At 62.4% G+C, this 68299-nt stretch overlaps 1 protein-coding gene across 1 annotated transcript; it reads left to right on the top strand.

Annotated features, from left to right (window-relative positions):
- The first annotated feature begins 11729 nt into the window (after nt 1-11729).
- On the top strand, nt 11730-51151 carry FBLN2 (fibulin 2). Its single transcript, XM_081276271.1, has 18 exons — nt 11730-11888; nt 20794-22024; nt 29459-29567; nt 30771-30900; nt 33469-33646; nt 34687-34896; nt 35455-35568; nt 35992-36093; nt 37999-38139; nt 41412-41546; nt 43323-43460; nt 44844-44987; nt 45107-45235; nt 45414-45539; nt 46332-46448; nt 46832-46960; nt 49303-49426; nt 50395-51151. The coding sequence occupies exons 1-18, from the start codon at nt 11745-11747 to the stop codon at nt 50750-50752; spliced, it is 3759 nt and encodes a 1252-aa protein (XP_081132397.1). The 5' UTR covers nt 11730-11744; the 3' UTR covers nt 50753-51151.
- Nucleotides 51152-68299: the final 17148 nt, after the last annotated feature.

The raw sequence follows: 68299 nt of genomic DNA, 5'->3' as shown, positions 1-68299 counted from the left end.
GTCGGGGCAGCCGGGTGCAGTTCTCAGGACGGTCGGGAGGGGGCGCTGGGCTCGGCTCCAGAAATGACCTGGAGGCGGGAAGGCTGGTGCCACCTCAGGTTCTTCTCCTTTAAACCTAAACGGGACAAGAGCTCCATGGCGGACCCGTCCCTCAGCCTGCACCAGGCCCTGGGTTCCACTCCAGCAGCGCAAGGAAAAAAAAAAAAGTGGAGATCTGGATTTTTGTATGAAACCAAGTTCTAAAAAGGTGAGACAAAACACATCTGTGAGCTGGACCTTTGGGGACAGGGACTGGGTTATCTTGATAGACTGGCTGCCTCTAGGGAGGAACTTGGGAAAGAATTCCTGAGCGAGCCGGGCGTGGTGGCCCACGCCTGTCCTTCCAGGGGCTCAGGAGGCCGAGGCAGGAGGATCCCAAGGTGGAGGCCAGCCTCAGCCACTCAGTGAGGCCCTGAGCCACTCGGGGAGACCCTGTCTCTAAATAGAATATCAAAAGGGCTGGGGACGGGGCTCAGGGGTTAAGTGCCCCTGGGCTCCATCCCTGGGACCTAAAAGGAAATAATATTCCCAAGTGGATCCATGAATGGGTGGGTGGGCGGGTGAATGAAAGGGTTGGCAGGAGGCTGGCTTTACCGGATCCCTTCAGGGATCAGGGTGTCCAGAGGCAGCCTGCGGGGGACGGCGGGGGTGTGCGGAGCTGGCCTGTCCATGGGGCTGGACAGCGGCCATCCTCAGCCAGGAGCTGGGCAGACCCAGGAGCCCTGTGGGAAGTCCAGTCCCCATGGCCCCGAGCTGTCCCCCAGCACCTTCTCCTGCAGCGTCCACCGCTGTCCCTGCAGGGGGCGCAGTCCTGAGTGGCCACCTGAAACGTGGCAGTGGAGTCCAGAGGGGACACGCAGACCTGGGCTGCAGTCTCCGTGGCTTCCCTGGATTTTGTGTCTGGGCCAGGAGCGGCCCCGTGGACGGGCGGGCGGCTGGCCCAGGCCTGGGTGTGGCCGCTCTGGGCTGCGTCCCCACCCCCCTGTCTGACTCCTGGCTGCTGCCCTGGGCAGTCGTTTGAGGCCAGCTGGCACCGGGTCCCTTCCTTGAGGAACTTGGGGTCCCCCGCCCCAGACAGAACCGGCCCAGCCCACCCACTCCTGCCTCCAGGAACAGCCAGTGACTCTAGTTCAGAGGGCCCCACGCAGGCTGGGAGGGCTGCCGCTCCCTGTGCCCCCTGAAGGTACCTGGGGCCATGCTGTGTGCCTTCTGGGTGACGCTCTTAGAGCCAGCGCTTAAGCGACTTGGGAGGCCGAGGCAGGAGGATCACAAGTCAGAGGCCAGCCTCAGCAACTTATGTGAAGACACAGCTGACGTGAACAGCTGTTCAGGTAGTGCACTGCGTAACCCTGGAGGCTGCTCTTACTCAGCCGTCACAGTAGGTTTGTGTATGGATGTGTCTTGAGGACAGTGGGATTGTCACCAGAGCCAAGCAGACACGGGCCGTAGATCCTTGAGCCTGTAGAACTATGGCCTTCATAAATCTCGTCTTTGTAAAGTCACCCAGCCTCGGGGATTTGGTTACAGTAACAGAAAACTAACCCCAGGGCCATGCGTGTGGATGACAGTCGGCCTTCCCACGTCCCTGAGCTCCGAGACCCCTCCTGGATGGCACTGTGGCCTGCACAGTATCTGCCATGACCATTTTTCTTCCAGACCACGGGAAAGACGCTGTGTCGGCTCCGTTTCCTCCCCCAACGGCTAAATGACGACTCTGTTGTTGCTGCAGAGGCCACAATTATTGAGGGAGCTCGCGTGGGTGTGGCTGGACCCAGATAAATAACAGGTCACTGTGAAAAAAGGGACGGTGTCGGCCAAGATCCAGTCCCCGCCTGTCCCCAGCACGGGAGGGGGGACCCGCTCACAGGGGCTCTGACCCCTCCGTCCTACGTCAGGACAGCCACCTCCTGATGTCTTAAGCCAATCCAAAAAGGTCTGCAGGAAGGCTGGGGGCTCTGGGGACGGATGACCAGGGGTCAGGTCCTGATGTTGCTTTTTATTTCAAGGGAGGTACCAGGGATGGTACCTCGACCCCTGAGCCCCGTCCCCAGCCCTATTTGGTATTTTATTTAGAGACAGGGTCTCCCTGAGTTGCTCAGGGCCTCACTTTGGCTGAGGCTGGCTTTGACCTCACCATCCTCCTGCCTCAGCCTCCCGAGCCGCTGGGATGACAGGTGTGAGCCCTGTGCCCGGCCCTGACACTGCCTTTCCAAGCCAGCCAGGTGGCCTTTGACAGATGACTTCTGCCCTCGGAGCCTCATTTGCTGCTTCTGACAAGTAGGAACAAGGCCTCCTCCCAGGACTCCTATGAGCGCCAGGTGGACATGGGAATGACCCAGCCCATCGCAGATGCTCAGAGAGCGCCGTGTGTCACCAGGGTGGTCACTGGGACAGTTTGGAGCCTGTCCCAAGAGCCCAGGCCCCAGGGTGTGACTCTCAGTGCCTGGTCGAGCGCCTGTGGTGATTCTCGGCACCTCTTGGACCCTCGGTCTCCTCGTCTGTGCAGGGGGTGGGAGGTCCACAGTGCTGGGGACCACAGGTGGCACCTTGTTACTGGATGATGGCAGAGCCCAGGCCAGGAGGGCCAACCTGTCCATCCGTCTGTCCATCTGTCCAGGCCGGGTGCTACTCGGCCCACGTCCCCGTGGCTTCCGGCGAGTGATGTGACTTTGCTGGCCTCGATGGCTTTGCTGTGGAATGGGCTCATTTTCGGAGCCCCTTCTCCAGGTGGCTCCACAGAAGGTTCTAGAACAACGGTGGACACTCGGTCGGCGATTCTGGGGCCACTGTGGGAGGTCATCGAAGCCTGGCCGACCCCGGGCAGCGGCAGGATGCGGGTCTCCGAGCCTTTGTGTCCCCGTGTGTGACACCCTCCTCCCCGTCCCCGAGCCTGGGAGGTGCCCTCTGAGGCAGGGTCCCCTGGCCCCGAGAAGACCTCCCAGACCTCTCCCAGCTCAGGAGAAAAACGGAGCGCAGACAGGGCCGGCCAGGGTCACCGCAGCAGCTGGACACAGGTCAGGCCGGGCCGGGTCCCCGGAGCCCAGCTGTGGAACACGCCGCCCTGACATCTGGCTGCGTCCCCTGCTGTTGTTGAGCAGTGAACTCGGCCACCACCTCCAGCCTGGCCCTGCCTTTCCCTGGGCTGCTGGGCTGGCTGGCTCCTGGCTGACCCCGGCTGTCTGCTGGGTGACCTGGGGGCGGGGTCCAAGTTCTGTGGTCAGCCGTCTGCCACCTCTGCCTAAAAACCAGGGGTAAGCCGGGCGAGTTGGTGGCCACGCCTGTCCTCCCAGTGACTCGGGAGGCTGAGGCAGGAGGATCGCAAGTTGGAGGCCAGCCTCAGCCGCTTCTGAAGCCCTAAGCCACTCAGGGAGACCCTGTCTCTGAATGAAATATCAAAAAGGGCTGGGGACGGGGCCCCCTATGGTAGGTGGGGACACACCCCAGACATCAGGCTGAGACCTGGCCTGGCTGTGCCCAGACCCTCCCCCGCCTCCCCATAACTTGCAGATGTCCCACCCTCTGACCATCCCCCTCCTCCTGTCCCCTTGTGCCCCCAGAAGCACCTGCCTGAGGAGAGCTGGGCTGAGGTCCAGGGAGCATCCTTGTTGGAGAGATGCTAAGAAGCCTCCTGGGGCTGAGGACAGCAGGGCTTAGCTCCGGCTGCCACTGTAGGTGGACGGCCATTGGGGAGTGGGGCAGAGGACAGGGCGGGCTGATACCTTCTCCTGATATCAGGTTCCTTATTTTGGGGGGTACCAGGGACTGAACCCAGGGGCCCTCAAACCCTGAGCCCTGTCCCCAGCCCTTTTTCTATTTTATTTAGAGTCAGGGTCTCCCTGAGCTGCTGAGGGCCTCGCTGTGGCTGAGGCTGGCCTCCAACTTGCGATCCTCCTGCCTCAGCCTCCAGAGCTGCTTGGAGGACAGGTGTGGGCCACGGTGTCTGGCCTATGATTCACTTTTTTTTTTTTTTATAAACCCTGTTTTATTTTTTTTTTTTCCCTCCTTTAAATTTGCAAGAACAAATAGCAAACCGGTTACTCAGACTCGGGCGTTTGGCAGCTGTTTTGTGGAAAATGAATGAAATGAGATGTCGCTTTGAGGAAAACAACGGATCGGAGTCATTGCCAGTAACAAAATCCTCGCCTCCACAGGAGAATTAGCGTGTTGGAAAACGTCTAAGGACCAGGGGCCAAGGCTGAGGGACTTTACTGCTGAGACAGGTTGTGACAGCAATGAATTTGATGGTTAGTCATCAACAATGAGATGTGCTGTCCTGCTATGGCTGTGGGGTGTCCCCAGAGCCCCTGTGGGGACGATGCAGGAAGGTCCAGAGGAGGACTGAGGGGTGTGAGGCCTGAACCCCGGCAGTGAATGGCTCCCTGGGGGTCCCCTGGTGGCCCCTGGTGGGGTGTGGGGAGGAGGTGGCCCTGGGGCCGTGGCTTGGGGTCTCTATTTGTCCCTGGAGAGTGGAGTCCCTGCTCCCTGGTCCCCATGGGAGCTGCTCCCTCCCCACACTCTTCCTCCATGATGTCCTGCCTCCCCTCGGCCCAGGAGTGGGGCCGCCATCTGTGGACTGGGACCTGGGACACCCTGAGCCCACGTCCACTGTCCCCCTCTGCAGTGGTGCTGGAGGGTCTTGAGTCACCGTGGAGAAAAGCTGCCTGAGACACATGTCAACATTCGGCAGGCTGCTGAGTGACGATTCTCCACACCACCAATGCATATTGTCACAAACTCTTGCAGGGGACAGACGGCTGTTAAAAGAACAAGGTAGATCCCTGGATTGTCCCAGGATCAAGTCTGAAAAGTCCACTCATGTTGTTGTCGATTCCACAGAGCAACTGAACTTGGAGAAATTACCCTTTGCTGAATTTCAGTCAGTGTTCTAGCAAAGAAAAATATTCATAGAGATCTCAAAAGGCCATTAAAGCATTGTGCCACCGGGTGCCAGGGTGCACTTCTGTCGTCCCAGCGACTTGGAAGGCCGAGGCAGGAGGATCGCAAGTGGAGGCCAGCCTCAGCAACAGAGAGGCCCTAAGCAACTCAGGGAGACCCTGTCTCTAAATAAAATAGAAAAAGAGCAGGGGACGGGGCTCAAGGGTCGAGGGCCCCTGGGTTCAATCTCAGATTCCAAAATAAATTAAAAAAACAAACCAAAAAACCACTATCCTCCCTTCTGACTAAATATCTGCGTGAGGCCAGAATTTCTTCACATGGCTCCATGAGAACCCCATGTTGTAACCGGCTTTGCAAATCCAGCTGTTTCCCATTAAGCCTGACAACAAGGAGATTTGCAAGACTGCAAAACAGGGTCCCTCCTGTCATTGATTTTTTTTTTTTCTGTTTTGAAAAAAGAGGAAAAAAGCCATTTTTCATAGACGTGTTTTTTTTTTTTCTGGGAACGTGTAACGTTGCTCACTTTTGAAGGAGAAGTAGAGAAAAATAGTTCACGACACTTTCTGTCTTCCTTTCTGACTCAGCTCATGGGGGGCCTGGAGGTCTCTAGAAGTGGCGGAGAGATGAGGTCCCCGGATAACATGGCTGTCCTGGTGACATGGGGACAGAGTTAGAAATACTTCTGGACAAAATTACACTCGACAAATTAGCGCTCACCTGAGATCGCGTTGAAGGGGACATTCTGATTATTTTTCTTGTTGCTACTGGGGATTGAACTCGGGGACACTGGACCCCTGAGCCCCTTCCCCAGCCCCTTTTCATATTTTATTTAGAGACAGGGTCTCACTGAGTTGCTTAGCGCCTTGCTGTTGCTGAGGCTGGCCTCCAACTTTGTGATCCTCCTGCCTCAGCCTCCACAGTGGCTGGGATGACGGGCGGTTGTCCTTGTCCCTGTAGATTGCACAGAGCGCTGTGGTAACACATGGCACAGGGTTTTGGTGATGCTGAGGACAGCCAGTATGTCCCCTGGTGGCTCTCCTGGGACAGACTGCCTCTTGTCCTCAATGTACCGTGGCCTTGACCTCTCCTTAACTTTGGGAACAGGTCCCTCCTGCTGCCCCAGCCTCGCCCTCTGATCACCACACAGGTCCTGTGGCTGGGACACTGTCCCACGCGCCGGGGGCCACCTGGAGGTTCCAAACCAACTTGGCCTTCAACCTCACTTTGTGCAGCTGGGGCGACGACCAGGCCCCCTGATCGGGCAGTGGTGGGGGACAGGCCAATTGGCCTCTGTCTCCTAACCCCAGGACACTTGCCCGGGTCTCTCTCACTTTATAGCCTAGATGGCAGTGAGTCCCCTGCCCCCCCCCCCCCAAGAGCCCAGCCTGACCACTAAGCCTCCACCTGCAGGCCCAGCAGGAGCCTGGATCAGCCCCTGCCTGCTGGCCAGACTCCTGACCCTAATCCCATGCTTGCACACAGGGCCAGCTTTAAACCCCTCTGTCACAAAAGGCCCTTGTTTGGCTGTGGCTGGCCCTGTCCCCGACCCCCATGGCTGTCTTAGTTCTCTGCCAGGAAGACAGGAAGTTCCCTGTGGAGCAGATCCTCCCCAGGCTGGGCCAGCCTGCCCTTGTCCTGCAGGGGGAAGAGATTTGAAGAGCCCGAGGGTCCCCTGGAGGGGGGTTTGCTGCACAAATCTAGGCTTATTTCTGACCTCTCAGGGTGCTGAGCCACATCCCAGCACTGTTTATATCTATCTCATTGAGTGGCTGAGGCTGGCCTCCAACTTGCGATCCTCCTGCCTCAGCCTCCCAGGCCGCTGGGATGACAGGCGTGGGCCACCGCGCCTGGCCCTGTGCACTCTTTGAATGGCCAAGGGGAAGCCGAACTGTGCTCAGTGTCCCCACCCACAATCACCAGCAGCCTGGGAGGACACTGGCGTGGACCCCGGACAGGGAGCCTCAGGGTGTGGCCCGGCTGCTCTGCTGCTTCTGGTTGAGTCTGGAGGCTGGTGACCATGACCTCCAAGGTCCCAGCTTCCGATCTGTAAAATGGGCCTGGAGACAAGGCCCACCGGGAGGTTTGGCAGCAGGCTGGGTGACATCAGAGGGAGCTGGTCCCCACGGAGCCTGGAGCAGCCGCTGTCTGGCTGAGGGTGGAGGGGGCCTCCCTTGGAGGCTGTGGCATCTGGAATTCTGGGCGGGGCCCCCATATGCCAGCTGCCCATTGACCCCTCCCGGGAGGTGGCATCTGGTTTTGTTCAGCGGAGCCACTGCGGGATGTCCCTCCATGAGCGGGGGCGGGGAACAAGACCCTTTTGTCTGGTGGCTGCCTGCTCCCTGCGGCTGGGCTGTGGGTCAGAGCTGAGGCCGGCCATTGGGCACCTTTGCTGATGGAAGGAGGCCAGGAGTCCCCCGTTTGGTGGGGAAACTGAGGCACAGAGGATGGGACACTCCAGAGAACTCAGTATGTCACCCGTGGTGGCAGGACTGGGACGCAGCCCCTGCAGTCAAGGTCCTGAGCTTCTCTTCCCCCTCATGTGGGCTCCACGTCACCCAGTTATTTATTTATTTATTTTTTGGTCCCAGGGGTTGAACCCAGGGGTGCTGACCCCCTAAGCCCCGTCCCCAACCCTATTTGGTATTTTATTTAGAGACAGGGTCTCCCTGAGTTGCTTAGGGCCTTGCCAAGTTGCTGAGGCTGGCCTCCAACTTGCAATCCTCCTGCCTCAGCCTCCCAAGCTGCTGGGATGACAGGCCTGGGCCACCGCGCCCGGCTTTTATTATTATTATTATTTTTTTTGAGACAGGATCTTGCTAAATGGGCGAGGCTGGTCTCCAATTGGGCATCCTCCTGCCTCAGCCTCCCAAGCGGGTGGGAGGGCAGGTAAGACTTCTAAGGTAACCTGGGGAGGCAGGTGACTGCTGAGGGACCCTGGAGAGGGTGGGGACTCCGGGTGGGGACGCCCTGCCATTAACGCGACCTCTTTCAGCAGATTCACCTAATGAGAATCAGATCCGGGCTCCCGTCGCCGTCCTGGGCCAGCATTTGTGCAGTGGGTGTGACCTGCTTGTCTTATTATTAGTCACCAACCACAGGCGACTTGCCCTCCCATTGGACCCACGGGGTTTCTGCCCAGCCCAGGGGGAGCCCACCGGGTGAGGGGCGGTCTCCCGGGTTCTGATTGGCTGACGAGCCTGTGGGGCTCCTTGGCGTCCGCTGAAGCTTTTACCGAGAACATCCTGGAAAGTTGGCGCTGAGTGAATATTGAGCTGCATCCGAATCTAACGGGGAAGAAGAAATGGACCTCAAGCCCGAGGCTACCAATTGACCTGCCCTGCAGGACCTGCCAGGACGCCTGTCAGAAATCGGACCAGAGGCCCCGCGGTGGCAAAGCCTGTCATCCCAGCCGCTGGGGAGGCTGAGGCAGGAGGATCACAAGTTGGAGGCCAGCCTCAGCAAAAGTGAGGCCCTGAGCAACTCAGGGAGACCCTGTCTCTAAATAAAATACAGACTAGGGCTGGGGACGGGGCTCAGGGGTCGAGGGCCCTGGAGTTCAATCCTTGGTACCCCCCAAAATATACATGAAGAATCCTCCATGAATCAAATTGCACTAGCCAAGGCTCTTGGGTCCAAGAAACTGCAACTTCAACTGGAATTATTCCCTTAGCCTCGTGTTCCACACCTGGCTGTCCCCTGACACTGGTCTCACGTGTAGCAGGTTATGCTAAGAAGTGACCTCTGAGCTATAGGAATTGGGTTAAGATGATGTTTGAACATGAGGGACAGTGATTTCCAGACAGAGGCCCACCTCTCCAGGGGATAGCATGACCTGCCATCCTGATGCCCAGACCCAGGGTCACACTGTCCCCGATAGAGTTTTAGAATATGACTTTGCAAACTAGACAAGGCATTGCGATCACCTGGGGGATCTATTTACTTATTTTGAACTCTCCGTGTCTAAGCTTTACTGCAACAAAATACTTGAGGCTAACTACTTTATAAAGAAAAAAAAAAGTATAGTGAGTTCAGAGTTTTGAAGGTTCAAGGGCCTGGTACTGTCATCCTGGCCAGAGTGCCTTGGGTGAGTGGCATCAGGGTGCATTGTCACGTGGTGAGACAGGGAGCCAGGGAGATTCAGGGGCTATTCTCATGGGAACTAACCAGGGTCCTGAGAGACACACTTTGGGCAGTGCCCCCAAACACCTCACAGCTTTCTGTTGGGCTCCACTTCTAGAAGGTTCTATCCCGCCAACACCCTGTCCCTCCAGACCAAACCTGCAGGGCCCAACCCAAGCCACAGCAAATGTCTTCCTGAGATCTCTGGAAACCTGATTACATGTGCCCCCGGAGTCTTGGCTGGCTCTAACACTGGCCTCCTTTGTCCCCTCGATAGCTGGGGACGGGCCACACACTCACCCTGCCCCGTAGATGTCGAGTTGGAAGCTAAAGAGATAAGAGACCCCCCCAGGGGCCCGCAGGAGAGGGGACCTGGGGACGCAGGCCCCCCCCCAGCTGTCTGTACCCAGAGGGATTCTTCCTTCCCCGCCACATTTGGCAGCCAGGGACACTCCAATCACAAAACTCCTCTCCTCCTAACAGCTCAAGTTGTTTTTGAAATTATAAAGACAACGAAATTAGTCAGGGATGATTGACATGCCACACGCTGCTTTAAGCACCTGACTTCCAAACAGTCCAGGGGCTCCGGAGGCTGAGGTGGGAGGATTGCAAGTTGGAGGCCAGCCTCAGCCAACAGCAAGGCCCTAAGTAACTCAGTGAGACCCTGTCTCTAAATAAAATTTAAAAGGAGGGCTGGGGAACGTGGCTCCACGGTTAAGTGTCCTTGGGTTCAATCCCTGGCACCCAAACAAAACAAAATAAAAAAAAAAAATAAACAATCCAAGGAGTCAGGAACCACTTGTACCCAGGGACACTGAGGCCAGAGGGGTAAAGCCACCTGCTGAAGGTCACATAGAGAAGCTGTATGTTTAAACCAAAAGCCTTTGGGTTCCAAAGCCAGTATTCCCAGACCTTTAGTGACGATCGAATGGAGTTATTTCTATTATGCCAGGACGGAGGCTCAGAGAGGTGTAGTAAACTCCCCAAGGCTGCCCAGCAAGGATGCAGACCCAATAAACGCTACTGAGCCCTCTCTTCCCCATCTGGACTGGCCAGGTGGTGCAGGCTGGGTCCACCCAGTTGGTCCCTTGGTCCCTGGGAGCGGGTGAGATTGTCATGAATGTAAATCACACTGCTGCCCGCTGTGACCATTCTGTCTCCGCCTTATCAGCAGTAACTTCCTCCAACTGTGTGTCAGCCGGGGCCCTGGGCCCCAGATTCCTGATAGCAGCCGTGGCCGCAGCTCCGGCTCACATAACAGGGGTCTGGAAGCAGCTCCCTGTGTTGGAGGGCAGCGCCAGGCCTGGGGCTCCTCGGGCCCAGAGGGTGAAAGTGCTGCCCAGGTTTAGACAGGAAGCTGCGGCAGGTTCTCAGATCAAGCTTTGGCCCCCTCATCCCCTCCTGGCTCGTTTGTGAGCCACGGGCTCTTCCTAGCTGTGTGACTCTGGACAGGTGGCTTTCCCTCTCTGTGCCTTTGTATCTAACTGCCTCACTCCTGTCCTGGGCTGCAGGGAGCCCCTGGGGTGCAGTGATCACTCACTTTTGGGTCATGGCTGCCACTAAGTAGTGACGTGGGGCTGTTCATGCACCTGGGAGGGGGATGGGGTGCTGGACAATGAGGTTCTTGATTGACAGAGAGGATCAGGCAGAGATTCAGAGGCCAGGAGAGACGCAGGCAGGGGAAGGGGCTAAAGGAGAGAGAGAGGGAAGTTCTGGAAGGTTCTAAGTAAACTCTGAATCGTAACATTTAAAACAGGGAAGATGGTGGGTTTCAGGCGATGTGAATTTTACTACGTCTGCTGGGGCCTGGCTGGCCGCGGGGATGCCAGGTGGGTGCGGAGGAAGGAACCTGAGCTTGGGCCCCTGCCACAGTCCTGCTGCAGGGCCCGGGCGCTGGGCCAGGATCTCTTCCCGGGCTGCGGGGTGCCGGGTGCCTGCCTGCTCTGGACAGGAGTTTGAGCACCTTGGCCAAGAAGAAGGACCTGGGAGGCAGCTTGGATCTGCTGAGGGTGGAGGGTGGGGACCAGATGGTGGATTCCCCTCCCGTCTCCACTGGGGCCCCTGGTCTCAGCCCCAGGAGTTGATGTGTTGAGTTTATAGTTTGCAGTGGGGGTCCCGTGCGGGCAGGACCCGGTCTCCACGTCTCCCCATTAACAGCTGAGATCAGCCTGGCCGGGCGCTGTGTCCCCGAGGACCTGCAGTGGTAGGGTGCCTGGGGGATCCCGGGAGAGGCAGCCAAGAGGGTGGGGCTGGATGGAGGCCGGTGGGCCTCTGCCGGGGCCTCCTCCAAGGTCCTCAGGCCATCACCGGGGCCTGGTCAACGGACACCCAGGTCAGGGGTCCAGGCGGAGTATGAGGCTCAGGCAGGCTGAGACCGGAGCTCCCCAGCGCGCCCCTGGCAATGAGGCCGGATGTGGGACTCCAGGTCCAGCCAGGACGGAGGAGGAGGAGGGCGCCAGGACCAGGCACCAGGCGAGCTCCCGCTCTGCAGCAGCGCCAGGAGGAGGGTCTGCACAGGCCGCCCCAGCCAGTCCGCGGGGCCCAGACCCCGCCCTGGGGGCGTGGCCTGCTCGCCAGCCCCGCCCAGGGGGCGTGACCTGGTTGCTCCGCCGCGCCCAGGGGCGGGACATCTTCGCCCGCCCCCGCCCAGAGGCGTGGCCTGCTTATCCGCCCCGCCCAAGGGGCGTGGCATGATCACCCTCCCACCAGGGGCGTGGCCGACTTGCCCCGCCCCCGCCCCGCCCCGCGCCGCGCGCAGCCTGGGGGCGCCCGGCTCTCGACGCGCCGACTGCGGACGGGACGGACGCGGACGCCCGGCGGAGCGCAGCCCCGCGGTGAGTGTGCCGGCCCCGTGCGACCCGGGCCGCCGGTCCCCGCCTGCGCTGCCCCGGCCCCGCCGCCGTGCGCAGCCCGGGGCTGGGGGCGCCACGAAGCCCGCGGGCCGACGGGCGGACGACCCCGCAGGCTGCCCCCGGCTCCCCGCCGCCGGCCCGAGTGGCCCTCGCTCTGCGCCGGGTCAGCTGGCAGGTCCCCGCCTGGCACGTCTGTCGCCGACTCCCTCGCCCCCTGGCTGCGCTGGCCTCGGGTCTGTCCCCGCCCCCGGGTCGCCCACCTCGGCAGGGGAGACGGGCCTCGCGGGCTGGCGCCACCCCCACCACCCTGTCCCCAGCCCCCTCTAGCTGCCACACACATCGCTACAGCGGAAGGTCTCGCACCCTCCGCAGGGGCGCGTCCCGTCCCGGCCTCCCGCCAGAGCCGCCCCCGGCCAGAGGCTCCCGCACCCCTCCCCGCGGCCCCTCTGCACCCCTTCCCCACGGCCCCTCTGCACCCCATCCCCGGGTCCCCTCTGCACCCGCTTCCCGGTGTCCCTCTGCACCCCTTTCCCGGGGCCCCTCTGCACCCCCTCCCCTGGGTCCCTCTGCACCCCCTTCCCGGGTCCCCTCTGCACCCGCTTCCCGGTGTCCCTTTGCACCCCTTTCCCGAGGCCCCTCTGCACCCCCTCCCCATGGCCCCTCTGCACCTCATCCCGGGTGCCCCTCTGCACCCGCTTCCCGGTGTCCCTTTGCACCCCTTTCCCGAGGCCCCTCTGCACCCCCTCCCCATGGCCCCTCTGCACCCCCTTCCCGGGTCCCCTCTGCACCCGCTTCCCGGTGTCCCTTTGCACCCCTTTCCCGAGGCCCCTCTGCACCCCCTCCCCTGGGCCCCTCTGCACCCCCTCCCCTGGGCCCCTCTGCACCCCCTCCCCGGGGCCCCTCTGCACGATGTGCTCCTGCACACAAGCGAGCAAGTGGTCCCCAGACGCGCAGCCTTCTTGGTGGTGGGTGTCTTTACTAAAAGCTTGCGCCCTCCCCTGCTGCAGGCGGCAGCAGGGGACCCCACGTGGGCGCCTGTCACACGCAAGGCCCCGTCACATGGGCCACACATGTCTCCCACACACGATCCGTGTGGCTCACATACCTTCAGATGTGACATCCCATGCTCTGGGAATCTGGCACCGGAGCCTGGCACAGCCCCATGCACGGATGACCGTTCGGTCCCAGGCACCTGTGGGTCTCTGGGCAGCCCTGGGTGGGGTGGGGAACCGGAATCCTGGGGGCTGGCGGGGCATTTCTCTGGGCCAGGGTCCCTTGCTGCAGGCACCTGGGTGGTCTGGAGGGGCTCAGCCTCCAGGGGTGGGTTTGACTCTCTCCAGCCTCTTGTCCCCTCCCCTTCTTGTGCTTCCAGCTCCCCGCTAGGGGTGCCCTTTCAGCCTTTGTCCCCAGGGTTCTCCTTCCAGCTCTGTGGTGGCCATGGAAGTGCTATAGTGTGGGCGCTTGTTCAAGCAGAGTGCCAGAGAAGGAAGGGTGCTGGTCCAGGAACCCCTAGGACCTGGGTGGCAGGCAGGGCTCTGTTCCCTGGGGCTTGGCACCCAGGAGAAGCAGTGCCTGTTTGGGACTGAATGACCCAGGCCCTGGGCCTCACTTCTCCATATGAAAATAGGGGTGAAGATCGCGTCTCCAGGAGGGTGGGCAGAGTGGCCAGACCCGGCTCCCCACTCTGATCCGGAGCAGGACAGGGTGGGGCGCCAGGGGTGAAGTCAGAGAACCATCTCCCCAAGGCACAGCCCGCCAGCCCCGCGGCTCGCCCTGCTGTTTGCTTTGGCTCTGAGCGTGTTATTATTATTCTAGAAAATTTAATTAGCTGCCAGCATTAACAAGTTGGCTGATTTCACATCAAAGTCCGGATTTCCGTCTTCTCTGGAAGAAAAAGAATCCCAGGCTCTTGCGTTTTGTGATCCTCGTGTCGTGCTGGTACCCACAGGCGGGTGCTGCCCATCGGGTGGGGCAGCCGTGCCCTTGGGTGGCAATGTCACTCTTCCTTGGCTCCTGGCTGGCCTGCTGGACCGCTCCTTGCTCTGACTGCTGGGGACGTTGGGTGTTGGGGGCTTCACTGCCAGGGTCAAGCTTTGTCCCCATGCACATCTTGGGAAGCCTCGCTATCTTACCAGGCATAGGAGTCGCAAGGGGTGGCCTTCATGCTGGACTGTGGAGGACAGAGGTCTGTGGTCCTCCCAGGTGGAAGGCAGGAGCAGGGTACCAGGGATTGAACTCAAGGGCTCTCGACCCCTGAGCCCTGTCCCCAGCCCTATTTTGTATGTTATTTAGAGACAGGGTCTCCCTGAGTTGCTCAGGGCCTCGCTGTTGCTGAGGCTGGCTTTGGATTTGCCATCCTCCTGCCTCAGCCTCCCCAGCCCTGGGATGACAGGCGTGGGCCACTATCCTTGGCTGAATCAGGTCTTATCCATTACTTTTCCTTCCAGATGCTGACTGCCACCTTGGGAGGCCACATACTTGCCCCTGTGTGACAGATGAAGGGAGGCCCAGGAAGGGTCTCCCAGCAAGAGCAGAGGTTTCAACCCAGACTTTCCTGAGGTCTTTGTCCCCTCTCCCGTCACTGAGCCATGAGAGAGGGAGGACTGGGTGTCGCTGACCCTGTGGGGAGCTCCCTGAGCCTGGTCCACATTGGACAGCCACATAATAGGTGCTCAGTAAGTCCTCCTGCCCTGTGTGGCTCAGGTGCGGGGACTGTCTTCCCACAGGGTCAGGGTGGAGTGGACCAGCGCCTAAGGGGACGTCTTAGTCCTCCATGTTGAAGGGGCCTTTCTAGGGGCCATAAAAGCCAGCACAGGATTCCTGCATCGGTGTGATGCTCACCGTGTCCCCGCGTGACCACCAGGTGGAGACTGCCAAATCTCTGGGCGAGTCCTTGTGCCTCCAGGATCTTTGGGGTGTGTCCACCAGATGCTCTGTGTGTCTGGCAGTTAGAGGCTGCGGGGTGGGTTCCCTAAACCCCTGGCCACTCCCGGCAAATGAGATGCCACACAAAGGGACTTGGGGGACCCCATGGGGCAGAGGGACAGCCGGCTGCCAGCTCCCAGGCTGCCAGCTCCCAGCTCCGTTCCCTGAGAGGAGGGGCTGCCTCGTGGGCAGGGTGGGGCAGCCAGCGCCTCCTTCGGAGTCCCAGTTTGGTGGCCCTGTGCTTTGGGCCAGACTCCTAGGGAGGCAGGTCAGCTCTGCTTTCTCCACGGGTCTCCTGGTACCAGGGGTCCTCGACCACAGAGCCCTGTGCCCAGCACTTTCAATATTTCATTTAGAGACAGGGTCTCGCAGAGCTGCTTAGGACCTCGATAAGTGGCTGAGGCTGGCCTCCAACTCATGATCCTCCTGCTTCAGCCTCCCGAGCGGCTAGGATGACAGGTGTGCTGCCCTGTGCCTGGCAGCCTTGGGGTGTTCTGAGCAGGAGCAGGAGACAGTCAGACTTGGGAGTTGGAGGTCCCTGTGCAGTCGGGTGTGGGGCAGGCCTGGGGGACAGAGCAGCAGGTGGGGGGCCTGCAGGGGACAGGGCAGGGATACTGAGGCTCAGATGCACGTGCCTGCCCGCAGTCACGCAGAGGCTGAGGAGGACGGGCTGGGACAGAGGCCAGGTCCCCAGCGAGGGGCCCTCCCGGCTGGCATGGCTGACGCGTGCCACTCTCCACCTCCTCTGGCGTGTCCTTCCCAGGCCCCGGGGGTCAGCCCCTGCGTCACTTTGTACCATTGTCCTGGTTAAACAGGCACAAACGCCCTCCTCTGTCCCCACGGGCCGCAGGGGAGGCCGGTCCAGGGAGGCCGCTTCCTTCCTCAGGGTGGGAGCCCACTGCGCCCCCAGGGCTGCATTGTCCCTAGCCAGCGTCCCCACCCAGGTCTGGAAGGGCTGCCACCCCCGCCCTGGGCAGCGGCCAGGAGTCTGGGCCTGGGGCGCGGTCCTCCCACCCGTCTGTGAGTGGGGGCCTGGCCGTGGGAAGAGGGCTCTGGGGTGCGCTGGGACGGAGCTGTGCCCAGGTCATAGGGGTCCTCTCTCCGGCCTCAGTTGTTCCAGCTGTGAAATGGGCCAGGTGGCCGTGCCCGGCCCCGGGGTGGACGGAGACGCAGGAGTGGACGCAGCCTGCCCAGCGCCCCAGGCACCTCGGTGGTCCCTTTAGATGGACTCGGGCTGTGGTGGCCCCTTGCCCTGGTCCTTTGCCCACTCCTGGTCCCCAGGACCCCGCTGTCTGTGTGGGCGCTGCCCCTGGTCCTGTGGTCAGGGCCCCCAACATCCTTCCCGCTCGGCCGGGGGCCCTGTGCGCCCTGAGTTCCCAGCCCTGCGCTGGCCCGAGAGTGGGCGTCCAGCCCCTGGTGGCTCAGTTCTTGGTGTCCTCAGAGTGGAAGTGTCCGGCTTGGGCACCTGCTGGTCTCTGTTCAGAGCAATGACCTGGAGGGGACAGCCCAGATAGGGGCTGTGTGTGGGGACAAGAGGGGCACCCTGAGGGGCTTTGCCACACGCCCCGCAGGCACACGTGTACCCCAGGGACCCCACTCTTTTCTGGTACCAGGGACTAAACCCTGGGGCGCTCACCCACTGAGCCAGTCCCAGCCCTTTTCATATCTTATTAGAGACAGGGCCTTGCCGAGTTGCTGAGGCTGGCCTCCAACTCGTGATCCTCCTGCCTCAGCCTCCCGAGCGGCTGGGATGGCAGGCATGGGCCACGGCCAGGCTGCGGTGTCCTGGACAGCAGAGGGCTGCTGTCCCCTGCTGGCTCTGTATTGGCAGCCTCTCCTCTTATCTGCTCCCTGCTTATCTTGGAAAGCAAGTTGGTCTCACCACCTCCTCTGACCCCTCATCCCTGGGGCTCTGTGGCTGTTATCTGACCACGGGCTGCTGCACCAGGCCCTGGAGGGGACCTGTGCCCTTTCTTGGGGAGACTGGCCGTGGTGTTGGCTTCCTCTTCAGCACAGTGAGGCCAGGCCCTACAGTGAGTGCCAGGTCTCCACCTGCCTGTCCGCCTACCTTCTTGGCCTTCCTCCGACACTTAATATCATTGAGAAAACTCTCTTTGTTTTGCTGAGACAAACCTTTGACCCTGGCTGTGAGATCACTTGCCTGACATCCAGAATGCCCCCTGCAAAAAAATACAGCAGGATCAAGCCCCCTCGGCCTCCTGGACCCTCTGTCCCCTGCCCACTCATTCTTAAAAAGGGCGGGGGAACTGTCTGGAGATATCATAGGTCCACCAGGACCACAGGATCCTTCTCTGCTGTCCTGATAGGTCAAAAGAAAACTGAAGGGGGATCATCCCTCACCAAGGGCCACTGCTCCTTGAAGTCTGTCCCTGAGGTCATCTCCAGCCCCATTTGGAAGGGCCCTCCTGTGAGCCCTTCTGTGTTTAGTTTGTCCGTGTTGGACATTTATTGAGTGACCCCTGTTTTTAGTGCAGCAAGACCAGCGACTGTTTTTTGAACGAGGGACTAAACCCAGGGCGCTAACCCCTGAGCCGCGTCCCAGCCCTGTTTATTCTTTATTTAGAGCCAGGGTCTTGCTGAGTTGCTCAGGGCCTCAGTGAGTTGTTGAGGCTGGCCTCCAACTCATGATCCTCCTGCCTCAGCCTCTCGAGCCACTCAGCAGGTGCCCGGCTGGCAGGTGCTTGAGGAAGAACTGGGAACTGCAGGGCTCCGGATGTCCTGCATCCGCCAGGCCCTGCAGTCACATGCCTCCGCCACCTTTTACTAGTCATGTGACCTCGGGCAAATCACATACCTTCTCTGGGCCTCAGTTTCCTCATCTGTAGAGCGTGGTTAAAAAAAAAAATCCTGGAATGTTGCCAGGGCCTGACATCCTGCTGGCACAGAGGATCACTCATGAGCCTGATCAACAGCTCCAACCCCGACTGGGATCTCGTGCCAAGAGCACGTTTATTTTTCCCAGTGAACTTGACGACTTCCTTTTAGCAGACTAGGGGCCCCTGGGTCACTGTCTAATTTCCCTTTTGGCCTTGGCTGCCAGGAAGCTCACTCCTCCAGGAAGGTCTCAGTATCAGCCCTTACTTCCTGTTAGGTCTTTAGTTCTTTTATTCCCTCGTCCCCTCTCTGTGGCTTATGACTCACTTGGGCTCTGTGGTCCCCATGTGCTATTATTTTTTATTTTGGCAAAATATGCCTAAAGTCTGCCATTGGAAGGCTCAGCTCAGTGTCAAGGAGTGAACTCAGCTCCTCGGGCGGCCATCATTGCTGACCTTCATAGAACTTTGTCATCATCCTGGACAGGCCTCTGTGCCCGTCAGCACCCAGTCCCCGCCCCCAGGGGCAGCCTTGGCCACCACATCCTCCTCCTTCTTTCTCTTTTGTTTAGGAACCGGGGGTTGACCCCAGGCACCTGAGTGTCCCTCTGCCGTTCCTCTGTGGGGATGGTCACCGTGCTGAGTTTCACTGGCTACATTGTCACCTGCCCATCCTTGGCCCCATCACAGTGAGGAGGGGCCGAGCCTCACCAGGTGCTGGTCCCCTAATCGTTCCTCGAGGCCAGCAAGGGGCCCGCTGGACAGCGGGCAGTTGGCACTTGGGATTCCTTGGGCTCCTCTGTTGGCACTGAGTTAATCACAGTCCTTCAAGGATGACACGCGTTACCTGCTGTCCTAGCACAGGGAGTTCAAGGTCACGACAAGGCTCTTGTTTAGGGTGTGTCACAACCACTCCAGTCCTTTCCCTATGGGCGAGTGTCCAGTCCTGTCCAGTGAGTCCCTCAGTCTGTCCCTGAACATAAACTGTCTTCTCTCTCCGGCTCTGGGCGTTTGTCATTTGCAGGGACGGTCTCTGCCTCTCTTTGTCCCTTTCACCACGTGGCCCTCGGTTGGGAAGCTACACTGGTCTGTGACCCTCCTAGGGTCCTGCCTGTCAGGGAGGAGGGGTGCCCAGGACAGTAGCAATGAGGGCACCGTGGCCCCTGGGCCTGAGGGCTGGGCGGGCCGCTGGGGACCTCGGCCATCGGATCCCGGGAGACAGGAGGACATGGGGCTGGGGGTGCCTTCGAGGTCACCACTCCCGGGATTGAGCAGGTAGCCCCCAGGGCCAGCAGCACATCTGCAGGGCTGCACTGCCTCCGTGGGCCTGTGGGAACTCGCGTGGCGGTGGGGAGGAGGGGAAGGACTGGCGACGAGGTGGCATTTGGGTGGCGTTTGGAAGATGAAGGCTGTCAGGAAGAGAGCCCAGGGAGTGTTTAGAGGGCCCTGCACAGCTGGGCAGTCGGGAGCCATGGCGCTGGGGCTGTGGATGTGAGGGCAGCCACTGGGGAACCGCTGGCACCCAGACGGCAGGAGGCCTGCTGCCTGGCAGAGGCGGGGTCGGTGGCCGGGGCGGGGTCTGCGGCAGAGGGCGGAGTCTGTGGCAGAGGGCGGAGTCTGTGGCAGAGGGCAGGGTCTGCGGCCGGGGCGGAGTCTGTGGCAGAGGGCGGAGTCTGTGGCAGAGGGCGGGGTCTGCGGCCGGGGCGGAGTCTGTGGCAGAGGGCGGAGTCTGTGGCAGAGGGCAGGGTCTGCGGCCGGGGCGGAGTCTGTGGCAGAGGGCGGAGTCTGTGGCAGAGGGCAGGGTCTGCGGCCGGGGCGGAGTCTGTGGCAGAGGGCGGAGTCTGTGGCAGAGGGCAGGGTCTGCGGCCGGGGCGGAGTCTGTGGCAGAGGGCGGAGTCTGTGGCAGAGGGCGGGGTCTGCGGCCGGGGCGGAGTCTGTGGCAGAGGGCGGAGTCTGTGGCAGAGGGCAGGGTCTGCGGCCGGGGCGGAGTCTGTGGCAGAGGGCGGAGTCTGTGGCAGAGGGCAGGGTCTGCGGCCGGGGCGGAGTCTGTGGCAGAGGGCGGAGTCTGTGGCAGAGGGCGGGGTCTGCGGCCGGGGTGGAGTCTGTGGCAGAGGGCGGGGTCTGCGGCCGGGGCGGAGTCTGTGGCAGAGGGCGGAGTCTGTGGCAGAGGGCGGGGTCTGCGGCCTGGGTGGAGTCTGTGGCAGAGGGCGGGGTCTGCGGCCGGGGCGGAGTCTGTGGCAGAGGGCGGAGTCTGTGGCAGAGGGCAGGGTCTGCGGCAGAGGGCGGAGTCTGCGGCAGAGGGCGGAGCCTGTGGCAGAGGGCGGGGTCTGCGGCCGGGGCGGAGTCTGGCAGAGGGCTGTTCTGGGAGGAACCAGCAGCACCTGTGTCAATGCTGCTGGGCCGCCAGGAGCAGGGAGGTGCCCAGGATGCGTTGGCTGGTGGCATCCTTGGGGCCGAGGTCACCTTCCCAGGGTTTCCCTGGCCTGGGCCTGGGCCTGATACTGGAGCTTCAGATAATGCGTCAATGGGTGTGCCAAACCCCGGGGAGGGGGCTTCTTCCTGCCCAGTATCTACTCTTGGCCATGCTGTCTGGCTACCCGCCAAGGAACTGGGTCAAGCCACATTTTGGGGGGAGAAAAATCATTTTGGGCTGGGTGCAGCGGAAAACGCCTGTCATCCCAGCAGCTCGTGAGGCAGAGGTAGGAGAATGGCGAGCTAGAGGCCAGCCTCAGCAGCTCAGTGAGACCCTGTCTCTAAATAAAAATGAGCTGGGACTGGCTCAGGGGTTGGGCATCCCTGGGTTTAATCCCTGGTACCAGAAAAAAAAAAAAGTTGTTTGGGTGGCCCTCTGTGGCCCCCAGTGCGCCGCACGTGCGCAGGCGTGGCCCCGTGCGCGCGCATAGACAGTAGATACTCACGGTGTCCATCGCTGGCCCTGTACTTTGTTGGCTGAGTGTGACAGAGTGTGTATGAGAGAGAGAGACTGGGCTTGCGTCAGGGTTCTAACCAACGGGGTCCTGTGACCCTGAGCGGGCAGGTATAGGGCTGTGGTGACCCCGGGGTAACGCGGTGACGGGGACGTCTGCACGTGCGTCCCGTCAGCGCTCATGGCTTCCTCCCCCCTGCAGGTCATGGCGCTGCCCCGGGAGCCCGCAGGAAGCTGGCCGGCCCCGGCCCTGACCTGGGCCTTGACCCTGGCCCTGGCCCTCAGCCCGGGGGCGGCCGCGCCCTGGCCGGACTGCACGGGCGCGCAGTGCCCGCCGCTGGAGCACTGCATCGAGGAGGCACTGGCGCCGGGCGAGTGCTGTGCGACGTGCGTGCAGCGCGGCTGTCCCTGCGAGGGCTACCAGTACTACGATTGCGTGCGTGGTGGCTTCCCCGATGGCCGCGTGCCCGCTGGCCGCTCCTACCTCGTGGACTTCGGCAGCACCGAGTGCTCGTGCCCGCCCGGCGGCGGCAAGATCAGCTGCCGCTTCATGCTGTGCCCTGAGCTGCCCCCCAACTGCATCGAGGCGGTGGTGGCCGCCGACAGCTGCCCACAGTGTGGCCGCCTGGGCTGCGTGCACCGCGGCCTGAAGCACCCGGCCGGCCACACGGTGCACCTGGCGCCCTGTCGCGCCTGCCACTGCCCCGACGCCGGGGGCGCGCTCATCTGTTACCGCCTGCCAGGCTGCGAGGGCAACGCGTCGGAGCCCGAGGAAGGTGACACGGAGCGGCACTACGACGATCCCTACAGCTACGACCAGGAGGTGGCCGAGGCGGAGGCCAGCGAGGCGGAGGCCGGGGCAGGAGGCCCCCCTGCGGCCCTGGGTGGCGGGAACCAGGCCCTGGCCACCCTCCAGGCCACCCCCTGGCCGGCCGCCCTGCCCAGGCCCACGGCAGCCGCCGCTTTGGGTCCCCCGGCGCCCGTGCAGGCCAAATCCCGGAGAGTGACCGACGACGTGGAGGACGGAGAGCAGGAGGCCCAGGAGGCCATCGGGGAGCTGGAGGCGCTGCCCACCACCGCCCCGGCCGGCCCCGGTCTCCGCACCCCAGAGGCGGCAGCCGCAGCCCAGTTGGGGCTGGAGGAGAACCTGATCCCCGAGGCCCAGGCCACCCCGCGCGGCTCTGCGCCCAAGACTAGCGCACCCCCGGGGTCAGACACCGAAGGCCACAGCCCAGAGCCCACCCCACCCCGCGCCCCTGGGGATCCCGAGGAGCCCAGCGCGCCCCCACTTCTGGCCACTGTGGCCCCGGAGCAGCCCCAAGCGCTCCCCACCCAGGCTGGGCCCCAGTTCCCGCCGCAGCCGCCCCGAGTCCAGGAGGAGGAGGACATGGACCCCAACTCCGTGCACTCCGTTCCCAGGGGCATCCCTGAAGGTAAGACCGTGTCCTCTCTTCAAGACACAGGGCTGTAAGACCTGCGTTACTGTTCTGGCTCCCTGCGCAGGGAGGGGACTAGGCCATCAGTCCTTGGACCCAGGAGGCCAGAGACCGGCCTGCTCCACAGCGAGCCTCCCTGGGGGCCTCTGCGGAAGGCCCAGGGAGGGGCCTCTGGGAGCATTCATTCCACAAACCGTCCTAGGTGTCACCTGTGAGCAGGATCCAGTAGCTCACAGGGGCGGGACACTGATGTCAGAAGGGACCCAGGAGGTGTGGCTGCTGGGATGCTGGTGGTGGCCGTGGGCGGGGACTGGAGCAGCCTAAGCCTGCAGAGCCAGGGGGTGACAGGGAGTCGGAGGAAGTACACGTCCAGAGGGGCAGGCAGCCACAGCCTTGCCCCAACCGCCTGCCTCCCAGGGTCCCAGGCCTCAGGGAACCCCGCTTTGCTCTCAGGAATCCCAGTGGTTTTTTGTCACTACCCCGGGATTCTCAGGTGCGTTTTGATGAGGCTCTCTGGGAGATAGATCCCTTGGAAGCACATGCAAAGGTCCTGAGGCTCGAAGGAGTGGGTGTGGGACAGGCAATGACTTGGTGTGCAGGGAAGGGAAGAGGAGTCTGGGAGACGGTGGGTGTCACTGGGACCCGGAAACTCAGGCCTGGCCATCAGCCACCCTGTCCTCCTCCCCACCCGGGGCCACCTGTGCCCCAATTCCTGTGCGCTGGTTCCAGGACACACCCAGATGTGGGCCAGTGACCTGGGCTTTGTGCCTCTGTTTCTCTGCGAGCTGCAGGAAGTCCTGCCTCGGGGTGTCTGGGGCACTGCAGGGGCTGCGGCTGCCCAGCACCAGCCGCTGAGCCTTGCCGAGAATCAGATGCGTGGGGGCCTCACCCCAGCTAGCAGCGACCTGCCGTCTGAGGTTTAGGGTGCACCCTCTGCAGGGCGGAGCCAGCGAGTGAGACAGGCTTCTCAGGCCACCAGAATCCTCAAGTGCACCCACAGGGTTGCTGTTGGGGTATGCGGTGTGGTGAGGGTGGGCCGGGTGGCCTGGTGGACTGCCTGGGGTGGGGGGTCTGGCCCGCGGGGCCTTCTGGCTGCTGCTGTTCGGGGAGGCCGGGTGAGGGTCCTGGTCACTGAGGCTGGGGGTGTGAGCTGGAGGTGGCTCAGCCTGCTCCGCCCTGGATGCTGGTTGTGGAGGAGGGGGATGGGCTGGAAGTGACCCCCCAGCTACGTTGCCATGGCAGCCGGGGGGCCTGGAGAAGGGTTTCCAGCCACCGCCCGGCCCCCGACTGGGGCAGGGGTCCTCCCTATGAGTCGGAGCCGTGCCAGGGCCCAGGCTGCCTGCCTCTGAGCGGGTCCAGATGTGGCCTAATGGAATCCACATGCCCAGCTTCCCGGCCCAGGACGTCTGCTGTCACTCAGGACGCTCTGGGAGGGTGGCTTTTCCTGCCAGGCTGGCACCATGGAGGGGGTCAGGGAACTCTCTGGTGGCAGTACTCTGTAGAACCAGGACAGAGAGAATCTCTGGGGTCCTGGTGGCCCTCTGCAGGTCGGAGGTTCCGGGAGCAGCTGCAAGCAGCCCCAGCCTGGAGGAGGCCCCCCGCACAGCCTCCGTGAGCCCCAGGACAGCGGGGCAGGAAAGGGGCCCCTTCCTCAGGGCCTCACTGGCCAGTCCTGCAGGGCGCGGCTGACGGGAACCCTGGGCCTGGGGGCAGGCGCTGGGCACGCTCTGATGGCTGAGCCCTCTCCTCGTGCCCAAGAGCCCCGGCCTGTTTGTGGACGAGGAAAGCCAGCTGCAGGGACCCAGGCTGACAGCTCTGTTTTTCTTGAGTCTTCATTTCCTCCTGCCCTCACAGTGGTTTCCGAGTGTCCGTAGCATGCCTGGGCTTGGGCAGGTGGGGACTGTACGGTGTCACAGACCCCAGCACAGACCCGCCCCTGGGGAGTGGAGAGGCTTGGTGGGAGGGATCCTGAGTCCCGCAGGCTGGAGTCGGAGCTGGGAGTGGGCTAGGCCGGGCGGTGGGCGCTCTGGGAGCCTGCCTGGGGCAGCCATTCTTCCTGGGCATCCGGGAAGCCAAGTGCTATCAGGGAAGAGCTGAGGTGTGATGGTCATGGGGCAGCAGCGAGGAGCCAGAGCAATAGCATGTGCAAAGGCCCCGTGGCCAGAGGGAATCGATTGGGTGGAAAGGAGGCCCTGTGACTGATGTGAGGAACAGGAGCTAGTTCCAGGGTGACATGCACATCCTCAGGATGAAGATTTGGGCCTTTGTCCCAAGGGCAGGTCTAAGGCAGGGAGGGGCATGATCCGATGGGTGTTTTAAGTCTTGGTGATGGTAACCTGAGCGTCCACGAAGGTGGTCCAGGGTTCCAGGATTTTGGGACCCTGACACATGGTTGGTGACCTAACCACATCTTGCAGGAGCTTCAGGTTCCTGAAGCCAACGGGGAGGGGTCAGCTGGTGGAGGCTGGGACCCCGTGAAGCCCTGCAGCCCTTGGAGGACTCCTGGATGGCTCAGCTGCCACTGCCCCTCCTCGCAACAGTGCAGGGCTGTGGGGGGCATGGATGGCATCCCAGCAGCTGCTGCAACCCTCCGGGCAAGTTCCTGTGTGCGGCAAGCTGGCCTCGGGCCTGGTGGCCTGCTCCGATTGCCAGAGGCGGCGTGTCAGACCCTGGGTGGGGAGCTCTGGGGACAGTGGGCCCCCAGGGCCCAACCTCAGGTTGAGGGCGCCATGCTGAGCGGGCTCCTCCTCTCCCTGTGCTGCAACCACACAGGGCACTGCTTCCGCGCATCAGTTAGGAGCCGTCATTTAGGGATGATTGACGGTCCGCAGGCGCGCGCTCCGGGCTTCTGTGCACCTGCTGCTCGGTGGCAGGTGGAGGGACCCAAGGCTTGCAGATGCTGGAACCTGCAGGAAGATTCTGGGTCTTCAGATGTGGACAGAGGAAGGAAGGTGGGCGAGCAGAGTCCAGGGCGTGTGTCAGGGCCCATTCCTCAGTGCCCTGTCACCCGGGGCCTTGGGTGCCACCTCTCCCAGAGCCCTGCCACCCCCGTTTGTGAGCCCTCTGAGGGCCTTGCTGCCGGCTCAGCCTCAGGTAGGTGGTGGGCGTGGCCAGAGGAGGCCCCGCCCCCACTACACACGAGGCCCCGCCCACCCATGGGCCTCTTTGGCAGGGATTCCCGGTAAACTCTGCTTTCTGGCGGGTACGGCTGGCTTGGGGACAGATTCTGCGACAGTGGAGCTGCTGACAGATCGGTGTCCCAGAGGCCCCGGGTCATTTCACAGAGAGAGGTCTGAAGGTCTGGGCCCCGTCCCCGTGGGCTTCTTTGGTCTTGAGAGCTGTTTCCTGAATCCGTGGTTTTCCAAACCCACAGGTTGGCTAGGCCAGGTGTGGCTGATGTCCCCCCAGGCTTGAGCACAGGTTCAGGGGCTCCTTGCAACGACAACTGCTTCAGAGTCCTGGACTCTGCCGTGGGATGAGGAGAGAGGGAGAGAGGGCCTCCGTGCCCTGGACCTGCCCCCGTCTCCTGCCCCAGCCTGACATCATCTCACAACAAAAGGCTTACGCGATCCTTCCCACCCAGGCGGAAGTGTGCCTGGCCCGAGGCCCGGGCCAGTGGGTGGACTCAGCCCAAACCCAGATCTGTCGGTGGTGGGAGCCGGGTTTCCTGCCCCCTGCCCTTGCTGGAGGCTGACTGGGGCCCTCAGAAGCTGTGTGGCCTTTGGGTCAATTGTTTAGTTGTCTCAGGCCTCAGTTTCCTCATCCACAAAAGGGGCTCACAGCCCAGGCCAGTTCGGGAGGCTGAGGTTGGAGGATCACAAGTTGGAGGCCAGCTTCAGCCACTTAGCGAGGCCCTGTCTCTAAATAAAATATAAAAAGGGCTGGGATGTGGCTCCATGGGCAGCACCCCTGGGTTCCATCTCTGGTACCAAAAACACAAAAGAGGGTGCTCACAGAGGGCTCCCTCCTAGAGCCGGGTACTGGTGAGGAAGAAGGCGCGTCAGGCACAGGTCAGGACTGTGCGTGGAGGGGCTCTGCCCTCCGTGGACTCAGCTTCTGAACTGCTCCCTGTCCACGCCCAGGCCGGGCAGCCTGCCTTCCAGCGTCTCAGCCCCAGGCTGTGTGGCGGCCCGGGGCAGCTTCTGCCAGCATCTCCTGTAGCTGGGCCAGGCTTGGGTGGCCTCTGAGTCCTTTGTCCTAAGGACTTGATGCTTCCAGGAGAGCGCTGCGTCTGGCCAAGGTCAGTGCGCCCAGGCTGGGGCCTCGGTCCTCTCCTTCACTGTGGTTCCCATGCTGGGAGGCCTGGCTTGGGGGAGCCCCGGGCGTGGCCCCAGAGGCTGAGTTCCTGCTCTTTTGCTCCTGGCTGTGTGACCTCAGGCAAGCAACTCGCCCTCTCTGAGCCTCCTTTTCTGCATCTGTAAGATGTGGGGTTGGTCCCAGGGTTCCCCAACAGAGGAGCTGAGCTGTTGTGCAGCACAGAGCAGCCGCCCAGGGCCGTCCGTCGTCCCGTCTGTCCCCTGCTCCCGGGGTCCAGGGTGGGAGGGGCGGTGGATGCGTGTGTTCGTTCCAGTGAATGAACGCGTGTGTCTTCAGCTGGCCGGGGACCGTCCCCTCTGGTGAGAGAGCCAAGGACAGGCCTGCTGGGGCAGGGTGTGTGTGGGGTGTTCACTGCCCACTTTCCGTCCCCGCCCCTGTTTGTCACTCCAGCTGGGCCAGATGTGCAGCCAGGGTCCTCTCGGGGGACGCTGCTCATGCTCAGTCTCCGCCCTGCCCCGGAGCCAGCAGACGCCCCAACCCAGAGCCCTTCCCCTGGCCGAGCAGCCGGGCCGTGGGCGGCCGTCTGGTGACCGGAGGGGGACCACTGGCCTGCGCCCGTCTGCAGCCGGGTCCCTCCTGCCGGGTGGGGCGTGGGGTGCGGCCAGTGCCTGTGCTCCGTTGTTGGACGTGGCCCGTCCCCTGAGCTCCAGGATGCCCTGCACAGGACGAGGGGGACGGCACGGTGACAACCAGCGTACGGTCAGGGTGACTGAGGCCCAGAGAGCTGCAGGGAATTGTCCAAGGTCCCCGAGGCCCATGAAGGGAGATGGTTGGTGGCCACCAACTGGGCACCTTGCTCTGGACCCTTCCCACCCTCCGATGGGCCCCGGTGGCCCCTGCCAGCGGCCACGTCCCCGTTGTCCAGACCGCAGTCCCAGGACGCCTGCAGATCGCTGGCTCTTGACGGGGGTCAGGGGGTCAGGGCTGGTGGGACCCGGGCCTCCGTCCTGGTGTGGAGTCGGGGAGGCTACGGTTCCGTGGGCGCCTGTGGCAGAGGGGAGACAGAAGGGCCAGGGTCTGGCTGTGGCACTCCTGCTCCAGGGGCCACTAAGGTGCGGGTGGCGGTCTCGTCCTGCTCCCAGCCCCCACTCTCTTGCCTGTCCACACGCCCTGGCCGGGACACTGGGCCAGGCTCTGTGAGGTGCCCAGGACTTGGCAGGGGCCAGAAAGCCCTTCCTGCGACCTCGGGGATGCTCAGGAGCCGGCCTCTGGAGGGCAGCAGGGGGAGCGGTTCATGAGCAGGGGCCACCACCTTAAACCCCAGGCCAGCGAGTCGCCCAGCTCAGGGGTTGGCCCTAGAGTGTGGGGGCCCAGCACAGCCCCTCATGTGGATTGTCTGCAGGTACGGTGGCCCACACCTGCCCCCTCCAGGAGCTCTGGAGGCTGAGGCGGGAGGATCCCAAGTTAGGAGGCCAGCCTCAGCAAATGGGGGCCCTGAGCAACTCAGCGAGACCCTGTCTCTAAATAAAATCCAGCATAGGGCTGAGGACGGGGCTCAGGGGTCAAGTGCCCCTGGGTTCAATCCCCGGTGACAAGAAACTTAGCAGAACTTTGGTTTTGCTGAGGGAAGCTGGAATCGGGAGCTTCATGTAAAAGCTTTCAACTTTATAAATATTGGCAGATAATTCAGATCGATTTTTTAAACACACGGGAGCTAGCTCCCACCTGGGTGTGTCCCCAGCTGGGGGTGGGGGTGGGGGCTGTGGCCTGGAGAGGCCCATGGGCAGTTGCTCTGCTGTGGGTTGCAAATGTCCCCCGACAAGCCGGAGTGAAAGCCCAGCCCGTGGGAGGTGGGGGAGCCCCGTGGTGGCCTTCAGGTCCCTGGGGGCTTGTCCTCAAAGGGAATCCGGCAGTGGCCACCTGGTCCTCTCTTTCCTCCCACCCCCACGAGGCGAGCACTTTTCACGAGCTCCTACTGTGACGTGCCACCACAGGTCAAAGCCACAGGGCCAGCCGGTCGTGGATCACAGACTCGCCAACTCTGAGCCAGAGTAAACCTTTTTGCTTCGTAAGCCGCTTGTCTCGGGTCATCTGTCACAGTGACTGAAAACTGACCAAGCAGCGCAGCTCTGGGTGGGAGGGAAGCGGAGCCGAGGGCAGCTCTGAGTCCATCCCTCCCACCAAGGTGACCCCAACTGGCGGCTGGGAGTGAGGGGGCGGTAGTGTGGGGGCGGGGGACGGTCCCCCATTCCTCACCCCCCACCGTCTGGCCCCTGGAGCTCTGTGCGTGGGGACTGGATGGAGGCTGTTCTGTGGAAGGGAAGACGCTCCTCAGGAACCTGCGCTTCCCTGGGCGAGGCCCCACCTGCTTCCCCCTTTCTCGCAGCGCCTGTCCCTCATTGGTCGCAGGCACCTCAATAGTCGAAGCCTACGCGTGACATTCTTTTCCTTTTAGTATCAGGGTTGGAGCCCAGGGGTGCTGAACCCCTGAGCCCCGTCCCCAGCCCTTTTTAGATTTTACTTAGAGACTAGGTCTTGCTTGTTGAGTTGCTGAGGCTGGCCTCCAACTTGGGATCCTCCTACCTCAGCCTCCCGAGCTCCTGGGAGGACTCGCCTTGGTCCCTGCACACGTATGGTGATTTCTTGTCAGCTGTAGGGACCTTAGAGGTGGCTTTGCCTGTCCTTCCGTCCGTGGTGCTGGGCTATGCAGGTCTTTGTTCTGTAGGTGGTGAAGGTGGCAGTAGCCGGTCCACCCAGTTGTCTCAACCGAGGCTTTCACGCACACACCTTGTGTCCATCTAGTCCTGTGCTAGGGACGGAGCCTGGGCCTCACAGGTGCCGGGCATGCGCTCACACTGAGCCCCTCCATTGCTGCCCCTCAGGTTGAGAGCTGGGGTCTTTTTGGCCTGCTGGTTCCTTTGGGGACAGCTCTAGGGAAGACTTGTGGGGCTGGGCCCAGGAAGCGTCACTCCGACCCCTCTGAGCCTGGGCGACCCCGTCAGTTACTCTCTGTATCCCTCCTGACCCCGTGGGGGCACCCAACCCAGGCCGTTCTGCAGAGATGACAGTGACGCCGAGCTGTGAGTGGCCACCGTGTCCCCCACCTGGGGACAGGTCTGGACAGTAGCCAGCCGCCCGCACTGTGCGTGGTGACTGTGTCCTGGTCATCCCCAGGGTCCACCCGGGAGCTGGTCGAGACGTGCTGTGCGGCTGGGCAGCAGTGGGCCATCCTCAGGGACGAGTGCGCAGGGATACCCGAGGGCACCGAGGCCGACGTCTGCAGGTGAGCCGTCCCCGTCCCCGGCTCCACGCCGCTGGCGGGTGGTGCTTCCTGACCTGGGGCCGCGGTGACAAAAGTGCCAGAGAAGAAACAGCAGAAGGGACAGGAGGGTGACCTTGGCTCGGGTCTCTGAGGTCCCGTCCTGGTTGGCACCTGGCGGACGCATGGTAGCATGGAGCCCACAGCCTGGTACTCAGGGTCCGAGTGGGCAAGGGCTGGTCCCACGGGCACAGCCCCCAGGGCCCACTCCTTCAGCTGGGCCCACCTCCCTCGTGTCCACCTCCTTCCAAGAGTCCACTACAGTGATGAGTCCCCCTAGGCACCCTGGCACACACCTGCCATCCCAGCGGCTCGGGAGGCTGAGGCAGGAGGATCACGAGTTGGAGGCCAGCCTCAGCCACTCAGCGAGACCATGTCTCTAATATGGTGCACAGAGGGCTGGGGACAGGGGTCGAGGGTCTTGGGTTCCATCCCGGTGGCCAAAAAAAAGTCAAGGCACCTTCGCTGGCTGAGCCCACTGAGTCAGTCCCTATGACCAGTCACCTGCTGCTGACGGCCACCTCGGAACACTGCTCCCTTGGGGACCCTCCAGCCCCAGGAGAGGTCGCTCCGTCCACCTGAGCCCCACAGCTCGCTGCCAGCCCGGCCAAGAGCAGGCCCTGTGTCCTGGTGTCCAGCCCACATTGCCCTCTTCAGAGGGATGGCGGTCCACTGGTCCCTCCCCTGTCTTCTCTGCCATCCCGCCAGTTTGGGGGCACGGAGGGCCCGAGTTGGGACCTAGCTGTCCTGATGGACGCTGTGCCACAGCCTCATCCGCTGGGGACGCTGCACCTGCTGGTCTGCCTGTGCCCCTCAGCCTGGTCCTCCGCGGTCAGGATCATGCAGCCACGAGTCCAGCTGGACACAGACCCAGTCTTTGTGTTCAAGCCAAGGAGACGCGGGGCCATGGAGCTGTGGGCAGGTCCCTCCTCTGGGACCCTCCACCTGCCCTCTGTGTTTTTGGTAGCTATTTAGAGACAGGGCCTCACCGAATGGCTGAGGCTGACCTCCAACTCACAATCTCAGCCTCCTGAGCCCTGGGATGAAGGGTGCGCGCCACCGGGCCCCGGCTGTTACTTTCCTTCTGTGAATTGGGGACTGTCACCCCCGGCAGAGGGTCCCTGGGAGAACGGGAGCCGGCTGCGGCTGAGGCCACCTCTCTTGCAGGACGGCCCAGAAGTACTGCTGCACGTCCTACCTGAAGGAGAAGAGCTGCCTGGCCGGCGTCCTGGTGGCCAAGGAGGGCGGGCCCTGTGGGGCCGAGGACAATGACACCTGTGGCCTCTCTCTGTACAAGGCAAGCCCGGGGGCGGGGGCAGGGACTGCCAGGACGGGGGGACTGGCGTGGGTCCGACGGTCCTCCAGGCCCGGGCAGCTCCCCTCTGCAGGGCTCCTTGGCGGGGGCTCATTTGGGGTCGGGGGACCCGCCACCTGACCCCCGCCCAGAAAGTCCCACCAGCGACTGCTTAGGCCGTCGGTCCACAGAGCGGTTCTTCAGCACAGGCTGCCTCGGGGCTGGGCATGTGGCAGTGAGTGGTGGGTGGCGTGGGGGTCTTTTGGGGGGGCAGGGAGCAGCAGGTGCCAAGGCCCTGTGGTGGGCACGAAGGTCGCGTGGCCCGGGCGTGGCTGAGAGGAGCCAGCAAACCAAAGGTGGCCAGAGCTGAGGTCGAGAGGTGACCAAGCAGGTCCCGTCCGTCGCTGGCGGGACTGTGGCGCTGCTGTGAAGGAAAGGGACGCTGGGGGATTTTTGAAGGTCGTGACCGGGGTCCCTGTGGGGATCGTTGTAGTGGTTGTCCTGCGTGGGCCGTGGGTACAGATGGGGGCAGAGCCCACCAGGGCAGTGACAGGGCAGAGGGAGGGGAAGGTGCACAGGGGTGGGGTGGGGTCCTCAGCCTACTTGGGGCACATTCACGTTGTCACGTGGCTGTGCCCACCCTCCCTCCTTCATCTTCCCACATTGAGACTGTGTCCACTCAACACCAGCCCATGCCCGTCCCAGCCCCTGGCCCCCATCCTACTCTCTGTGAATTGGCTTATTCTGGGACCTTGTACGAGTGTCAGGGCCTCATGGTGCCGTCCTCCTGAGATGGGCTCACCAGCCTCAGCATTTATCCACGTGACAGCGTAGGTCAGAATCCCCTTCCTTTTTAAAAGGCTGTATAGTACTCCACTCTCTGCCTGGATTACATTTTCTTGGTCCATCCCCCCTTCAGTGACCATGTGGTGCCTTTTGCTCTTGGCTCTTGTGAGATACAGTGCCATTTGTGTCCTTGGGCCCTCGAAGATCCCCTCTGTTCTCTGTACTGCTACTTAGATGGACGGGGGGCCATGCCTAGCTGCAGGGGAGGCTGGGAAGGAGAGGTCAGCTGCCCATGGAGGAGGACGGGCTTGGTATCGACCCTGAGGTGAGGGCAGAGGACCAGGGTGTTGGTCCCAAGTCAGAGGGGCTGAGAGGGAGGAACCGAAGACCCCCGTCTCTCGGGCTCCAGGTGGCACTGGGCACAGGATTCCGACTGGGTCTTGTCACTCTGGGGTCACTCCATCGGAGCCTGCCCTGCGGCGAGGCAGGTCTGCAGTCCATCTGCCCCTCGCCTCTGGGCTCAGTGCCTCTCGATGGCTGTGAGCACCTGGGGACTTTGCAGGGGTCGGGACACACGGGTCTTCAGTCCGTGGACGTCACGCGTCCGCAGCACCGGTCAGCTCTGGTGGGTGGCAGACCGCCCCAGGCTTGGCTCAGGCGGGATCCATCTCTGACTGTGCCCCGTCAGCTGAGGTCTTGCCATCAGTGACCCAGGACCTGCCACCAGCACCCACTTGTTCAAGGTCCCCTGCTTTCCCATAGCACCAGGCCACTGACATGGGGACAGTCCAGACCCAGCCTGTGGCCTCGGCTGAAACTGGAGCACTGTCCCTCTGTCTCCACCTTTTGGCCAAAGCAAGTCCATAGGCACAACGAGGTGCTTGGGAACGCCTGCCTTCTGTCCTGCTCTGGGGCTGACCCCGGGGTGCTGTCCACTGAGCCACACCCCAGTCCTTCTTAACGATTCCTAAGGTCTGAGTCAGGGTCTTGATAAGTTGTTGAGGCTGGCCTCCAACTTGCAATCTTCCTGCCTCAGCCTCCCGAGCCACTGGGATCACGGGTGTGGGCCACTGTGCCCCGCTGACTTGCTTAGTAAGAGAAGCTGGAACAGCACCTTGCAAAGACGGAAAATGCAGGAACATCTGGGGCTGTTATGACAACCACTCCACCATCACAGATTTAAAAACAATGACACCAAGTTTCTTTTTGGGATCAACGGCCTGACACACAGAGCTACGCGACAGCTTTAGGGACCAGGCTTCTGTTCTTAGCTTAGAGCTTCAATCTTCATGGCTCAGTATGGCTGCGAAAGCCCCAGCCATCACAAGTGTGCTCAAAGGAGAGCAAGAATAGATACTTCTGAGTAGAGTCAGTCCCCAAAAGATCTCCTTGAAGCCCTGCCTGGTGACACTTGGGGAACTGCAGGGGCCTGGGAGACCAGCATCTGGCCCGACTAGGACTGCTGTGTACTAGGGGACGTGGGGGTCATGGGCAGGGCTGGTGGTGAATACATAGTTTTTCCTATAAAAGGCCATTTATTGCTTATTTCAAAAAACTAGCCTGACCCTGTCCTGCGCCACAGGATCCGGGGACGGGCGCCCCTGCCCTGGGAGAGGGAGAGGGCGTGGGTGGGCAGAAGACAAGTTCGACCATGGACCCCGTTGGCCAGCTCCTCCAAGCCCCCTGCTCCTTCCTGGGGATCCTGCCTGCGTCACGGGCTCTGAGGCCAGGGGAGGTGACAGTCGCGGGGCCAGCAGGCGCTGACGGCCGTCCCCCGCCCTCCAGCAATGCTGCGACTGCTGCGGCCTGGGGCTCCGCGTGCGGGCCGAGGGCCAGCCCTGCGAGGCCATCCCCGGCCTGGGCTACCCCTGCAGCCACGCCATGCTGTCCTGCTGCGAGGGACAGGACCCGCTCGTGCCCGAGGTGCGCCAGCCCCCAGAGCCCAAGGCTGCGCCACGCAGAGGTGGGTGATGCCTGCCAGGCCTCCGAGCCTGTGGCCACTTGTCTGCTCGTCCATCCATCCATGTGTGTGTCCGTCTATCCATGTGTCCATCCATGAATCTGTCCGTCCACCCATCCACAGATCTGTCTGCTGTCCATCAACACATCCATCTGTCCACCTGCATGTCTGTCCACCTGTCTGTCCACCCAGGGCTCTGGCGGGAGGGCGGAGGCCTGGGCTGCGGGCTGGGCCTCCCCAGCCTTAGGGGGCAGCTCTGCCCAGACTCTCGCCCACTCCCAGGCCTCCCTGCGCGGAGAGGGGCTGATCCCCTGCTGCAGCCACCGCAGACCTCGCTGTGGGTGGACAGGCACGGGGGCTCTGGGCGGGTCAGATCTCGAGGGGAGCCAGGCCCACTGTCCTGCCCACTGTCCCTGAGTCCAGAGGTGCTGAATCCATTCCAGCTCCTGAGCAAGCCCCCCTGGGGGACAGGCCCTGTCACTCACAGGGGACTGTGGGGGCACACGGACCAGCCCCCAGCCTTTCCTTCCTGTTGCTGGACGTGTCTGTTCATCTGCCCACGTGTGTGTCCACCCAGCCGTCCAGCCCTCCTCTGTCCCTGCATCCACGAACCGCCCACCCACGCCTCTACCCACGCCCTGACCCACCCCTCCACCTCTCCGCCCACCCATCCGTCCATTTCTTTTTCTTTATTTTTGGTTCTGGGGATTGAACCTGGGGCACCTGGCCCCTGAGCCCCGTCCCCAGCCCTTTTTAGAGACAGGGTCTCGCTGAGCTGCTTTGGCCTCACTTTTGCTGAGGCTGGCCTCCAACTTGCGATCCTCCTGCCTCAGCCTCCTGAGCTGCTGGGTTAACAGGCGTGGGCCACTGTGCCCGGCTTCCTTTCATTTCTCTCTCTCCATCCATCCGTTCCCCTGGGTCCATCCCCTCACTCCCCCTCCTCTCTGGCGTCCATATCCACCGGCCGTCCACCCGCCCTCCGTCCTCACCATCTCTGGAGCTGCCCGAGCTGGCTCTGTCCTGACCGCTGACCTGCACCCCAGTTTCAGAAGAAGACCTGGCGAGCCAGGAGGCCCTGTCCCTGGGCCCAGAGGCGGAGATGGCCAACAGCCTGCCCGGTGATGACCAAGACGAGTGCCTGCTGCTGCCCGGGGAGCTGTGCCAGCACCTGTGCGTCAACACGGTGGGCTCCTACCGCTGCGCCTGCTTCCCTGGCTTCGCGCTGCAGGACGACGGCCGCACCTGCCGCCCAGGTAGGCCAGGCCCGGGCAGAGCCGTCCCGCAGGGCAGCGGGCCTTCCTGGGAAGGGGCCTGTGGTCGTGCACGCGTGGGAACCGGCTGGGGACGCCCGCCTTGGGGACTCAGGAGGCCGGCAGACGGGGCTTCCTTCTGCAGGGGTCAGCTGCCCGCCCACTCTGGGTGGCCCTGGTGCAGACGGCCCCTTCCCTGGTCCAGGGGGTGATTCCTCCTTTTCTGTTTGAGAAGGCACCAGGGACTCAGCTCCGGGCCCTCGACCCCTGAGCCACGTCCCCAGCCCTGCTTTGTGTTGGTCTCACTGAGTTGCTTATTAGCACCTTGCTGTTGGCTGAGGCTGGCCTCCAACTGGCCATCCTCCTGCCTCAGCCTCCCCAGCTGCTGGGAGGACAGGCGTGGGCCACCGTGCCTGGTGGTCTGTGGATTTTCACTCCAGATAATGGCCTCCCGTCCCTCCCCCTGCCTGAGTCGGTCTCTGTGGTGGCCCTGGCCAAGGACGGCTGATGCCCGTGAGTGCCGAGGCCCGGGGAAGACTGAGCCCGCTGCTGTCCTCACAGACGGAGTGTCCCCGCAGCAGGGGGCCGCCCAGGAGACCCAGCTGAACCCGGAGCCAGCCCAGGAGCCCCCCAACACTATCCCGCTGCCCCTGCCGCAACCCAACACCTGCAAAGGTGAGCAGGGGCGGTGTGCCCGGGGGTCCCGGGGCCACCAAGTTAGGTGCTGAGGGCTCCAGTGCTGGGCATGTGGCCCCCGCCTCAGCACCTGGCCCTGTCCTGTCACCGGGGACTCGGGGAGGGAGACTCAGGCCAGCTCTCACCCGGTCATTCCTGGTGTGTGTTTGTGGTCTCCCATTTGTCAGTCCATCCACCCAGCCTCCCACCTGTCCACGCACTCATCCGCCCGCCCATCCACGAATCTGACCACCCACCTTCCCGCCCGTCTGTCTGTCCACCGTCCATCGTCCTCTGCCCTCTCTGGGCCTGTTTCTGTTGGACTCAGATCTGAGTCGGGAGGAGCCCGCATGGCGGGTGGGGGATGGCAGGTGGCGGGAGGAGGGTGGCGGGTGGCACCTGACTTCCCTGTCCTCCCTGCAGACAATGGGCCGTGCCGGCAGGTGTGCCGCGTGGTCGGGGGCACGGCCATGTGCTCCTGCTTCCCTGGCTACGCCATCATGGCCGACGGCGTGTCCTGCGAAGGTGAGGACCCAGCTGCTGCCACCTGGGGGACCTGGGGGTTGCGGTGAGGGGCAGGCCGCAGCCTCGCCGTGTCCATGAGGTCTGGCTCCTGGGACAGAGCTCCCTGGAGCCCTGAGACAGTCGCTTGGTGTCACTGAGCCATGTAGGAGGTGCCCCCGGGTGGGCCCACGTCCTGTTCCTGAGGCCCAGGGCCAGCTCCTTCACCCATTCTCCTGGTGACTGCGGAGCCATGCTGCGCAGCCCGGACGTCATCCCTGTCCCCTGCAGCCCTGGCCAGGGACTCCCCAGAGGTCCCGACCTGCAGGTCTGGGTGGCCTGAGGATCCGCATTTCTCTTTCTGGTCCCAGGGGCTGAACTCGGGGCCCCCCCAACCCCTGAGCCCCGTCCCCAGCCCTGTTCTGTAGAGACAGGGTCTCCCTGAGCTGCTCAGGGCCTCGCTGTGGCTGTGGCTGAGGCTGGCCTCCAACTCACAATCCTCCTGCCTCAGCCTCCCGAGCTCTGGAATGACTCACCCGTGAGCCCCCGCGCCCGGCTGAGGTCTTTGTGTTTCTCAGAGCGACCCTCAGGCCTGGCTCATGAACCACATCTCAGACCTTGAGGGTCACCCCTGTCTGGGTGGCTGTTGGTCTGTGGCCAGCAAGTACATCCATGTTCCCGCCTGGGTAGAGATCAGAGGGATACAGGGACGTCATGCCCCATCGTCATGTGGGTGGCATGCAGACATGGCCCCATCTCTCCTGCTGTCCTAATAAGAACCTGCCCTGTGTCCACCTCTTCTGCAAGATGGGTTTCCATGTGGACCAAAAATACCCTGTGAGCGCAGAGAGGGAGACAGATTTGCTTGAATCACACAGCATGGTGGTAGCATGCAGGTCTCCCTCTCCATGTGGGGACAGGTTTCAGGACCAGGTGATGCTGTGTCCTCGGGGCTCTACTTCCTGTCCCCCCAGACCCTGAGGACCTGAGGAAGGCATTGCTCTTGGGTCATGATTCCTTTGGGCCTGACCCCCATGAGCAACCTGAGGCCCACTCTGCCTCTGCTGGCCATGCGGACCGGCCAGTGTCCACATGTCTGCAGGCCCCCCTTGGTCCTCTGGAAGTAAGAGCTGAGGCCGGAGGCTGCAGACAGACATCCTACGGGTGCAGGCAGCCTGCCCTGCGGAGATGTCCCCCCGCTCTGTTGTGTTCACAATGATCAAATGGAAGCCAGGCGCGTGGCCACGTCTGTCCACCCAGCCACTGAGGAGGCTGAGGAAGGAGGATGGCAAGGTGGAGGCCAGCCTCAGCAACAGTGGGGCCCTAGGCACCTCAGGGAGACCCTGTTTCGAATTAAAACCCAAAGTAGGGCTGGGATGGGCTCCGGGGTCTGGTGCCCCTGGGTCAATCCCTGGCACCAAAAAAAAAAAAAAAAAAAAAGTGACTCTCCAACCGTGACAACCCCAAGGTTCTTAGAGCGTCTGCAGGTGTGAGGTTTCTCCTGCATCTTGCTACGTCTGCCCAGCAGGGCCGCACCTCCACACCCCTTGGGCCAGAGCTCAGCCCTGCAGTGCCCACTGAGCTGCCCTGACCCTGGGCCCCTCTCCTGTCCCTGTGGCCGGCCTGGCCCCCTGAGCGCTGGGGGCTGCAGCCCCTTCTGTTCCCAGGGCTGGGGCAGGTTCACAGTGGGGGCAGGAGGCCGTGTCTGATCTGCCCTGCTGTGTGACTGTGGGTGGACCGCCTGCCCTCTCTGAGCCTCACTTGCCATCTTGGGGCTCTGTGGACTCGGACTTGGGTCCAGGCTGAGCTGTCCCACGGATGGACTGGGAGGCCCTGACAGGTCCTGCCCCCCGGGTCTCGGCCCGCAGACCTGTGGCTGGCACCCGCCCTCTAACGGCCGCTCTGTTTCCCTCCCGTGGCTGCGGCTAGACCAAGACGAGTGCCTGGCGGGCACTCACGATTGTGGCCGGCGACAATTCTGTGTGAACACCCTGGGATCCTTCTCCTGTGTCAATCACACACTGCTCTGTGCCCAGGGCTTTATCCTCAACGCGCACAGGAAGTGCGTGGGTAAGCGCCAGGCCTCCCGCCGCCTGCTCACGGCCGCTCTGCTCCACGCGCTAAGGCCCTTCCGTGAGCTGTCCCCAGCCGGCACCCCCGCTCCGTCTCATGCCCTTGTCCTGGCCTCTTGTCCTGCCTTTCCTCGGGGAGGCCTCTTTGTCCAGCGACGTCCCCAGGAGTCAGAACACTCAGCAGAATGTGTCCCCAGGCTGGGTGGGTTGCTGGGCAGGGCATCAGGCACAGTGGGATCTAGAGGCAGGGGGGCAGCTGGGAGTTCTCACCTCTTGACTTTAGACATAAAGTCACTTGCCATTTCCTGGCCACAGTTTCCTACTCTGTTACAGAGGAAGCTGCTTCCAGGTGGGGTGGTGCACACCTGCCATCCCAGCCACTCAGGAGGCTAAGGCAGGAGGATGGCAAGTTGGAGGCCAGCCTCAGCAACTTAGTGAGGCCCTAGGCATCCCGTCTCTGAATAAAGTAGAAAAGGGCTGGGACATGGCTCGGGGGTTAAGCATCCCGGGTTCAATCCCTGGTACGAAAAAAAAAAGTGGATCTTACGTTGATCTTCCTTTGATGACCACTGGATGTGTACAGTCCAGAGCCCGGGTCTAGCTGTCCAGGTACCTGGGATGCATCTAGAATCTTCTCCAGAGGTGCATGACAGAGGCTGGGGTCCAGCTAATCTGGTTTTGTACCCACCATTTGCTGGGTGACCCCAAGCAGTTCAGCTACTCTCTCTCAGCCTCTGTGGTACCCAGCAGAGGAGGCAGGGCCTGGACCCAGTGCCCAGCCTGCGCAGGTCGCAGTGGCTGCTGGGTGATGGCGCTCCGGCCTGTTCCTTGGTGCTGGTGTGGCCAGCGGCCGGGGCTCTGTGGGTGGTGGGCCAAGGACACAGGAGCCCTTGGTTTTCTACAGGGGATGGTCCCCAAACGGAGGTAGATGCAAAGGCACAGCAGGGGACACAGAGGTCAGGCTACAGCAGAGACATGGGCAGAGCAGCTGTTGTTGCTGGGGAGGGTGGAATCTGCCTGCTCCCCCAGGGTGGACAGGCTCGGAACCGGGAAGGGTGTGCAGGGTGGAAGGAACGGCCCAGGCGAAGGCCCAGAGGTAGGGTCTGCACAGAGGTCACTCAGGGCCCGGGATAGGCCCCCATATTATGCCTTCTCCTTGCTTGAAGGCCATGTCCAGCCTGGAATGTTCCCTTTGTGACCCTCTGCTGCTGGGCAGACAGGCCCGGGGTGCTGGCTGAGCGACTTTCACAGACATGTTTGCCCCCCGGCCTCCAGCCACGGGCAGAACATGTGCCCCTGCTTGCCGGCGGCTGGCCACTCCTCCTGTGCGGGTTGGGGCTGTGTGTGCGTCTGGGAAGGCAGATCCCACTGGGGCCTGTGGACGCCCTTCCCAGGATGCCCTCTTCCTGCCTGCCCCAGTGTGCGGGCTTCCAGGTGGCCTAGGAAAGAAGATCTTGTGCTCTTAGGGGTCCCCAGGCAGCCGGGAAATGGGTTTAGGACATGAAATGCCATCGGTGCGTCCACCCAGTAAGGTTCACGAGCACACCTCTGGCTGCCCGCCTGCTTCCTGCACCGCACACGTCCTGTCTGATCGTTCTTTATCACACAGAGGCTTCCCCGCACTCTCTCCGTTAAGTGCACGTCTGTGACCGCCTCCTGGGGCTCCTGTGGTTCTTTGCTTTTCGGCAGGTGGGAGGGGAGGCTCGTGTAGGAACGCGAGGTCTCACATCCAGGCTGCTGGGGTTCAAGTCCTGCTTTTGCACTTTTTTACTCCTAAGACCTTATACAAAATTGCTCCACCTCCTGGATCCCTCATCTGAGAGTGAGATAAGCCCCTGCCTCAGAACTGTGAGGTAGGCCAGGTGCTGTGTGCACGCCTTTCATCCCAACAGTTGGGGAGGCTGAGGCAGGAGGATCACAAGTTGGAGGCCAGCCTCAGCAATAAGCAAGGCCCTGTCTCTAAATAAAACATAAAAGGGCCTGGAGATGGGGCTCCGGGGTTAAGCACCCCTGGGGTCAATCCCTGGAACCAAAACCCCCCTGTGAGTTAGTTCAGGTAAGAAGCGGGCTAGAGCTTTAGTGTCGCCGTCATTTTTCTTCAAATACATTACACAGAGGCCACCTGCAGAGGTAGTGAGCGCCCCAGCACTAGAGGCATGTGAGCCTAAGTGGGACTGTATTGGGTGTCACCTCTGCCAGGGACTCCCCTGTGCCCTGCCCTCGGAGGACTGTCTGGTCCCCTGGGGCGCGTGCCCTAGATGGGCTGGGCTGCAGCAAGTCGGGAGGTGGAAGAGCGCCCCCTGCTGCCGGCACTGAACAGCGGGGCCTTGCAGCCCAGGCCAGGCTGGCTGGATCCCAGTCCAGCCACCTTGGCTCTCCTGTGATTTGGGGGTCTCTCCCCTAGTCCTCCTCAGTGTCTCCAGCTCCTTCCTGGACCCGCAGCCACCAGGTTCCCAGGCTCCCCTGCAGGCCGCTTCTCCAGCTGCCCCTGTGGGATGGCCACCGGTCGCGCGGCTTTTTCTTCCATCTTGTCTGGTCAATGCATCTCATTTGTTCTGCCTCCGGTTTTTCTAGAATCTTCCAACTCCTCCTCCCACCTCCATGTGTGGTGCTCCCAGCCACCTCCGTCTCCTGCCTGGCTTCTCTTCAGCTCTAGTCTGTTCTCCTCTGCAGCAGGACACCCTCCCCCCTCTGTGGGGAACCCTCCATGGCTCCCACCTGCCCTCCATTCTCACCTGCTCAGTCATCCTCTCCCCTGCAGCCATAACTCTGCCAGGGTCCTGACTGGTCCCGGCCCTCACAGCTATCCCCTCTGCCTGGACCATCAGTTTGGCTGTCTCTGTCACCCCTCCCAGGTTCTTGTCCACATGTCCCCTTCACTTCCTGCTGCACCGACCCCCCCCCCCCGTCGTGTCGTCCTCCCTTTTCTCCATAACGCTGGTGACCACCCTCCTTGTCGTGAGCATTGATGTATCTGAGCGTCTGCTCCGCGACGGTAGCCGTGTCTGTTCGTCTTGGTCGCTGACCTGTCCCTCTTGCCAAGAAGCGTGCTTGACACGTAGCTGGTTCCTAGTAAATCTTTGTTGAATGAAGGGAGTTTTGGATAAGGGGACATCAGCCACGTGCTCCTCTCTGGATGGTGAGTACCTCCAAGGGCAGGGCCTGGCGCTCCTTGCCTCCTGGTGGCCTGAGGTCCCCTGGTTGTGCTGGGCCTCTGGACCCAGAGTGCCCTGCAGGTCCTGACGGCCTCCTCGCGCACTCTCCCCGCAGACATCAACGAGTGTGTGACGGACCTTCATACGTGCAGCCGGGGCGAGCACTGCGTGAACACCCTGGGCTCCTTCCGCTGCTACAAGGCGCTCACCTGCGAGCCTGGCTACGCCCTCAAGGACGGCGAGTGCACAGGTGAGAAGGGGCAGAGGCCGGCCTGCCTTGGGTACCCCCCCCAATCCCGCCCACCTTTGACCACTCCCCTCCCCAAGGCTGACCACGCCTCTCCCAGCACCAACTCCGCCCTCCGCCTGCTTGGCTCCTCCCTGGCCACGCCCTTATCAGCTCCACCTGCAACCCTAGCCATGCCCTTGACCAGACCCACCTCCTCCAGCCATGCCCCTGGCCAGCCCACCCACTCCAGCCATACCCCTGACCAGCCCCACCCACTCAGGCCACGCCCCTGACCAGCCCCACCCACAGCCCCAGCCATACCCCTGACCAGCCCCACGCACTCCAGCCACACCCCTGACCAGCCCCAGCCACGCCCCTGACCAGCCCCCCCACAGCCCCAGCCACGCCCCTGACCAGCCCCACCCATAGCCTCAGCCACGCCCCGACCAGCCCCAGCCACGCCCCTGACCAGCCCCACCCATAGCCTCAGCCACGCCCCGACCAGCCCCAGCCACGCCCCTGACCAGCCCCAGCCCAGCTCCTTAGCCACACCCCCTCCAGCCACGCCCCTGACCAGCCCCAGCCCAGCTCCTTAGCCACACCCCCTCCAGCCACGCCCCTGACCAGCCCCAGCCCAGCTCCTTAGCCACACCCCCTCCAGCCACGCCCCTGACCAGCCCCAGCCCAGCTCCTTAGCCACACCCCCTCCAGCCACGCCCCTGACCAGCCCCAACCCAGCTCCTTAGCCACACCCCCTCCAGCCACGCCCCTGAGCGGCCACGCCCTGTCCTGGTCTGAGTGGATTGTCCCTTCTTGTCAGCGTCAAGCTCTTATGTCTGTTTCCTCTCCAAGGAAAGACCTCACCGTCAGTGTTGGGGGCAGAGGGTGGGGTCTGAGGACGGATGCGGGGAGGCCACCTCCTGGTGGCACGTGTGGGTCCCTTTGGTATTTTGGGTAGCGCCCCCTGGAAGCGCACTTTTGTCTCTTTTACTGTAAAACTGGAGCCTTCTAAGAGGAGGCGGCATTTCTCAACTGTCATTTCCCGAGCGGCGTCTGGGTGCCAGGGGTGGGGGTGAGGTGCAGCGTCCTTCCTCTGGCTGCGGGGGAGGGGACACGGGAACTAGGCGGAGGTGGAGAGAGCAGCGTGGCTGTGGGCTGGGTGCTCCTGGGGTGGCGTGGCCCGAGGAGGCCCCCAGTGCAGGCGATGTCATCCTAGGGTCTGATAAAAGAAGAGCAGGAAGGGTGTTCCAGGCAGGGGGGCACTGTGGAGACAGGGAGGGTGGGATTGTGGCCTGGCCAAGAACAAAGACAGGCTCAGGGGTTGGGGCCTCTGTGTGCGCAGTGCACACGCCTGTCATCCCAGCAGCTCGGGAGGCTGAGGCCGGAGGATTGAAAGCTGGAGGCCAGCCTCAGCAACTTGGCAAGGCCCTAAGTGACTCAGTGCGACCCTGTCTCTAAATAAAAAGTAAAAAGGGCTGGGGATGGGGCTCAGTGGTCAAGAACCTCAGGTTCCATCTCCCGTACCAAAAGTCGAAAAGCATCCACGCAGGACCTCATCTAAGAGGTGTAAGCTGTCGTCACCATGTGCTTACAACAGTACCTGGAACCCTGGGGCAGCTCGGTAAATGAGCTCATGCCATCGCACTCTGGGGACACGGGCCACACTAGTGACAGGGCTCTGCCAGCTTCCTGCAGCAACCTTTGAGCCATCCGGCATCCTGAGGGCAGAGCTGGGTGGGCTGGGTGCTGGGCATGCGGGGCAGGGGCTGCCCTTCACCCCGGGCCTCTGTGTGCCAGACGTGGACGAGTGTGCGACGGGCACCCACAACTGCCAGGCGGGCTTCTCGTGCCAGAACACCAGGGGCTCCTTCTACTGCCAGGTGCGGCAGCGCTGCATGGAGGGCTTCCTGCAGGACCCCGAGGGCAACTGTGTGGGTGAGTGGGCTCAGCGGGGTCCCCTCCTCGGGCTCCTCGGGAGGTGTCATGCATCTCTAAGCACTGTATTTTGGGCACTGGAGATTGAACTAGGGACACTCGACCCTGAGCCCCGTCCCCAGCCCTTTTTATGTTTTATTTAGAGACAGGGTCTCGCTGAGTTGCTTAGGGCCTAAGTTGCTGAGGCTGGCCTCCAACTCGCGATCCTCCTGCCTCAGCCTCCCAAGCCCCTGGGATCACAGGTGGGCCTCACTGCACCTGTCTGCTCCCAGCCCTTTTGAGACCAGGTGGACCTGGCTTAGGGTTCAGTCACAGCCTCTGTCTCCACCTGCGATGGGCATGCCCAGTGTCCAGCCCCAGGAGATGCTTGCAAAATTCTGCCTGCCCCCCCCCACCTGAGTCGTCTCACCTTGGCAGTTACTTGTCCTGTGGCCTCGGTTTACCCATTAGCGGGGTTGGACTGGAAGAATGCATATCAAGTACTTTTTAACCTGGCCCATGACATCTGATATGGTGACCTGGTACAGACACACGCAGAGGGAAACAGAACACCGGTTTCACAGCACAGCCCCACGGAAAACTCAGGTGCTGGCATAGTGGTGCACTAATCCAGCAGCTCAGGAGGCTGACATAGGAGGCTCGCAAGTTGGAGGCCAGCCTCAGCAACTCAGCCAGACCTGTGTGTAAATAAAATCCAAGATAGGGATGGGGGTGTGGCTCAGTGGTCGAGGGCCCCAGGTTCAATCCCCAGCACCAAAACAAGTGCTAGTGAGACCTTCTAGAATAATCCCAAGGATTGACAGCTACAGTTTGATGGATGCTGGGCCAGTTGTTGTCCCCAAGAGGTTCTGAGAGCCCACACTGCCCCCACCCATCATCGTCCCCTTCCAAGAAGCTGCTGGTCAGCCACAGAGCCAGAAGGTCCCAGCTCCCCAGAAGCTGTGGGCCTGCTCCCTTGGAGGTAGAAGCTCAGCTTCTTGTACGAGGGACACTCAAGTCCACATTCAGTCTTGGGAATGAGCTGTGCAGAGGGACAGGGGAAGGACAGGTGCTGTGCAGAAGTCTGGTCTCCCTAGACTGGCCCCGAAGGTTGTCCCATGGAGATGACATCAGGAAGTTCACAGTTCAGCTAGAGAAATATTAGGGGTCAGCGTAGGCCGGGAAACAGGCAGCGTATGCAAAGGCCCTGTGGTAGGGCTGTGCGTGCATGTTGTAGCTTCGTAGAGGACTGGGGCTGGGAGAAGGGGGGGCAGGCCAGGCCCATGGACCCCAAAGCCCTCTCCACCCCTGCCCTGGAGTCTGGTACCGGCCGCTTCCCAGTGCAGCCCTAGGCTCAGGGGAAGGCCCCTGCCAGGCTCGCTGTCACCCACCTCCCTTCTGCAGACATCAACGAGTGCACGTCGCTGTCCGAGCCCTGTCGCTCGGGCTTCAGCTGCGTCAACACCGTGGGCTCCTACACGTGCCAGAGGAACCCGCTGGTCTGCCGGCGCGGCTACCACGCCAACCAGGACGGGACGGCCTGTGTGGGTAAGCTGCCAGCCTCCCTGCCTCCTGGCCTCCGGGCCTCCGCCTGACCAGGGTTCCTGGCCACAGGAGGCCAGCAGAGGGAGCGGGACTCAGCTGCTGCCCCCCGCTGTCCTCCCCAGACGTGGACGAGTGTGAGACCGGGCTGCACCACTGCGGGGACACACAGGTGTGCCACAACCTTCCCGGGTCCCACCGCTGCGATTGCAAGCCTGGCTTCCAGAGGGACGCCTTTGGCCGCTCCTGCATCGGTAGGTGGGGCGCGCCCTCCGGGGTCCCTCGGGGTCTCTCTCGGGGTCCCCCAGGGTCCCCGCAGCCAGGATGGTGCCCACCGCTCCTCCTGGAGGCCAGCCTTCCCCTGCCTCTTCTGTGCCCCGGGGGACCCGGGTGCGGGGTGGCCTCCCATGCCCGCTGCCACTGTCCCCGCAGACGTGAACGAGTGCTGGGCCTCGCCGGGCCGCCTGTGCCAACACACGTGCGAGAACACGCTGGGCTCCTACCGCTGCGCCTGCGCCTCGGGCTTCCTGCTGGCCGCCGACGGCAGGCACTGCGAAGGTACCCACCCGCCTGGCCGCCTGGGGACGCCCACCGTGCTGGGAGGGGTCCCCAGCACCTACTCCCGAGGGCCCCCAAGCCTGTGGGTTCCTGGTGGCCATTTCCCTGGCTCTCCAGAAGCCCCAAGTGCCTGTGTTTATGGAGTCAGTTTGAACGGCCCTGGGTGGACTTCAACTCTTTTTTTTTTTTTGTATCGGGTCACATCCAGGGGTGCCTGATCCCTGAGCCCCGTCCCCACCCCTTTTTATATATTATTTAGAGACAGGGTCTCCCTAAGTAACTGAGGCTGGCCTCCAACTTTTGATCCTCCTGCCTCAGCCTCCCAGCCCCTGGGATCACACACGCACCACTGCGCCCGGCTCCCTGGCTCCTTTTGACATAGTGACTGTTTGACTTGCTTGTCACTTTGCTCCTGTGCTTTTCTGTGTGTGCATGTGACCTCCTTCACTTAGGGACTTGTCTGTCTGGCTCATGGGTATGTCCCCAGGTGCGCCCCATAGCAGGGACCTGGCAGCCCTTGTGGAGGCCTATGTCAGCACCCCCAGGGCCGCGTGGGGACAGCACCAGGCCCCCAAGCACTGGCCTGACCTGTGACTACCCTGCTGGGGGCAGTCCCGGCCCTTCCCGGCCCTGCCCGGCCCTGCCCTGCCCTTTGCCCCCGACTGGCTCCCTGTCCTCCTCCTGGCCTCTGGCTCTCCACTGGCCCCCAAAACGTGAGAACTGACCGTCTCTAAAGGCGAGGTTCCTGGCGAGCTGACCCCAGCCTCACGGCCCGCCCCTGCCGCCCTGCAGATGTGAATGAGTGTGAGGCCGGGCGCTGCAGCCAGGAGTGCGCCAACATCTACGGCTCCTACCAGTGCTACTGCCACCAGGGCTACCAGCTGGCCGAGGACGGGCACACCTGCACAGGTGGGACTCCCTCGCCCGGCGCCCCTCCCGAGGGCCACCCTTGCCCGGCCTCCAGGCTCTCAAAGCACTGCTCCAGGGCCGGGCGCCCAGGGCCTGCAGGGGTCTGTTGGGAGGTCCATGTTCCAGCCCCAGCCCTTCAGTCGCCTGCCGTGGTGTCTTGGGGAACTGCTGGGCCACTCTGACCTCAGGCTCCTCCTCTGTAACCGGGAGACGCCCCCCGGCCTCTCTGGTGGAGGATGGAGTCAGATCTGGAACGGAGGCTGCGCAGTCCTCGGCTGCGGGGGCCCTTGCTCTGCAGCCCTGGCTGACTTTCTTCTGTTGCTATCAGCGGCTGGGACCTGGGGGTGGGCTGGGGTCACCTGGGCCCAACTTCTCCCTGGCAGACATCGACGAGTGCGCTCAGGGCGCGGGCATCCTCTGCACCTTCCGCTGTCTCAACGTGCCCGGGAGCTACCAGTGCGCGTGCCCGGACCAGGGCTACACCATGATGGCCAACGGGAGGACCTGCAAGGGTGAGCAGTTGGCCCTGCCCTGCGGGGCTCAGGGGCTCCAGGCTACACAGGAAGGCTCGGCGCACGAGCAGAGAAAGGCCCGCGCCACCAGGGTCGTGTTAACTGAGGCCTAGGTTTAGGAGGAAGGAGGCAGGGTCTTGGGGTGCTCGATCCAGTTCAGAATCTCCCAGGCCTGGACTCAGCCTGGACCCCGACGTGGAAATGGAACAGGGATCCCATGGGCTGTGTTTTTTTTTTTTTCTTTTTAATACCAGGGATTAAACTCAGGGCCCTCAACCCCTGAGCCACACGGTCTCCCTGAGCTGCTTAGGGTCTCCCTTATTGCTGAGGCTGGCCTCCAACTTTCGATCCTCCTGACTCAGCCTCCGGAGCTGCTGGGGTGACAGGCGTGGGCCACAGCACCCATGAACTTGCCCATTTTTGAGAGTAAAAACAAAGAACAGAAAGAATTGGAAGACACTTGGGTTTAGCCATCTTGGAGTAGACACTCCGTGAAGGTGGGGCCGTGTCTCCCTTGCTCACCCCACTAGAGCAATGCCCAGCACACAGCAGCTGCTCAGCGAACATTGGACCGACAGCTGGATTGACAGACAGCTGGAGTCAGTGTACTTGGATACATTAGATTTCCTTCTATCTTTCCTCGTGCAAACACACACACACACACACACACACACACACACACACACACACACAGAGTTGGCCTTTTTATCTGCAGGTTCTTCGTCCTCAGATTCAACAAAATATGGGTTAAACGTATTAAAATTCGCCCGGCACAGTGGTGCATGCCTGGAATCCCATCTGATCGGGAGGCCAAGGCAGGAGGATCGCAAGTTGGAGGCCAACCTCAGCAACTCAGGGAGACCCTGTCTCGAAATAAAGCATAAAGAAGGCTGGGGACGGGGCTCAGGGGTGAAACGTCTCTGGTTCAATCCCCAGGACCAAAAAAAAAAAAAAAAAAAAAAAACCCAGGAAGTCAGAGTTTCCTGTGGGCCTGGTGAAGCCAGGCAGCCACTGGCCACGGAAGACCGTCCCTCTGCTCTGGACATGGCCATCTGCGCTGGCCCCGGGCGAAGCTAAAGCAGCCCCGCATCCTGCCCTGCCCACGGCCAGGCACCTGGGTCTCCGGTGTGGGAAGCCCAGGGCAGAGGTCAGGAGCAGAGGAGAGTCTGGCTTCCTGTGGTGACCATGGCTGCCCAGCCTTAGCCACCCCTGCCCTGGCCTTGGGCCGTGCTCCTCGCACTTGCCTGGGGCAGCCTTGGGGTGGACAGACGCCCCGGGCCCTGCAGGTTGAGGCTGGTTTTGAACTCACGGTCCTCCGGCCTCGGCCTCCCGAGCTGCTGGGCTGACCGGCTGCCCCACTGCCCGGTGGAGCCTGGATTTGACACCCACATGGCCCAGCCCCACTACTGACACCGAGTGACGGCAGGGACTGTGTCCCCAGGATCTGAGCTGCCCACGCCCCAGGAGGCCAGGTCTGCTGGCAGAGTTGGGGGTGGACTGAGCCAGGGCATGCTCTCAGGAGTCACTGTGGAGCGCTCCAGGGGTCATCTGGGGCCTCCTAGGACTGTCCTTTCTGCACCAAGTGGCTGGGTGCCTGGGTCTGTCCATCCGTCTGTCTGTCTCACACACGCTGCTCTGAGCCTTTTCTTTTCATGTCTGTGGGTCTGTCTGGGCCCATGAGCTGCAGAGCCCTGAGTGGCCGTCCCCACGACCCTGTGGGTGCCGCAGAGCCCATGCATGCGTGTAGTGGCCGTGTGTCCAAGGGCTCTGCACAGGCCGCGTTCTGGGAGCTTGAGTATCCCGTCTGGCGGGGCCCTGTGCGGCTGCGCGTCCCCAGGCAGGGCCCTGCGTGTGTCTAGAAGCTCGTGGGGAGCGGCTGCCCTTGGCGGCCATTGGTCCTTCTGGGTGCCTGGGATGGGAGGGACAAGCAGCCCTGTCCTCCCAGAGCCCAGGCCGAGGAGGGGAGGGTGGAGGTGGGATAGCCACACAGCAGCCTTGGTGTGTGTCAGAGGGTGACAGACGGTGACAGTGGTTCAGGGACAAGCACGGGGTCGGGGCAGTGGGGACGGCAGGGGGGTAGCCTGGTGGGCCATCCTGCAGGAGGGACGTGGCACCCAAGGCCTGGGTGTGAGTGGGAGCCAGTGAGGGAAGATGCAGGGAAGCTGTCGCAACTGCTGCGAAGCATGTGCAAAGGCCCGGGGGTCAGGTCAGGCTGCTGGCTGTCCAGGTGTCCTGCAGGACCGTGGCCCCTGTGCAGGGGAGGGCGCAGAGGAGGCCAGACTCCGTGGTCTGTCTCAGGCTGGGTCCTGGGAGCCCCCTCACTGCCCCTCCTGTCCCCACAGACCTGGACGAATGTGCCCTGGGCACCCACAACTGCTCCGCGGCCGAGACCTGTTTCAACCTTCAGGGCGGCTTCCGCTGCCTGCGCTTCACGTGTCCCCCCAACTACGTCCAAGTCTCCGAAATGTGAGTGCCCCTGAGTCTTGGCCTTGCGCCTCCGGCCCTGCGCTGATCCCGCGTTACCTGGCCAAGGGACAGGCCCTGCCGCAGTCACCTCCTGCCCATGGCCCCGACGCCGTGTCGGGTGCAAATGAAACAGCTCCCAGAGCGAGGAGCAGGGGACTGGAGAAGCCCACGCCCCCGGCCTCTGGCCCTGTGTCCCTCTCTCTCTGTCTCTGTGTCTCTCTGTCCCTCTGTCCCTCTGTCTCTGTCCCCAACACATGGTCTGCAGCCTGAGTGACAAAGGTCCCCAATACTCCACACCCCGGGTGACAAAGGTCCACGGTCCCATTCTGTCTCTGGGGGCTGGAGCGGTGGCTGTGGCCCAGGCTCAGGGTCTCCTGGGGCTGCTGTGACTCCCTGGGGGCCGCACCATCCCAGGGCTGGACGGCTCGGGTGGCTCTGGGCGGGAGGCCTCTCCAGGAGGCTGCGTGGCCCTGGACATGCCCGATGTAGGCCATGAGGAGCGCAAGCCGCTGTCCTCTGGGAAGTGACAGCACATGACCTGTGCCCCTGGCCACACGGCCTTGCCCTTCCAGAGCAGGGTGGGGAGAAGGCCAAGCAGGACACAGCTGGCAGCAGGGGCCACTAAGTGCGATGGGAAGAGGGAGCAAGTGGGAAGGAGAGGGGGGGAGAGCAGAAAGGAAGAGGGATGAGAACAGGAGCTAGCCGGGGGGTGGCCTCGCTGCCATCCTAGCATCTGGGGAGGCTGAGGCAGGAGGATGGCAAGTTGGAGGCCAGCCTCAGCAACTTGGGCCCTGAGCAGCTCAGTGAGAGCCTGTCTCTAAATGAAAAGCAAACAGGGCTCGGGGCGAGAGCTGGGGTTCCCTCCTGCTGCAAAAAAGGAGCACCCCACGATCCCAGCCCGGCTGCCTGCCCCGCATCCTCCTGCGTCCTCCCTGACGCAGGCCCCGCTGACCCGTCCCCGCCCGCAGGAGGTGTGAGCGCGCGCACTGCCCCGACCCCGCCGAGTGCCAGGCGTCCCCGGCGCGCATCACGCACCACCAGCTCAGCCTGCAGACCGGGCTGCTGGTGCCCGCGCACATCTTCCGCATCGGGCCCGCGCCGGCCTTTGCGGGGGACACCATCTCGCTGGCCATCACCCGGGGCAACGAGGAGGGCTACTTCATCACGCGCCGCCTCAACGCCTACACGGGGGTGGTGACCCTGCAGCGACCGGTGCTGGAGCCGCGCGACTTCGCCCTGGACGTGGAGATGAAGCTGTGGCGCCAGGGCTCGGTCACCACCTTCCTGGTCAAGATGCACATCTTCTTCACCGCCCTGGGCCCCTGAGCCCTGCTGCCTGCGCCACCTGCCACCCCAGAGTCCCCGGACTCCGTCTCCCCAGGTCCTGGTCTCTCCTGCGCCCCCCCAGCCCGGGAGGGAGGGAGCTTGTTATGGAGGCTCTGGCCGCAGCGTGCAAGGTCAAGGCCACTCCGGTGCTGGAGGGCAAGGCCCCCATGCTGGACCCTGACTGACTCACACTCCCCAAAGACAGTGACCACCTTGGGGCTTCTGGACTCAACTGGAGGGCCTGGCCCCAGAGCTGACATTCCATTTCCTGTTTCACTGTGATGAGCTCTGTCCTTTTTTTTTTTTTTAATCATTTTTAAAGTTTGTTGAATTATAAAAGTAGCCACGTTGTGAGGAACTCGAGTAGCACGAAAGGATCATAAAGTTCGCAGTGACGTGCCCCTTGGTCCCTTCTTTTCTGTTGAACTTGACAGTGGGCTCTGGACGTCACTCCTCGTTCCCCCAGCTGGCCCAAGCTGTTGGGTAGTGGATCGGGTTCTTTTTTGGGGGGTGGCGGCTCCCAGGGATTAAACCCAGGGAGGTTAACCCCTGAGCCCCGTCCCCAGCCCTTTTTAGTTTTTATTTAGAGACAGGGTCTCCCTGAGTTTATCAGGGCCTTGCTAACTTGCTGAGGCTGGCCTCCACCTTGCGATCCTCCTGCCTCAGCCTCCCGATCCCCTGGGATGACAGGCGTACACCACTGCCCTTGAAAAGGGTTTCAGCCAGGGTGCGACACTGAGAAATCTCACAGAAACTTTGGCCTCCCAGGTAAAGCTGTTCTCTGCAGAGGTTTTGGCCCCGTAGCCCCGAAGACCTCAGAGCTGCGCCCGTCGCAAGAGGCATGCAGCTGCTCCCGGAGGTCCTCAGCTCGGGGTGGGGTCCTGGAAGTTCCCTCCCATCCCGTTTCAGGATTTGAGCGACAGCCCCCTCTACGGCTGCGCGGCTCCTTCCCGCAGCCCTGAGTTTGGGCACATCTGCGGGGCAATGGCGCGCCCTCGTGGCCACAGCGCCAGCCTGGCCGCTCTGCCGGGGCTCAGGGAGGGGTGGGCAGGCAAGTGGCTACAGTAGCTCTCACTCCTAATGCCATCGTACGTGTCTCAACCTGTAGAGAGCACCCCACCAGGAGTGAACCCCAGAGTGACGGGCTCATCAGTTGGAAAAGATGCGTCAGCCTGGGTGGGATGTTGGCGGGGAGAGGGGGGCGCTGGCCATCCATTAATGGAGCAGGGGTACGTACGGGGAAGCTCCTTCTGTACCTTCCACGCAGTTTTGCTGTGCATCTAAAGTAGCTCAAAAAATGTTTATTAAAAAAAACACCGGGCGCAGTGGCGCGCGCCTGTCAATCATCCCAGCAAATTGGGAGGCTGAGGCAGGAGGATCGCGAATTCAAAGCCAGCGTCCCCAATGCAGCGAGACTCTGTGTCTAAATCAAAATACATACATATAAAAGGCGGGGGGCTCCACGGCCGAGCGCCCCTGCCCTGGACAGTCACTGCAACGAAGAGGAACTCGCGGGGGGCTCTGGAACCTCGGGGTGCTGCGCCACGGCGAGCGTCCTGGACTTTCTGGAGAAGCCCTTTGGTGGCCCTGATGAAGTAGCAGGGCGGGTCGGGTGCGGTTCCGAGCTGTGAAAGTTTGGGGCAGCAGTGGGAGTTCCGGGGTGCAGAGTTGGGCGATCGGTGCAGAGTTCCAGCCGCCGAGGACCCTGGGCGCCCACCTGAGCCCGCCCACCCGGCTGCAGGCGCCACCCCAGGTCCCAGCCACGGCCAGCGCGCAGCGACCCCTGGCGGCGGCGCGCGGGATCGCTAGGGACCGCGCAGGCGTAGAGCGGCGGAGAGGCTGCCCGTGCCGGACGGGGCTGGAGTGGGGTCGCGCTTGGGAAGGGACATCCGGCGACATCTGCTGTGCCGTGTCATGTGTCGTATTGGGAACCACTCTTAGCAGTTCGCCGGCCACCATCGGCATCTACAGGAGCTCGGGAAGGTGCAGGCGACCAGGCGGTCCCAGGGGCCTCGGGCGGGGACGTCGCACTGTCCAGATGGGTCTGCTGACCACAGGACGTGTGGATCTAGACACCCGAGTGACAAATAGGCGCCACTCGGAGTCAGGCTGGAGCGGCAGGGAAACGGGCTCGTCCAAGCCCGGGGTAGGGGCTGCCAGTCGCTGGGCAAGGGGACATGGGGACAGGAGCGTGGGGACACGCGGGAGGCTCCGAGGTGGCGGGGAGGGCCTAGCAGGTGCGCCCGCCCTGCGATTCTGTGTCCAGCCTGCTCCTTCTGGCCCTGGAGGGACACCTTGCCCAGGGCCCCTGGGGATGGCCAGGCGTCGGGGACCCTCTGCTTGCCTCCTGGGAGGTGACCGTGCTCAGCCGATGGCGTGGCCTTCTTGCCTGCCTTCCTGACCACCCCATTTTACAGATGCGGAAACGGAGGCCCAGAGAGGTTGATTGCTCTGCTCAGGGCAGCTCAGCTTCCTTATCTGCCAGGTCAGCAGGTGACAGGGGTGTCTGCAGCCGGGCTGGCAGGGGAAGCCCCCGCTGTGACCTGTCCCCTGGCACATTTTTCCTAAGGTCCCTGGCACACCCCTGCTGACCCTGCCCTGCCCAGCTCCAGCTGCCCTCAGGGGGTTGGCAGCGCCGTGCTGCGGTCCCCACTGCCACACACGTCCCCTGAGGGCCACCCTTCTCAGCAGTGAGTGAGGGTGGATGCCCCCTCTGGGTCCCCAGTGCCCAGCACACAATGGCACAAGGAATGGCTGGCCTCTCCAGGGTCCCTGCAGCACGCCCAGGCGGGGTCAGCTGGGGCTGGGTGGCCGTGGTGGCTGCGGCTGGGTGAGGGGTCCTTCTGGGGACGCCCATCTCACCAGCACCTGTGCCATCTGCCTCAGGTCCCCCCGGGGGCTCCTTGAGGGTGCTTTGCTGTCCCTTGGACACAGACACCTGAGTGTTCCCGCTGGGCTCAGCCTTCTGTGTCTCCCTAAGGGTCACAGCAGGGCGGGGCACATCCTTTCTCCTGTGCATTTATCAGGTCAGAAGCTTGAGGCTGGTCCAGCTCAGCGGGGGGAAGCATTTCTGAGCTTGTCACCGGGGTCACCAGCTGCTCAGGTGGAGACCTTCGGAAGCCTGACGCCCCTCACAGGGCCTCACTTTTGCTGAGGCTGGCCTCCAACTGGTGATCCTCCAGCCTCAGCCTCCCAAGCTGCTGGGAGGACAGGCGTGGGTCACCGAGCCCAGGTCCTTTCTGTGGCTTTTGTAAGAGCAGATTTACCTGCTGGGAATATTTTATGCACTGAGGTGGGCGTCGATGGTCTGGGGGTCCCAGGAAACAGACCTTGGGGTGTGCTGGTGTCCTAAGATGGGGAACCTGGTGCAGCTGGTGGGAAGTGGGACTTTCAGAAACTGTCTGCGCCCAGGTCTCAGTTTCCCCGCCTGTGCCCCGAGGCCTGGCTGCTGTCCCCGCCGTCGCTGATGGCCCTGTGGGGACCAGGAAGAGGGGTCACCACGGAAGCAGCGCAGGTCAGGAGGCATCTCTGTGCCACGGTGGCCCGGGGACCCCTTGCGCTGGCTGCGGGAGCTGCTTGAGGTTCCTGATTGTCCTGGGCAGTGACCACGACTTGGGGACCTCATGTTGCGAAGTCCCTTCCAGCCCCTCCCCGCGCTGGCAGCTGCTTCCCAGGTGCAAAGGGCGTTTCCAGAGCGCAGGGCCCGCGTCCTCGCCTCTGGTGGCCTCAGGAGCGGGTTCCGCCCCTTCTGCAGGTCCTGGTTGCTGTCCTGTGGTCGGGCCCCAGGCTCTGGGCGCTCGGGGCGAAGCCTGTCCCCTGGCACATTTTCCTGAGGTCCCTGGCACACCTCTGGTGACCCTGCGCACCACGCATCACCGCGCACCACCGCGCATCACCGGGACCGGGCCTCGCCAGGCGGGTGGGCGGCCCCCGGAGTGACCGCGCCGGTGACAGGGCCTTGGCTCCCTCCCCAGGGCGATGGCCTCCCCAGCGCAGGGCCTCGGCCAGCGCCCGGGACCCGGGGCTGGGCGATCCCTTCTCTCCATCGGCCCTCGGCGCGCTGCAGCCGGTGACCTGGCCTGGAGCCTCAGGGACAGGAACGCGCGACCGGCCAGGAGCTGTCCCTGGCCAGCAGGTGGTGGGGCCTGGGCGCGTCCCTCGCGCTGCCGCCCTCCGCTGGCCCGGGCCATCCTGGGGCGCCCCGTGCTCCTCCCGCCGCCCCAGCTCCGCGCTGGAAGGACCTGCCTGCGCCCAAGGTCAGAGCCGCCCGCGGCCGCCAGGGGGCGCTCGCGCCGGGGACCGCGGGTGCCCGGGACCCCCAGCCCAGGCCCCTGCCCCGCTCCCGGCTCTGGAGCAGGTGATGGTCCCCTGAGCGGGGCCTGGGCTGGAGGGAGAAGCCAAGCCGGCCCCAGGGACCCTCCTCTGGGTGCCAGAGTCGGAGTAGCCCAGGGTTCGGAGTCAGACTCTCCGCGTTTCCCAGCTGTGTGACCCTGGGCAAGTTCCTTAGCTTCTCTGTGCCTGGCTTCCTCCCCTGAGAGATTTGGCAATCGGAAGACCAGAGACTTTCAGTAGAGTGTCCCCCACAGGTCACCAGAAGCACCCAGTGGTCGGCTGGATCCGTCTTCTCTGCTTCTGGGAAGAAAAGGAAACAAGAGGCTCCAACAGGTTGTGCCATAGAGTTGCAGTCTGTGCCAGGCCAGGGCCATGGCCTTGGGGACACGGACCAGCTGCATAGCATGGGAAAGCCACTGAGCACTGGGACCTCAGTCTCCGTATCTGTAAAACAGGGTCATGGACAAATGCACAGCTGATGTCCAGGATGGGATGTGGCACACAGTAAGTGCTCAATAAAGGCGATTGTGGCATACAGGAGGTGCTCAATAAAGGTGACTAGTGGTATACAGCAGGTACTCAGTAAAGGGGATTGTGGCATACAGTGGGTGCTCAGTAAAGGTGATTGTGACATTCAGTGGGTGCTCAGTAAAGGTGATTAGCTGTCTGTAGCCGGGCCAGGCTTTGCCCTTCCTCCTGAAAGTTGCTGCACAGGGGACAGCAGCCCTCCGTGTCCTGGCTGTCCCCTGAGCCATCGGGTCCTTTCCCCTGCTGAGGCTGCCACCTTCTGGGCCCCAGCAGGAGGGTGCACCATGCCTGGCCGCGCAGGCACATCAGGGAAGGTCGCCTGTGATGGGCACAGGCTGAGAAGCGTGTCCCCAGGCAGAGAGACCTGCAAGGGCCAAGGCTGGGCAGGGGCAATGTGCCCGCTTGTCACACGTGGCCGAGTGGCGCGGGTGGAGTGAGACCCAGGGAGGCACGGCGCCCTCCCTCCCGTCTTGCACCCGGTGTCCCCTGGCCTTCTGTCCAGAGCGAGTCGCCCCTGTCTGAGGCCAGCTCCGCAAGGCTGCAGCAACCCCTTTCGACCACACGGGGGCAGCAGAGGACGCAGCTGGGACGGACCTCGCGGTCCAGGCGGACCCGAGCGCTCAGGGGACTCTCGGGCAGCAGGGACTGCAGACGCCTCTGTCCCTCTCCCCTCCTCTGCACCCAGCCTGGACAGCCCCTCCCTGTGACAGACACAGGCCCGGCATCCCGAGGGCTACTTCCTGCCCAGGTCCTATCCTGCCATGACCTCCGGTCTCTTCCTTCCTAGGTCTGTGGCTCCTGGTGTCCCTGTCCCCCCTCCACGTCCCCAGGGCTCGATGAAGGCCCGCAAATCTCCACAACCTGGTCCCTTTCTTTGGACTCTTAGGACCTCCCAGGGGAGCAGAGGCCCCATCTTCCCCGCTGCCTGCAGAGGAGCCCCTGGGGTTTTGAATGTTCCTTTGGGATGCATGATGTGTCTCCTGCGAGTGGGCAGCCCCGGAGGGCCAGGTGGAGGGGGGTGGTGATGGCGCAGGTGGGACCTGGAGGCAGAGAGGAGGAAGGGGCTTTGGGGTGCCCCCTGGGAGTCCCAGTCCTGGTAGTAAAACCCTCCAGGAGACGTACAGTCGCCCCATGACCGGGCAGAAGCTCTTCCCCTCTTTCCTCTGGGTGCCCTGCCCAGGTAGCTGCGGCCTTTGGCAGTTGTTCCTCGCAGCCCCCCGTGGCTGCCGTGCCCCGGGCGTCTTCCTGGTATTTACAGTGAAAACAGCCATTGAAGCGATTCAGAAGAAAAAAAAATAATCATTTCAGCACTTCCACTTTTGAGAAAAACCCGGGCAGGGCAGGTGGGTTCTTGTCCGTGATAAGCACCATCTGCTTCTTCCATAATTACTATTTGAGATAATTATGAAAAAGAATTTAAATACTCGAGGCATGCACGGGGCGGGACTTACTTTCTCCCCTCATTTCTGAAAATTTCTCCTGCAAGTTGGAGTCTTGTCCCGACTGGGGGGGGGGGGCGGCTCCAGGTCCCAGGGACAGCCAGGCCCAGGAAGAGGAAGACCTTGAGCTGGTGGCACACGCCTGGGGTGGGGGGGAGACCTGAACCCGGCAGCTGGGCCACGCCGGGAGCTGTCCTTGCCTCAGTCCTCTTATCTGTGAAATGGGCTTAGAGGCCATGCTTCTTTAGACACGGCCATAAAATCCAGGCAGATCCTATATAAAAAGCACTCGGCACTAATGACGTGGACAGCCCTGGACTCTTCCTTGGCCCCCCGGGGACCGGGGCAGACGGCAGCTCTCTGCATTCCCGCAGCAGTAGAAACCCAGGACTTGGGGAGGCCCCCCATGGAGTCTGGACTCTCTTCTTTCTTTCTTTCTGGTACTGAGAACTGAACCCAGAGGTGCTTAACCCCTGAGCCCCGTCCCCAGCCCTTTGCGTAATTTATTTAGAGACAGGGTCTCCCTGAGTTGCTCAGGGCCTTGCTGTGGCTGAGGCTGGCTTTGAACTTGCGATCCTCCTGCCTCAGCCTCCTGAGCGGCTGGGATGACAGGCGAGCGAGACCTTGCTGGGCTTAGCCTGGGAAGGAATGGTGAGTCGGAAGTCAGGAATCGTGGGCCCCCCAGGGGGAAGCAGTGAGAGAGGGGTGTGGAGGCAGGTGGCTGGCCCCAGAGAAGCAGGGTTGGCTCTGGTCTGTGCCCACAGGGAGGCCATTGGCAGAGCCCAGGTCCCCTGACGCTCTCATGGGCAGGAGGGAGGCAGGGGACTGGCCTCCACGATGTTGAGTCATAGGGACTTCTGACCTATCAGGAGAGGCCTAGGTTAGGCGCTGGCTGTGTTCTGACTCATCATCTAGAATCACACAGATCCATGTCTGACTCAGGTCTCACATGTGCCCAGTGTACAACAGTAGGGCCAACGAAGGCCCCCGGAGAGCACCGCCTCAAGAGAGGGACTTCTGTCCCTTTCCTATTTAAACTCTGAGGAAGGTGGCACAGATCTGACAAGCGAACTAGCCTCCTTTTAGCGTCTGGTTCCACGAACCAAGGAAGAGATCTTGTCCTTGTGGTCCAGAATGGCTGCCACAGTTCCAGCCATCACATCTTGATGAAGTAGCAGGCTGGAGGAAGGAGGGAAGAAGAAAAAGAGCCACGCTGCGGGTACCAGATGTGTTTTCAGACAGTCTTCTGGAAGCTGATGGGGGGTGGTGCTTTGCTATGTCCCACTGGTGGCAGGAAAAACACAGGTGGATTCAGACACAGGGGCCAGGGCAAGCAGAGCCTGCTGGAAATCCAGGAACACCGAGCATGGCGCAGGGTCTGCAGCCGACCCTGCCCTAGAGCAGCCCCGGGGCCTTCCCGCCCTGACTCCAGCGTCCCCAGGGCCGCGCCACACGGTGCCCCAGGTCCAGGTCTGCAAGCGCAGAACGCGCCGCGCGGCCACCAGCGAGTTCCCACAACCGGAGCGACTCTGCGCGCAGGGAGCCTGCGGCGCATGCGCGGTGCCAGGGTGGGCCTTCCCGGCCTGCGGGCTGCGCGCCTGCGCTCTTGAAGTCCCGGCCCGGCCTGTCCGCGCATGCGCCTGACTCAGACTCAGGCCCCGGGGCGGCGGCCGGGCGGCTCCTTCCCGGGGAGGGTGTAGCGCGGTCTCCGGGGCCTGGGGGCTGCGGGGCGCCCCAGAGCAAGTGCAGGCGCCGGGGTCAGCGGGGAGCCGTGGCTGTTGGGGTCCCAGCCTCGCCTCCTCCTGGGTAGGCGAAGAAAGGCCAGCAGGGGCAGAGGCCACGCCTGTCCTGCCAGAGAGGCTCTGGAGGCTGAGGCCGGAGGATCGCGAGTTGGAGGCCAGTCTCAGCCAAAGCGAGGCCCTGAGCAACTCAGGGAGACCCTGTCTCTAAATAAAGTGCTTCATAGGGCTGGGGACGGGGCTCAGGGGTCAGTGCCCTGGGTCAGTTCCTGGTGTCCCCCCCCCCCAAAAGGGCCGGGATCAGTTTTGGGAATGGAAGAGGCCAGGCAGGAAGCGGGGCAGGGCGGGGCAGAGGGGCCACTGCAGACGTAATGGGTGGTGACTTTCTCAGTGACTGCTATGGTCAAGGTGACATTTGGTCAGAGACCTGCAGGAGGAAGGATGCGGGCCTAGGGGACCAGATGGCACCCCTTAAGGTCACAGTGAGGACGTTGGCTTTTGCTCCGGGCGAGGTGGGGGTGGAAGTGGGGACCCAACAGCTGGGGGGCCTGGTGTTTTCAGGGTGCCCATGCCACCAAGGGGGTGGAGATGAGCCGGAGAGTGGTGGCTTGGGTTCCCCAGGGACTGGCCCCACCAGCCGTTCCCTCTCCCCCCCCCTCCTCTGGGTTTGAGCTTCCTCAGGATGGCAGAGTGGCTGCAGCAGCTCCAGCACTCATTCAGAGACTTTCCAGCAGAGGTTCAGAGGCGGCTCCAGGCCTTTTCGTGATGGGTCCATCTCTGTGCCCCTCCTACAGCGGGAGGATGCCGTGGTCTCACAGGACGTGTCCTGGTCGCCTCGGGCCAGTCAGCAAATGGCCCTGGACTGGGCCTACGTGGTCCCTCCTCCTGAGTTCCCGCATGACCACCAGGCCCTCAGCGAGGAGAGGTCCCCACTGTGCCCCCATGGGGAGGGAGCAGTGTCCCACGGGACACATGCCCAGTCTCCCTGGTCCTGTCCCCGCGCCTTCTCATCAACCTGGTGTGGCCCCTGGTCCTGTTACCACAGTGACAAGTGGTCACAGCACAGTTCCAGCACCTCACGTTGATTCTCCTCACAGTCTGGAGGCCGGCGGTCCCAGGAGGCCAGAGGTCCCAGGAGACCCAAGGAGGGCAAAATCCAGGTGGCCCCTGGGCTGTGTTCCTGTTGTGAATCGGTTTCTTTGCTTTTGTGGCCCTAGTGACAGTCAGGAGGGTGGTCCCTTCTCCACTCTGACCTCTGCCTCCGTGTCCCACCCTCAAGGGTTCCCTGTGACCATGCTGCCTACCCCGAGAGTCCAGGGAGTCCCCGTCTCAGAGTCCTGAATTCTTTGGTACCGGGGACTGAACCCCGGGGTGCTGAGTCCCCTGAGCCCGTCCCCAGCGCTTTCTAAATATTTTATTGAGAGACAGGGTCTCCCTGAGTTGCCCAGGGCCTTGCCGAGGCTGGCCTCCACTTTCCGTCCTCCTGCCTCGGCCTCCAGAGAGGAGGACTGTGGGCGTCCAGGGCCATCCTCAAGCTGCCTGTCACCCCGCGGTGCGGGCTCAGAGCCTGTTCCCATGCACCCTCCTGAGACCCACTTTGCCACCACCTGGGACCCGCTCACCGGGATGATGGCCCTGGGGTGCTTCACTCAGCACCCAGACTGAAGGGCGCGCAGGGAGCCAGCACTTATTGAGTGCTTGCTGTTTGCCCTGGGATCTCAAGGCCACTGTTGGTGGGACGCGCCTCCCTGGGGCCCAGGTGGGGTCTGGGAGTGGCCGAGGTCTCTGTGCAGGTCCAGCCTGCGGTGGGCCAGCAGCTCTGGGGCGTCCCTGGCTGTCCCTGGCCGGGGAGGGAGGCTGGAGGCGGCCAAGGCGCTGGGCGGCCCGGGAGAGGCAGGGAGACGGCTGGGCTGTGCCAAGAGGCATTGATTCCGGGCCCAGGCACTGCGCTGGGGCCCGGCCAAGGGATGATATCATGAAGGACAGACGGTGACTCCGGGGGTGGCGGTGTCCCTGCGGATGACGTGATTACCCAGACGTGAGGAATCTCTCTCTACCTGGAAGACGAGGCTCTTGGCTTCCTTCCCACTGTGTCTGGGAGGGGAGGCCCCAGCCACTGTGCTGTGTGACCTTGGGAAGCTCACTGCCCTTCTCTGGGCTCCCTGTGAGACGCCCCCAGACACCTTCTGTCCATCCCAACCCGAGGCTGTTGGTCTCTGGAGAGGGTCAGTCTGGCTGCTGGCAACTTGTCGGCAGCTCAAGTCCCCTGGGGTTCCCCGCTCTGGAGGCTGGAGTATTCAATGGGGAGTTGGTGCCCAGGCTGTGTGGCTTCAAGCAGATTGCTTGACCTCTCTGTGTCTAGTTTCCCACCAGGAGGCTTTGGAAGGGGCTGGACAGTGAGCAGTTCCTGGCTGCATGCTGGAACTGTCCCCTATCCCGTGTCCTCTGCGGTTCCACTGGCCTGAGTCTGGGTCCCAGGTTAGGTGTGCTGTCCTGGCTGGGCTGGCTCACTCTCCTGAGCCCCGGATTCCCCATCTGCTGAGGGGAGGTCACACCATAGGAGATGTGAACAGGAGTTCTAGGTGAGCGTCAGGGAGGGCGTGGCATCCGAGGACATGGTCCCCGTGGGTGCTGCCTTGCTGGCTACCTCGCCGTGCCCGAAATGTGCCCGACGCTTTCCTGCCACAGGACCTTTGCACCTGCTTCTTTCTCTGCCTGGAATCTCCTTTTGCAAATAGACTCTTTTTTCCCCCCCTCAAAACCTCAGCCTGTGTCTCCCAGGAGGTCTCTCCTGGCCACCCTAAGCCATCGATCCATCCACCCACCCATTTGTCCATCCTTCCATCTGTCCACCCCCCAGCGCTGCCCGGCCCCTGCCCTCAGCCGGGTCCAGGGTCACACAGACACCCTCTGGGTCCTCTCTACCCCGCAGGACTGACCAACCCGGAGGCCATGACCCCCAGCCCTGGGTGCTTGGTGACCTCCCGCGTGTAGACCTGTCCCCTGGGTGGCTCCCCTGGTGGCTCGGGTACAGGTTCGGTGGCCAGGGGAGGCAGGAGGGACGGGCGAGCCGCAGCCCTGCCCCAGGTGGTGGTGACTGCAGCCCGCGCCTCGCCCTGGAGGCCCTCGGCGGCCTCTCCACTGGAGGCCAGCGGGACCCTCCGCAGGCCGGTGGGCGAGGGCTGCCCCTGGTGGACTCGCCGGACTTTAGGTGCTGGTCCCTGAGGGTGCTAGTCTCTGTGGGTGCTGATCCCTGAGGGTGCTGGCGCTGGAGGACGGGGCCAAGGCCCAGGTGCACCCCGGGCCTCCGTGGAGGCAGCCTCCCCAGCTGCCTCCTGCGGGGACACTTCTCTCTTGACTTGGGAGGGAAACATCCCTGCCTCCGAGGTAGGCGTGGCCCTCTGGCCAATCAGAGAACAGCATACCCTCACTTGGTGCAGTGATTGGCTGTCTGCGGATGGTCACATGACACAAGGCAGGCCAATCAGCATCCACCCTGGGATTCTGCGGGGGCGCCAGCAGGGGGCAGCACTCTCGCCTGGCTCTGGGGTTGGCGCTTGGTGGCTGCAGTGAAGTCAGAGCTGCTGGCGGGCATCACGCCACCTCCCGGAGACCTGGCCAAGGGTGAGGCCACCGGATGACACAGTGCTGCAAATAAGAAGGCACATGGCTGGGCTCTGTGGTGCCCACCTGTCATTCCAGTGGCTTGGGAGGCTGAGGCAGGAGGATCTCAAGTTGGAGGCCAGCCTCAGCAACTCATTGAGACCCTGTCCCTAAATAAAATATGGAAAAGTCCTGGGAGGTGGCTCAGGGGTTGAGTGGCCTTGCGGGGTGGGAGGAGGACATGGACGGAGTCCCGATGACATCTTTGGATCGGAAGCCATCGCTTAAGCCTCTCATTTACAAGTCATTGATCCCCCGTTTCAGGTTTTTGAAGGCACTTGGACTTGGAGGCCCTTTAGTAACAGAAAGAATCCCGACCTAGATGTCCTCTGGCGCTGTGCCCAGAGAGAAAACGGAGACCAGAGAGGGCAAGAGACTGGCCCAGAGTCACCCAGCTCCTGACCGGAAGTGCCCACCCTTAGCAGTGTCTCAGGGCATCCCAAGGTCACCGTGGCTTCTGGGGTAGGGGAGGGTAAGGAGCCCCCCAAAGGGGCAGGGCCAGGGGGGACAGTTCTGGGTTGCAGAGGGGGTCGGGGGTCCCTGCTGTGGTCAGGAGCATCACAATCCAACTGGGGACAAGGCTGGCCTGTCACCGCGGTGGAGCCCAGAATTCCACCTTGGAAGGATGGCCTCCAAGGTCACCTTGTGCCTGAAGCTCAGCCTTTGAGAGACCCTGGAGTCCCTGGGGACCGGGGTCCCCTGACCGGGAGGGAAATGATTTCTGTTTCATCTTAAGAACGTTTGGGGGTGTCCATCATCCCTAGGAGAAGCTGGGCTGGTGTCTGTGACCATTTTAATCTTATTTACTGGTACATGGTGGGGCCTGGGGCCTGAGCCCAGGGCTGCTTAACCTCTGGGCCATGTCCCCAGCCCTTTCTGTTCATTTTTTAAAATTTCGACACAGGTTCTTGCTCAGCTGCTTCTTAAGACCGCGCTAAATGACTGAGGCTGGCCTCCAACTTTCGATCCTCCGGCCTCAGCCTCCCGAGGCACTGGGTTTACAGGTGTGTGCCTACCACCACCACCACCACCACCACGCTGGACTCCACGGCCATTTGACTGAGTGGAAAACTGGGGATCCCTGCAGCCGGAGCTTTGCCAGGGAGCTCCAGGGGGTGGGGTAGTTGCTCAGTCTTCCTGTGTGACCACGGTCCAGCGTGACACCCTCTCTGATCCTCCATGGGAGGTGGTCTGCAGGAGAGGTCCAGCCCCACTCTCCACCCCCAGCCACCTCTTAGGTTCTCCCGCCCTCGGAGCCACCTTCAGTGGGAAGAGAAGTCACTTCTGTCGTGGACGCATGAGTCAGAGGCTGCGTGAGTGACTTCCCCAGCGGGCTCCGTCATTGTGTGTGCTTTGAATGAGACTCCTGCTCGGCCTCTGCCTTTCAGCAAAGGGAAAGAAAAAGACCCTGATGAGGTCAAGGAGGTGATCTCTGGGGCCATTCCGAGTGCTCAGGGGCCCAGGTGGCCTTGGGAGCTGTAAAGAACGTGACGGAATCAGGGGACTTTGATTCCTCTCCCAGGGCTGAGGCCACATTGGGATTCGGTGGCGACTTGTCCAGGCGCCAACCCCGGGGCGGGGGGGAGTCCCTGGCTTGTATGGAGGGACAGCAGAGAGGGGCAGGTCCCCTCTTCACGGTCTGCTGGAAGCCGCCTCCCAACACACTCCTGACCCCGGGAGTGTCGGGGGACAATGGCTTCCCCTCTCAGGTCCCTCCTGGCCAGTTTCACCTTGAATTTGATCAAAAGTTGTTATTAATTATCGCCCTCCTCCGCCCTGGGCCTCCCCGGGCCCAGTTGGCACTCCATCAATGCCCATTGGCTGAGGAGGAACCAAGTTGGCTCTAGTTAGCCTCCCCCTTGGTCCCCGCTGTGTGACGTCCACGGTGTGGGGTGGAATCTCAGGGTCTTGGGAAAGGCACAGACCCGGCCTGAGGAGCTTCCGGGGCCGAATTGGGTCCAGGACCAGGTTCAACCTGAAACCAGCCTCTGAAGACGCAGGTTCTAGTCTTTGCCATGAATTTGCTGTGTGATCTTGGGAAACTCACTCACCGTCTCTGGGCCATAGGCACTTCTCTGGTGGAGATAAGGACGCTCACTCCATTTAAGAGATCCTTCATTCTTTCCAAGCAATGAACATTTATTGAGCTCCAACTGTGTGCCAGGATGGAAATGGAAGACAGAGCTACAGCGGGATCCTTAGAGCTGCCCTGAACAGTTGACGCCGCCGTTTACCTAGCCAACACCCTTCTTCTCTTCTGAGTAATAGGCCTCTGGTTTTGTTCAGGGTGGCGCTGTGTCCAAAGAACTACATTTCCCAGCCTCCCTTGCAGCTAAGGGTGGGTCCTGGGGCACAGCCCGAGTCAATGAGTTCGAAGCGGAAGTTGATGGGCGGGGCTTCTTGGAAACTGGTTGTTTTTTTCTTCCAGCGCTTGTGTTCTGTTTGGGATGTGGGTGTGATGGCTGGAACTCTGCAGAAGTGTTCTGAGCATGAGGACAAGGAGCACACCTGGATGCAGATGCGGTGGAGGCCACATCCCTGAACATGGGGGACAGAGAAGCCACCTAGGTCCAGCTTATGTGGCTGGTGGGTTTTAGTTACAAGAGACCAAAGAATCCGTGATGGTGTTTGAAGCCGCTGAGATCTCGGATTTCCGAGCAGTTAAGCCCCACCAAACAGCTATCATGACAAACAATAAATCAGGGCCAGCCACGGTGGAATCCTAACGGGACATCAAGTCCAGGGAGGAAGTAAGAAGGGATCATGGATTTCAACAGTTTTAGAAAGTTGAGCTTCCTGGTAGCCAAGTAGAGCGGGGAAATACCGACATGGACGCGATCCTGCTACCCCACCGGAGGAGTGTTGAGGGGTCCCGGCTTCCCCAGACAGACCTGTCCCCAGTGCTAGGTCCCCTGCCTGGCGGACGTTCTTATAGCCTCTGGGCGTTTGTAGAATAGAAGCAGCGCCCTGGATCCCCACCCCAGGTGAACTGTGGCCTCCGTGTCCACTACCCAGGGGTCACATCTGGACACTAGCCACACGGCCCTCTTAGATATCCGGCCTCCTGTCCCCCTACAATGCCTAAGACTCCGGGTCCATGTCCCTGTGTCTTCTCTGGCCATCTCCATCGGTTCCCACGCCGCTCCTGAGTCTTGAACCCCTCTCTTGCCCCTGACCCGTTTGATCTGCTCAAGCCACGGCCTCCAGAAGACCAGAGCACCCCTCCTTCCCCCTCTCCTGCTATTTTATTTTATTATTTTGGGGTACCAGGGATTGAACCCAGGGTCACCCGTCCACCGAGCCCCATCCCCAGCCCTTCTGATATTTTATTTAGAGACAGGGTCTCGCTGAGTTGCTCAGGGCCTCGCTAAGTGGCTGAGACTGGCCTCCACCTTGCGATCCTCCTGCCTCAGCCTCCCAAGCCACTAGGATGACATGCACGTGTCACCCTGCCCAGCTAACAGAAATATTCTGTTTCTATACCGTCCAGTATGGTGGCCAGTGCCCTGTGGCCACGGAGCCCTTGGTACCCGGCTAGTGTGCCTGAGAGCTGGACTTTTCATTTAAAGAGCCACGTCACGGTGACTGCTCTGTGGGATGATGTGGGGCACGTGCCGGGGCTGGAAGTCCCTGTTCCTCTGCCGGGGCCCAGGAGGTGCAGAACTCAGGCTGCGGGGGCCCAGGAGGTGCAGAGCCCAGGCTGCGGGCAGGAGGTGGACAGGCAGCAGACTGAAGCCTGCCAAACGTGTGGCCCGGAGCCTGCTCTGTCCTGCTCAGCTGCGGGGTCCTGGTGGGGACTTGGAAGGGGCTGGGCAGGGTTAGGACGTCGGTCTCTGTCCACCCTGGAGGGACAGGAAACAGTGCCTTGCAGGTGTGTGATCCGTCCTGCTCAGAACCACGAGTCCCCTGCACCCGAGGCTGGGCTGTGGGCTCCGCCTCCCACCCCCCAACCCCAATGTCAGTGTCAAGAGTTTGTAGAAGAGAAAGAGAGAAACCAAGCTGGAGCCTTGATCAAACCAGACCTGAAGGCACCCACCTTAGGAATCTCCTATTTGTCCTGATGGAACATCCGATGTCCTTTTTCTCATCTACTCTGAACTCTCTGGAGGGAGTGCACCCCCAAATTGTTAAAGAGACCCAGAGAGTGACAGGGGTTGGTCCCAGGTCACCCGGCCCCCGGGGCAGGGGTAGTCACCCATGGCGCGTGGGTCAGGTTCTGTCCTTTTCCGTGAGTCCCAGGCTGCCCCTGAGGGTTAGGAATCGTTCCCTTCTTTTTCAAGCAAAGGGACCAAGATTCAGAGACGGGAGGGGACCTGCCCAGTGTCAGGGTGTCCCAGCAGGAGACCTGGGACACACCGTTGTTCTGCTTGGTGACGCCTCACGGAGGGTGTTTGATTGAATTAATTGATTTATCTTGGTGCCAGGGACTGAACCCCCAGGGTGCTTGACCCCCGAGAACCCTATCCCCAGCCCTTTTTGCTTTTTATTTAGAGACAGGGTCTTGCTGAGTGGCTGAGGCTGGCCTCCAACCTGCGATCCTCCTGCCTCGGCCTCCGGAGCCTCTGAGATGGCAGGCTGTGGCTGAGCTTGGTGGCTCTGGTAGGAGGAAAGCCCCGGCTAAGGGGGCCCCTCGCGCCCTGGGGAAGTGACCGTTCCTCTCTGAGCCTGTGTCACCTCCTTTACAGACGGGGCTGTGCCTGCTTCTGAGTCCCCAGGGGAGCCCGTGTGGTCTGTCTGTCCACGTCGTGGGGCTAGTCGGGGACTGGGGGGGGGACAGTGTGGTCCGGGGAGGCCACAGTGGTGTGGGTGATGGTTGCCATGGAGACCAGAGAGGGAAGGAGGGAGGCCTGGGGCTTGGTGGTGGCCTGGAGGTGGGCACTGGTGTTGGTCAGGATGGTGCCCAGGCCTCCACCAAGACCCTGGCTGACTCGCAGGTGACAGGGACATTGGCAGAGGGACTGACCCCTGGGAGGAGAGGCAGGAGGCCCGAGGCCTGGCCCAGCTCACGGTGGGGCCTCCTGCCCGTCTCAGGAGTGGGGCCCCGGGGAGGCAGCGGCTGGCCTCCCCTGTCCTCTGAGGCCCTGGTCACTCTAGAGGCCCAGAGGCTGCCCACGGATCCTGGCCCTGCCCAGGGGTGACCCGGTCCAGGACCCCCTGGTGGAGGGGTGAGGAGCTGGGCCGGAACCGGACGGGGGCAGAGGCAGGTGAGGGGGCGCTGCCCGTCTGGCCGCCCAGCCCGTCTCGCCGCGGTCACCATAACTCAGCCAGGTGGACGGCCTCCCTTTCTCCGGGGTGATTTACGGGCTCCCCGGGGGGCGAGGCCCATTCTTTGAACTTCAAAGGGAGCAGGGGGCAGGCGGGGCTCTGGGGGTGCCCACGGGGCCTGGCCCGTCCCTCATTCCCCCCAGAGGCTGCGGGGCCCTGGGTGTGCCGGCCACTCAGCGGAGCCTGGCCAAGCCTGGGCGCTGTCACCCGTGGAGCGTGACCAGTCCCCAGCCCCGCGCAAGACATGGGTCGCAATTTACTTACTTATTTCCTTTTGGTCCCAGGGACTGAACCCAGGGCCCTCGACCCCTGAGCCCCGTCCCCAGCCCTTTTTCTATTTTATTGAGAGACAGGGTCTCGCTGAGCTGCTCAGGGCTTCACTGTGGCTGAGGTTTTTGGCCTCCACTTTTCCATCCTCCTTCCTCAGCCTCCTGAGCCTCTGAGATGGCAGGTGTGGGCCACCGTGCCCGGCTCGGGGCTCTGTGTCTGTGGGCTGGGTGTCGTGGTGACCTGAGGTTAGTGTGGGGGGCTGGCTTGGGTACAGCGAGTGCCCACCAGAGCCAGGTTAGGGACCACGGTGG

This window comes from Spermophilus citellus (assembly GCF_964194105.1).
Source record: "Spermophilus citellus genome assembly, chromosome: 19".
NCBI classification, from domain to species: domain Eukaryota; kingdom Metazoa; phylum Chordata; class Mammalia; order Rodentia; family Sciuridae; genus Spermophilus; species Spermophilus citellus.
This window is presented reverse-complemented; position numbering and strand designations above follow the sequence as displayed.

Bases quoted from the DNA above. Each gene is read 5' to 3' on its own strand.
- FBLN2 (XM_081276271.1), top strand. From the start codon at position 11,745: ATGATCACCCTCCCACCAGGGGCGTGGCCGACTTGCCCCGCCCCCGCC. The intron at 30,901-33,468 runs GCAAGCCCGGGG...CCCGCCCTCCAG, and splicing joins GTGGCCTCTCTCTGTACAAG to CAATGCTGCGACTGCTGCGG. The intron at 49,427-50,394 runs GTGAGTGCCCCT...CCCCGCCCGCAG, and splicing joins TACGTCCAAGTCTCCGAAAT to GAGGTGTGAGCGCGCGCACT.